Consider the following 72,089-nt stretch of genomic DNA (forward strand, 5'->3'; position numbering starts at 1 on the left):
CTGGTATTCTGACAACCAGCAGCCTAGCACAAGGCTTGCAGGAAGTGTCAGCCATGTCCAGCCCATGTACAAGAGACACTACGGAGAGAGTGATGGGCTTTACATTCTCTTTTCCTTTACTGCTGACACAAATAAGCACAATTTTACTGATGAACAGAGCTAGTTAGTGTCAAAATAAAATGTCCAATATGGAACACAGACTCTTGGGAAATAGATTTTGATGCTTTGGGACTCAGAAAAATGATTTCCCGGGAATCATGTGCATAGCACAGCAAGTTCTGTGATTTTTCCTCTTTTTCCTCTTCAGTTCTTGGTTCTAGCACAAAGATTATTTTTAATGCCAAATCATTGTGCTTCTTCCCTCTTTATTTCAGGCCGCAGGCTCACCACATTCTGGACTTGTTGCAACCCATCTGGTTTCACTAATACTTCTAATATAATATTTATAACTAGCTAAGGGCTGATCATATGACCGGTGTAATCAGTAAGTCATGTGCCAACTGTGGTTATTCTACACCTCAAGCCATTTTTCTCCATTTTGGCTCCCAGAGCCTGTTAGGCATGTTTCACTGCTGTTGAGCCTTCGCATCTTCGCAGCCTGGCAATGAAGAAGGCTTTCTTGAGTCTTAGTAATTAAGAGAAAAAGAAACATTATTTCATTTCCACCCTAAAAAGGAAATGAGATGAGAGAATCAACCAAATGTTCTGCTTGCCAGATAATACTTGCCACCATCTTGGCTTTGGTGAAGGAACTTGCGCTTAGGAAAGTTGTTCTGTCTAAACAAAAATCTCTTTTCAACAAGTTCTTCCTTCACTCTGCCAAAAGGCTTACCCAAGAAGAACCAAAACCAGGCCTGACAGTTTTAGCTCACTTAAAGCCAGGTGAGGCAATCCAACTTCATATTCATGGGCATAGGAAATTTCATGGCAGAATCACTGGGTTAGGAAGAGGAAAGATCTCCTATATTAAGGGGGGAGGACCCATCACTTGCAGAGACCTCCTCCTTTTTCTTTGTGCCCTTGTCACTCTACATGTCTAAGGACTGCATGGAGAAGTAGAAATCCCTTCATAGATGCTAAGATATGGCAAGAGGCATTCTTAGTCCCTCCAGAAGGGTTCTCTATGAAGTAACCTCGAGAAACTTGAGTTGAAGCACTCTTGAGTGAAAAAAAACTGGCCGAGTTTTGGAAAGAGTGAATGTCCTTGGTGTAAAACCATTGGAGTTGCACAGAGGCAGGAGAAGAATGAACTCTCCCTTTCCACGGGTGCTTATAGCTGGCCACAGCCTGAGAGCAGATGATTTAATGCTTCAGTCTGGCAAGCAGGGAAGGATGACTTCAGGTCTGAGCTTCCCACTTCACTCTTACCAGCTCCCCCTGGAGAGCCAACACAACAGTGGCCAAGAAAATTGCAAAGTTAAGCAGTGCTGGCTTTTCAGCCCTTCAGCAAGAGCACCAAGGAGGGTCCCCTCATGACACCACTGCATGAGAGCCCAGCAGCAAAACAGGCTGGATGGCAGCCCCAGGAGAACAAATTAAGCATCTCCTTTTTACGCTGAGTATATCAGCAGTGACAACTACTACCTTGTGAGCCAGTTTATTCAGAGCAGCTCTGCACTAATGGGATTAACAAGCTCTTCACTGCTTGGATCGCTTCACTGCGGGAAGATCCAAAATCAACTGATGGAAAAAGGATAATTCCTCCTGTGGAGGGAGCAAGTTGTTTGTGGAACCAAATATTCAAACAGTGCCTCTGAGTGCTGCGAGTCATCCATACGTGGAGATGTACCTAAACTCTGCTGTGTGCTTAGGTTGAACGTTGCAGACTCACAGTGTCATTGCTTGCTTGAGACCCATTCTTGAGGGTGGGAGAGATGACAGGAGAAAGAAGCAGCCATTGTTCAGGCAATTCTCACCTGCCCAACTTCAGTCTGGAGGCTTAGCTCCAGTGAGGAGCACACGCTATTAAAAAAAATTATAGGTCCTAAAATGTCACAGCTCTGCTTCCCCACAGACACTACGTGGCCTTATGCCTTATGCCCTTTCTCTAAAGAGGAAGATATGCTCAAATTTTCTCTTGCCAAACTCATTTTCTCATTCATCTGTCTCTCATGGGGCTTGGCACTGAAGAGGAAGAACTGGCTGAGCATCAGCACCGGCAGATGGCTAGTGTTTGCCGAGACACATCAAGCTCCATCATCAAGCCTGAGAATTGCTGAGTGGGTCTTGTTTCTTGCTCAGGCTGTATCTCAAGCATTTGCCAATGGATGCACAATCAACATAGGCCTCTCCTCACTCAAGGCATCCGGATTTGTGGTCATCTCATCTTGGTAAATATGGTCAGAAACGGGCAGCACATCAGAATTCTGTGTTCCACTGAGAATTAGCTATTTTGCCAGTACCAGGCACCAAATGCAGCTGTGTTCAGCTTACCAGGGAGGTAACAGTCATACAGTCCCAGAAAGGGTTGTGGCTTTCACCTAAGGCAATATCATAGAATCACAGAATCACAGAATGGCTTATGTTGGAAGAGAACTTAAAGATCAACTAGTTCCAAACCCCTGCCATAGACAGGGTTGCCACGCACACGATCTGCACCACAGGGCTGCAGCAGTGGTGAATTCATTCCCCATTCACATAATCTGCTGTGTGGGGTCCACTTTTCAGGAAAGAGGAACACTCAAAGAGATCGCATGAGTGCAAATGGTTTACACTAAAGGCAGTCATGCATTTAATGTATGTTCATAATTTCAACTCCAAGAAGTTTTAGGACCTTGTCAGAAACTGTTATGAGAAATCTCATACATACTGTGTTTTCCTTTTGTCTTTCCCATGGCAAGGAGATAAGCCATTCAAGAGACATGAGTGAAACTTGTCTAGCCAGGACCCTACTAAGGGATTCCAGTGTTCACAAAGAGCTTAACACTTCAAAATGACATTGTTGTGCTCTTCTCCATCTGGAAGAGTGAGTGAAAATGAAGTTTTCTCCTTATCTCTCTCAAAAAAAATCTAGCTTTTAATACAGGTATAATATTCACCCTTTCAAGTTAGGGTGAATGCTAAAATTGAAGTCCCTCAGTTTCTTATAAAACTGCATATCACGTTTAGCTCTGCTAGAAGGGGAGTGGAAAGCACAAGAATAAAAATTTCCACCTGAAAACTGGACTTGGGGCCACATTGCATATCTCAATGGGCTCCTGTTTCAGGGTAGCTAAGGCTTGCTTTCTGACCAACTCAGCCTGGTATCACAAAAAGAAACATCGTCGCTCTTTCTGTTGTGTTAATATCCAGCTTATTTTTCAGCATTGCAATTTCCTGCCTGCTCTTTGAACAGCTATCAAAGGACTAGGCACCAGATCATGGCAGACATTCTTCTCGTAGTGACATCTGCTAAACTAGTCAGCCTGTTCCTATACAGCCCACTCAGCGCATCCGAAAATATTTTATAAGCCACCAGTGGAACAGAGAATGGTAATGTTGGACCCTGACCTTTATTCAAGCCACCTTGATGTTGACTACAGATGGGAAATCACACTTCTGCAGCCAGAATTTCTGGGTCCATTCAGCTTAGGGTTTCTGTGTTACCTCCAAACCCAATAAATTTCACTTAATGCCATCTGGCACTTCATATCCTTGACTTCTTTTCAGCTGACAGCATTGGCAAATCTATATACGAGTCTCAATCCAAAAGCCTCTGAAAATCAATGGAAAGATGGTTTTGGATCATGGCTAACAATACAAGACTTTATTTAGAAACATGCTGTCTACCACTTTGTTGGAAGATGCTTCTCTTCTTAACAAACACTCAACCAGCAGTGAGCACTTCCCAAGAAAACACCTGTACACCTAGGAAAAGGTTAGTCCAATTGCATTTAGACAAGTTATATGAAATAAACACTATTAATAAATTAATTGCTCAAACTCTTACATACAAGAGCACTATGGCTGGTTTTGCTTTAGGCAATACCACTGACACAATGGCTATAACGTGTTCCACAAACATAGTCAAATACTGCAAGGGCCTACTCACTCAGTATTGATGGGATCTGCAGTCTCTGCATCACTGCATTTCTTATGCTCTGTGGCTATATCCCAAAATGGTTTCTATATGAGTGATGGCTTCAGCCTGAATTACTGTCCTGAAGCTGGAAGAAAGAAAAAGTGCCCAAGCACCAAGGAGTTTTCTTACAGTTTTGATTGGTGGCTCCAACCAGTCATTACACATAGAGACCTTCTCATGCTCCTCATTACCTCTCTGGGTTGTGCTTGTATTCCTGAGTCTTATCTCTGCAACCCTTGAGCCTTTGTTTCTAGTCCTTGTCTGCCTGACCCCATTCTGTCTAGTCCTTTCCTAGATCCTAAATCCCACTCTTCCTAACCTTCAGCGTAATCCCAGACTAAACTTCTTCCTGATTGAGTTTCTGCATAGATTCTGGCCAACATCCTGGTCTTTCATCTCACTCCCACTTTTCTGGACCACTGTATTCTCTGCATTCTCCTCCATTGACCACAGTCATCTTCATCCACTTATTCTGAGCCCTGCCTGAGCTTGGTCACTCTGCTGAGACCCCTTAATAACCAGGTGCCTGTTTAAAGGCCATGGCTTTCTAGCAATGTCATTGACTGTTAAATAAACAGCACGCCTGAGCCATGTGCCACACTAAACAGCTATGGAAAATATAATTTTTTTTAGTCCCTGCAGATTGTTAAATGCAATTATTTACCTACAAACATTGTTTGTTACAGTGTTTGTAATCAATTACATGTTGTTGACAAACATTTTGAGCAGTACCACTTTAACTGAGCAGACTGAGATGAGCAGTCTGATAGCTCAGCCAACCAGAGGAAAAGAAGGTTAGATAAATTTACACTCCAAACTGTTCAAGAACAGCAGTGAAGACGTTGGTTGTACGTGTAATAGTAAATAAAACAGATAAAAGCCATTTTCCAGCTGTAAGACCATTTGCCACAGCATAACAAGGGTTCAGATGGACAAAAGTTCCTTGCCCTCAACCCTAGAAAAGCATAACAAAATAGAAGAAAGAAAGGGGAGAAAACATATTGACCATGTGAATTTTCCATTGGGAATCCTGGGCATCATCTGAGCAAAGTCACTTGGCCCAAAACAAACCATCCCATAGAATGTACTTGTGATTTAACATTATGGACAACAGTTTGGTCCTTTGGTGTGGATACCAGAGGATACCCCTGTTTTGACAGTCTCTCTTCTCAGAAAGCTTCTAAGTTATTACCAAGAAAGATTACCAAGACCTTAATGATGCACTGCTACAGTCCTGCTACAAGTATCTTCAGTAGGATAAATGCGACAGGAGCTAGTTCAACAATGCCAAAAAATCAATTCATCTATCAGCTAGCTGAGAGACCATCACTTCAGTGATTAGCCAAGGGAGAAAGTGTTAAATCACAATCATGGCAACTGATTATCAACCTTTTCCCATTCTACCCACAGCACCCCAGATGGATGAACATGCCCAGTTCTCAACACTGAAGGATCCACGTCCAAGGCAGCAAGATATCCAAACTCAACCCTGAAAGCAAACACTCACATTAAGTAAGCTTTGCATTTGACAGTGTATCAACACACTAGAATCCTGATCAGTGTACAAGTCAGAAATTCACAGACCAAACTGTTAGAAAGATGATAATGTCCACAGAGCATTCATTTATGTGCTGTGAAATATGTTAGGAGGCCAAGGTGGAGAAATCATATTGCAGAAAGCAATATGATGACTTCTTGGAAGTTGTTATATTTTATATCATATTAAATCTAAGAAAACATTTACTGACCAGTACAAAACTAAGTTCTGCAGTAAACTGATGTATGTATTACCATCTTTCATATGTTGAGATTATTCTCTATTTGTAGGATGCTGACAGGCAGTAACAAAAACAGTGAAGAGCTGTACACAAAAGAAATTGAAAGCAAAAGTTAGAGTTAAAGAAACTTGTTTGTCAGAGGGCTGGCTGGACTAATAGATGATCTGTATGTGATAGCTGAGAAGTAAAGGAACATTATCTCATGATAGCAAAGTCCAATTAATACTTAGGATGCATCCCACACTGCAAGCTTTCCTCCTTAGTGGAAGCATGTCTGAAGAGATATCTCAAATTGAAGTGTCAATAGAGAAGATTTTCAAACAAACTGATAAAGTGAGTGAGACAAATCTGCAGGACCAGATGGTATTCACCCAAGAGCTCCATGGAAATCCAAATAGGAAATTGCTGAACTGTTATCCACAGTGCAGAGCCAACCTGCTGTTTAAATCAGCCCATGTCAAAAGAATAGAAGCAGTAAACATGATGCAAAATGAAACAGCAGTTTTCAGAGATGGCTTATTGAAGAAATAGATAGGGGTAATTCGCTATAAGATAAACTCAGACTTGTCCTAAAAAAGAACAGTAGACACATCAGGGAGCAAGGTTTAATGGGTAAGAGTAAAGCACTACACCTGTAAGTGGAAGTCATGTTTCACTCATCAAATTTATTAAGAGTGTCACCGAGTTTTGGGGAATAGTGATCTGAGTAATGTGGTCTAAATAAATTTCCAAATATTGGAACAGATCAAGCCATTGCTGAACAAGGAAGAAAGTCCCCTTGTGACTCAACAACTGGTTAAAAATATATCTAAGATATTCCAAATTAAAACTGTGAACAAATAAATTCAGAAGGACTTACAATGCCACAGTAAAATGGGACAGAAAATTCAGAATAAGTAACGAGGAAAAACAATCTTAAGGATCCATCCACATATAATGAGTACTGAGTAAGTTACTACTGCTGGGAATAAGTTCCTGCAGTTACCGTGGATTATTCTGTAAAAGTGAGAATTTACTGCTCTTTGGGGATCCGAAAGGCAAAGAGAACTTTAAAACGAGCAGGAAAAGCATTTAGAACAACAAAGAAAACTTTTGAACATAGCTGCAGTGCATCCTTCTCATACAGGATACAGAAGAGTGAGAAAAGTTACAGGAACGGCAAGAAGGCACAAGGGAGAGTTTCCAGAAAGGGTCAAAAAAGGCCAAAATAGGCTATTCATCTTGGGAAAAAAGAAGATAGACATGATCTGAAAGATGTCTATGAAGTTTTGAGTTACATGGAGAAGATGGGGAGCAAACAATTACGCCTCATTGATCAAAATATCAAGATTGGGCAAACAAACAGAAACTTTTATTCTCACAAACAAGTTATGTCACTCATTGTCAAGGATAGAAAAAAAATGCAATGGAGCTAACATACTAACAGTGGGGAGCTCCAGCAGGGCTACTAAAGACCACAGGCCAAACTGAGCCTTTAGTTCTGGAGTTCTCTCAGCTGCTGACTGCCAGAAGCTGGGATGGTATACAAAGGTAGGACCACTCCACAGACAGCTTGCTTCTTATTTTTTGTATTTTTTATTTCCTTTCCCACAGTCTTTCTATTTTATTACACCAACCCCACATGACTCTGGACTCCTTTACCCTATTCACTAATACGCCTCTAAAGTTACATATCCCAGTGTGGACTCCAAACTTAACCAGAAACAGGCTACTACATGAAATTTTATGGAAAAATACCACTATTAATATACTCTAATAATAAATTCAGTCCCTGTGATGAATGGTCAGTAGCAGAAAATAATGAACTTTACCAGGTGATAAGACCTCTTTCATAAAGATGAGACTCTCCAGGAATCCTCTACTGCCTCAAAACTTAGGTTTCTGCATGATTATGGTGACTGCCCACTGGAGATGTGGGCACTTAGCTCATATAAATGAAGTTTTCAGTGGTAGTATTCTTCCCATTTCACCAGTAGATGTGCCTCTAATGGCACTCTCTTTACTGTAACCACTAAGAGTCATTGAGGATTCTTGAGACTTTGCAAACCACACTCAACAGCCACCATCAAAAAAAATCTGACAGAGGAGTGCTTGCTTTGCCCTCACCCACAAAAGTAAACTTCCATTCAAAATATATAGGTTTGAACTTAAAGAGACTGCACACTACCCACGTTCCATTTAATGTTCACTATTTTCTTTCTAGAGCCAAGAACTATTCAGTGAAAGACTAGCTTCCTCACACCTCATACTTTTTTTTTTTCCCCTACCTCAATATATCCACATAGAATAACTTTAACATGCTTTTTTCACCAGAGTATCTGTCAATAGAATACACCATCACTGAAGACAGTTTTAGCCGAAGTCATCTCAGCCTCTTGTCCACCTGCATTCCAGAGCTGGCCAAAAGCTGTAAAGCCAACCAAGCAGGGCTGGGACAGAGCAGTGTTTGAGGCTGCTGACGGGCACAGCTGGAAAGGGTGCCATTCGTGTTCATTGTTTGATTTTAGGGTGGTCCTGTGTGGAGCCAGGAGTTGGCCTTGGTGATCCTTATGGGTCTCTTCCAACTGGGGATATTCTATGATTCTATGACTCTTGCTCTCCTTGATCAAAAAGAAGAAATGCTGGAGAAACGTTGAGATACAGGACCTGAAACTCCAAAACTCCAAAAGAAAATCAGCAAATAGCAAAGATTTCTCAACACACATGAGGAAACCAAGGCAGGGGAAAGCATAAGGCTGCTTGCATAAGCTTGCATCTTGTCCACACATACTGAGTTTGAAAATCCTACAAAACATCGCTCATTTCATCTCTCATGGCCTTGACAAGCTTGAGGAGGAAGAATTTGAGCTCATACAATACTGGCTGTCTTGTAGGGCACTAGGAGCACAGGAAGGAGGTAGACTTGGGCAAGGGAGGACACTGTGCTGCCCATCAGAACCCACAGACACCTGGAGCACCTGGGGGAATTGTCAGCAGAGTTGGAACTGCACTTCATGTCCGTCTCCAGACATAATCGCTCTCCTGGCCTCATGAACAACCTCCCAGCCTCAGACAGGTACTAAAGAAACAAATGGGAGGATTTCTACTGGTTTTAGTGATGGATGAGGTCAGATCGGGCTGAAGTCAGGCCAGCTGCCAATGCAACTCTGCATAAATCAGTGAATTGGCTCACAGATGGAGAAGGAGTTGAAGTTTTTTCTACTCCTCCTACAGCTATTCAACCTCCCATACATCTTGCACCCCTGCAGTGCAGGAACCCCTATATGCTCTTGCTGAAGCCAGTGGAAGAGTCGTCCTTGGCCTGGATGCCTCCAAGTCAATCTCTAAGCTGCTGCAGTTTGGCTAAGCCAGCAGGTCAGCGGAGATCTTTCATCTTGCCTTAACAGGAGGGAGGCATTGAGGCATCGGTCCCGAGTAATGCAGTACTTCCACTGGGGCTGGGCTGAGAATTACAAGCTGAGGTTTTTAATCTTAAACACAATTATTTTTTTTTATAAAATTGAGCTTCTCTGTCTATAGTGGAGTGTATCCAAACTAATCTGCATGACTGCCAGGCACCCAGCAGCTCCCACCAAGATGTACATCACTGTTTCAGAAAGTCAGATAACCAACCACAACTCAAAGATATTAGGGCCACAGGGATCTTGTCTGAGCTTTCCACATAGAAAAAATAATACAGTAACTCCTGTATCAGTTTCAAAACTTAACCTATAGCTCATATTCTTAAAAGCTCTGCAGTTTTTACTTATACAATCACTACACTTCAAGCAGTGTAGACACAGTTATTCCTTTAGGTAATATGTTGTGAGGATCGTTATGTTCTGCATAACTACATGGCTCTTGTCACAAGGCTCATCTCTTCTGCCTCTGCATCTCATTGTACTTCTTTCTGATGAGAGGAGAGGAGAGGAGAGGAGAGGAGAGGAGAGGAGAGGAGAGGAGAGGAGAGGAGAGGAGAGGAGAGGAGAGGAGAGGAGAGGAGAGGAGAGGAGAGGAGAGGAGAGGAGAGGAGAGGAGAGGAGAGGAGAGGAGAGGAGAGGAGAGGAGAGGAGAGGAGAGGAGAGGAGAGGAGAGGAGAGGAGAGGAGAGGAGAGGAGAGGAGATGTCATTGTTAATCTAAGAGAATAAAGCAAAGCTGCTGACTGTCATAAGCACTTTTCCCTCTGAGTGCATATTTGACAGCACTGTGTGACAAAGAAGCATTTAGAAAGAAACACAATGTTAAGTCAAGGACAGATAAGACTCCAGTGTTGGGTGTGAATAATTCTTGTTACCTCATTTCACTATTTTTTCTCAGAAGAATCCAAGAAGACTCTTCTCTAATCCTGCCCATGCACATTTGCCAAGTCTCCAAACAGCTTTAAAAAACCTCACTGATGAGAGACCACCAACTTTACGATTTCTTGCAGCTCCCACTGTACATTTTATGGGTATTCAGCAATGCTTTCCTAATGCTGCAGAAATTTCTCTTCTCTTTACTAGCACTAGACGTGTTTCATCAGCCGTCTCTCACTTTCTCCTCTCCTGCCTATATTCTCAAATTGCTGATTTTTAAGACGTATTTTTCACAGAACTATAAAAATAGTGGATTTCTTTTTCCTTTTCATTTTTTTTTCAGATCAGGGACAGGACAAAAGTTGAGCCTGCCAACTTTGTTAATTTTTATTTCTTTTCTGTTGTTGTTGTTGTTTAAATACTTCATAATAAAAGAATGTGCTCCCAATGGAATTTTTACTGCAAAGAAGAAAAGTTCTCCCATTCTCCTATCCTACATCTTACACGCTTCAAAACACACAGCAAAATTCTATACCTATAAGAAGGAGGGCTGCTCAGGTGCTGTCAAACCATTCATGATAAAGTCATGGTACATGGCACATATTTAAAAGTTAATGGAAGAAGGATTAAGGCTGCATCTCCATAACGCCTGGATGACTCAACTTCACATTGACAGAATCAGTGTGTCAATTGCAACCAGACTTTCTGTTTTTCTTCTATAGTAATTTAAAATAATTCCCCTCGTCTGAGGAGAATGCTGGAAAATGTACATGGGAGCACACATCCCTTCTTAACAAGTGCAGACCCTAGCTTTTCACAGCACTTGGAAATGACTTTCTGGTTTTCAGAAAGTACAAAGCCATCACCAGCTGCATCACCCTTCAGAAAAGTTCAGGATGCTTTCCTGAGGATGAAATCCCATTTGCTGTCCTCTGTTTTGGAGCCATTTTGCCATTGCTTGTCTGCCCCCTGCCTTGGGAGATGAAGACAAGCCAAGATCACAAACAACATCTACTGTTCAATCTTGTCACTTAACCGTTAGACTGTTTCGGCCTCCTTTTCCTATTTATTTATTACTTTTAAAAAAGATATTATTTGAAGAAACATTCTTGAGTTTCACAGCTATGTCTTCCAACTCCACCAGTTCCAGCAGATAGGTTTAGGAGAACAGATAGGTTTCGGAAATGGCACTGCAGCATCAAGGCAAGCTCTGCCCTTTACTGGATCCGCAGTGCAGTCAGAATCACAGAATCAGAAAGTTGGAAAAGACCACTAAGATCACCGAGTCCAACCACCAACCCAACCCCACCATGCCCACTACCCCCTGTCCCTCAGTGCCACATTTCCACATTTCTTGAACCCCTCCAGGGACATCACTGACTCCACCACCCCCCTGGGCAGCCTATGCCAATGCCTGACCACTCTTTCTAAGAAGATTTTTTTCCTCACATCCATCCTGAACCTCACCTGCCATAACTTAAGGTTGTTACCTCTTGTCCTTATCCATGACTTTGCGTAACTCAGTGCCAGATGATGGTGGAGTGAGAGGTTAACACTTCTTCAGCAATAGTCCGCTCAGGATTTTACCCACACTCTCAGGCCCTCACAATGGACTAGCAAAGGGATTATGTTCTTATTTATTTACTCATGAAGGTAGAGGTAACAAAACTGCATGGCATGCCTCTTGGTTAGTGCTTGTAATGAAGCTAATTACTTGATGGTTCTTGAAATTGAAGAACAACCCCTTTCCTATCCTACAAGAATGTGGCCACAGCTAAACCACGTCACAAAACATCTGCTGTATTAAACAGGGCTGGGTTGGGTCAACTTTGCTCACCCAAGAAAGGGCAATAGGGGCATCCTCATTGCTTGCACCAGCTTAGCTCTGCTATCAGTGAAAGCTCACCTTGTGTGTACCAGTGCTCTCCAAGACCTGAATCTGGGAATACATGCCCTATAGGACACCACAGGGCTGTTAAAATGATGCAGCTCTGAGCAAAGACAAGGCTGATATTGAGTGGCCAGAAGACAGGAAAAAAGTTTCTTTGCTCCTCATAACCACAGCCCCACTCCCCTGCACTTCTCTCCAATGGGCAGGCAATTCCCTCCATCTGTTTTTCACCTCATGTCATCATTTTGGCACACGGGTACCGTGCAGCAGAATGAGCTGTTACCCCCATATGGCACACAGCAGCTGGCACAGAGCTGGGATTTATTGACATTTTGTCCCCAAAACACAAAGCCATGCTCCTCCAAGCCAGGATACCACACATCACTGTAGTGATTTCTGTGAGCAACATGGGCAACGTGAGCTCAGGCATTGCTGCTCATCTCCATCACATGGGGCTGGTGTGCCAAAGGGATCCAGCATCCTGCTTGTTTCAGTTAAAGAGCAACTTTCGGCTAAATAAGTCTGCAGAAGAGGCAGTGGAGACCCTTTTAAAGCTCTCTCCCCTTGGTTTAGCTTTGAATAAGCTTTGATTTCAATCACCTCTAAGGCAAAGAGCAGCAGGGCAGTCAGACGGTAACAGCAGCCCACTGGCACTTTGCATTGGTTGCAATGCACCGGCTTGGTGTGCATGCAGCATCTGTGCTGCAGAGATGGCAGCTGGCACCACTCTGTCCTCTGCAAATGGGGACAAAGCACCAGCACCTATGAGCAATGGAGCCCTGACTGGGGCCCCCTCTAGCCCTGTTGTGATACCCGTAACCACAAGGATACTAAAACGAGAGGAGGGGAAGGTCTGACACCGGGTATGTGACCAGGGTCACTCAGGTTTAGGTTTCTTCTTGGAAGCACTCCGTATCACAGCCACACCAAAAGAGCAGCTCTATAGCCAACACCCAGAAAATGCCCACGCCTTGAGGTCAAGAGGGAAAAACAAATGGTGCAAATGGCTGCAAATTCGTTTGTTTTTGGTGGGCTTCACTTATTTACCCCCCAGAACGATTTGCTCTGTGGAGTCAAGCTAAACAGCAAAGGATTGTAGATAGCCAGAATTTAACGCTGACACTGAAATTTGGCCAAGATCTTGTGCTTAATCCTCCTTCTCCTGTTAGAAGAGCCTCAGAAAGTTTAATGTAGGCTTCCAGGGAATGCCAAATCTCCTGAACAATGAGAGCAGACACTGCTGGAGTGGCTGGGGCCCCTGGCACCCCCAGAACATTGGGATAAAACAGGTCAGTCAAAAATCCTTTGTTGGCTCTCATCTTAAAGACTGAAATCAGGAACAAAGATGAAGAAAATAACCATCAGTGGTAGCACTAGTAGCAGAAGATCAACAACTGAGCTCAACTGGCTCACCTAAAATCCTTCTGCAAAAGAAAACCAAACTCCAGTAGCATCTTGGACAGAGGATTTAATAGAAGGGGCAGCAGGGCCACGACAAGGTGCTGAACCAGGACTCAGCACACCTTCTCTTGGATTGCCCCAATACCTGACCACAGCACTGAATGAACCACCAGGCAGAGCTTGTCTTGCTCTCATGGATCTCAGCTAGGTCAATTAGTGTGAGCTCCCTTTGCTCACCTCATGTGGTCCCAATGGCTGCAAGGTAGACACGCCATGGCGGAGGGTTGGGAACCAACGTCCCTCTTCCAGCAGTGAATTCAAGCATCTCACACCTTACATGCCAATGACTCTCAACAACAATGCTGTTGTTTAAGGGGTTCGAGTGATTACCACAACAGAAGCCAAGTACCTAAATCATGAAGATACTTCTAAAAATGACACTCACATTTTCCCACAGTCTTGCAGGAAGTTTATTCCCAGCAAACCTCTGCCTCTTTGCAGCCCTCCCTTCCAACCTGGCTCTGCCATGCTCGGTCTGCACCCTCATTAGGATGAGGAAGTGGCATTCAGGGTGCGCAAGGGCCCAGCAGGACACAGTTCGTGGCCCATAGCAATTACCCTCAAGTCCAGCTCCATGGTTCACCCTGTGAAAACTAGGTCGGACTTTTGCTGCAAGAATAATTCTCACAAGAGGATCCAAATATGGTAGCAGAGTGGTAACAGAGGAGTGGATTTTGAGGAGTAACAACAGGCAAAGTGGCAACAAAACAGACAGAGGGTGGGTGTCAGGGCTTCTCTTGCTTTCCATCCTGCCAGGGGGCTCAGGGCACCATTAGGAGTGCTGCATGAAGTCAACAAATCATAGAATGGCTTAGGGTGGAAGAGACCTTAAAGATCATTGCTTCCAACCTCCTGGACAGGGTTAAGGGTCAGGCAGCCCCAGCTCACAGATCAGGATTTCGATGTGGGAAATGAGTGATAAGAGAAGTGGTTGTTGGAAACCAAAGCGAATCCCGAATTTCACTAGAGAGGGAGCGGGATGAGGGGGAAAATGAAAAAACAAGCGCACACGGTGGGTCACCGCAAGTCTCCGGGGGGCAGGATTTCTCTTCCATCGCATGGAAGAGTGAGATTAAAGAAGAAAGTGGGAGTGGGGTGGGAGGGAAGGGAAGGGGAGGGGGGGGATGAACAAAGGAGATTGGCAGCACAGCTGTTTTGGGAAGAAAAAAAAAAAAAAAAAAAAGCCAGCCTTCCTGTTTCTTTAAAGCCGCTCATCTGCGCGGCGGGCCGGCTGCCGGCGGGGAGAGGCGGGCTGCAGGAGCCGCGCACGGACGGACGGACGCACGGACGGACGCACGGAGCGAGCCGGGGCTCCGCTGCCCGACGCGGCCGATCGGGCGCAGATGGGCGGCGGCGGCGGCAGCACCGGGGCGGCGGCGGCGGCGGCAGCACCGGGAGCGGAGCGGCGGGGTGGGCGCTGAGCGCAACCGCGCATTGCCCCGCGCCATGCGGAGCACGCCGCTGGCCGAGGGCGAGCCCTGGCCTCGCCTCTGTCCCGCCGCCGAGCTCGGGGGGCTGCGGCGGCTGAGACGCAAACACGGCTGCAAAAGTTTCCGCGTGGAGCTCAAAGTGCTGAGCGGGCGGCGGTCGGGGCTCCGCGCACCCCCCGCTCCTCCGCCGCCTCCCCCGGCTCCACCGCCCGCTTGGGAACCGCGCGGAACCGCCGCGCTCGGAGCCGCCGCCAGCGCCTTCCCCGCCGCGCCGCCGCCTCCGCCGCCCCCCGCCGCCGCCCGCCCGCAGCCTCCGCCGCCGCCTCCCGCCGCCTCCCCGCGCCCGCGGCCGGGCGAGGCTGCCGGCGTCTCGCCGGAGATCAAAGCCCTGCAGCAGACGCGGCGGCTGTTGGCCAACGCCCGGGAGAGGACCCGCGTCCACACCATCAGCGCCGCCTTCGAGGCGCTGCGGAAGCAGGTACCTGCCGGGCCGAGGTGCCGGGAGACGGGGTGCGGGGGGGATGCGGTGACAGGAGGGGATGTCGCCTGGGAGCGCCGAGGGTGGAACCGTGCTGTCAATCGGGACCGAGAAACAAGGATTTTTCATTTGCCTGCGTTGGGAACTCGGGATTTTTTTCCGTTTCTTTTTCCCCCCGGAGACAGAAGGGCACAGAGGAGAAGGCAGCGCAAACGAAAAAGCCCTTGAGAGCATCACCGCGGCTCGCTGTGTGCTCCATGCAGCAGCACGTGTGCGTGCCGGCGTGCGCTGTCCTGGGGGGAGCGCAGGGCACTGGAATGGAATTCTTAAGCCCATTCAGAGGGGTTTCTCTCTGAAGCTTTCGTTGTAGCTTTGGCTGAGCCCAGTGGTGCACCTTTCCCAATGAGTTTCCCCATCCCAATGAGTTTCCCATGATTTTTCAGTAGCTTTTGCTTGATGTGTGTACAGTGCTGGGCTTTCTTCTTGAGAGGGCTTAGGAAATCCTTGTGATGTTCTGGGAGTGAATAATAGAGGTGATCTCGTGGGCAAGATGGGGCTTCTGAGAGGTGAACGATGTTGTGGAGAAAATTTCTCCATCCCATTGCCTCCCCAATGTGTAGAAGGGGAGGGGAGAGCCAAAGGAGGGAGCAAGGCTGTACACCAGCGTTATTCTTCTCATTTCTTCCCCATGAGGATAAATCAGTGTCCAGCCCTGATCTGACCCCCATATCTCTATCTCTGCTCCCTGTTACAGCTCCCAGCCATCCTGGCTTTGTTGCCTTCCACCAAATACCAGCAGAACTTCTCCAGGTGCCCACAGCTCACAGCCCTCTGAGCCTCACATCTCAGAGAGATGCTGAGCATCACATCGCCCAGACCCATCCCTCCAGGGCTGTGTGTCAGGCGAGAACTGCTGGTAGGCACCTAAGGCAGAGGGGCTTCAGTCACTGTGTGGCACTCCCTGCCTAACAGCACTAACCCAGGATGTTCCTCCGGTGCTGAGTTTGCCATTTGGAAATGTAAACCCCAGGCGTGATCTCTTTTGTTTCTCCAAGTTGTTTCCCTATCTTGGTTGTTTGGTGGCTGTGTGTAACGTGTTTGGAAGTGTCAGTCTAATTCTCCACGGACAGACATCTACACCACTGAAACCGCAAGGGGAAGTAGCTCTGATTTCCCAGCTCGCTGGCAGTCTTGTTCTAGGCTGAGCCTCAAGCAGAAGTCAGGCAAGCAACAAATTAAAGCCGCACTCTTTTGGGAAATGGGCAACTCTTGAAAAGCCTCAAATTCCTGGCCTTGGCCCTGCGTCCATAAATCATTTCAGCCCAGGACTCAGCTGGGAGCCCAAAGAGCCTGGAGAACAAGTTGCTGTCCTCTCTTCCCATGAAAGCCAGTCTCCAGGGTCAGTGCTGGAGCATACTGGCAGAGCTGCGCTCGCTCTGCGGACAGAAAGAAATCATTCTCTGGGAAATGTTTGCTGTGAGGCTTTCCTAGCAATTTGCTGAGGGGTGGGCTGACTGTCCTGATCAGCATTGGATGACATTTGGATTCATTTCTCCCCGGGCTGCCAGCAGCGTGCTTGGTGCCGTACGTGACATCAGGTGACAGTCGGCTTCATTGCACATAGGCGCAGTGCTGGCTGTCACTCAAATCGTTCCCACCGGTACTGCGGAGTGGCTTCGGGATCAGGACAGAGGAGGGAAACTATCTGCACCATCCCAGCCAGCAAGGCTGAGAGGCAGGAGCATGGAGAGGTTTGCTTTGGGATAGGAGTGTGCTGGAGAGCCAGTTCCTGAGGTGCTGAAATCAACAGGTCTGTGGTGAGGAGTGCACCCAGCCTGCACTCCTTCTATAGGAAGGGATTGGTGTGCAGGAGCTGGTGGTACCTGCATGGATTCTATTTCCTTCCCACCCTGATGGGTACATGGGGCTGGAGGTGCCCACCCATGGTGCCATGGAATCATAGAATCACTTGAGTAAGTAGGAAGGCACTCCTAAAGGTCATCTGGTCTATCTCCTCTGCGATGAACAGAGATACCTACAGCTCCATCAGGTGCTCAGAGCTCTGTCTAGCTTGACCTTGAGTGTTTCCAAGGATGGAGCATCCACCACGTCTCTGGGTCAGCCTGTTCCATTGCCTTACCACCCTTGAAGGCAACTGGCAAAATGCCAGTGGTCACAGAATCAATCCCACTGTAGGGTACCTGGTTATCCCAGGTGAGGAGGAGGACAGGCAAGCTTTGTTTCTCTATGGGATGCCCAGTGGCAGCCCACCATAGGGGAGTGGCTGGCACACAGTGTGCCAGGCAGATGGGCTCTGCAGCTGTGTGCATCTGGCACACATGTTTTGACTCATGGATGCCAGTTCTCCAGATGGCAAGAAGGCTTTTTGTTGTCACTGCTGTCGGTTTTGGAGGAGGAAAATCCAGCCACAGGCATTTTATACAAGGAGGGAATAATCCAAGCATGGTTCTGAGCACTTGGCTGTGCCAGAGATGGCAGATAAATGGGCAGCTGTTGGCTCTGGAAGGAGGAATGTGTCATTGCCATCGTCCTCACCCTTTTGTGTTATGGCCAGCAGGGATCTCTCACCATATGAGTCCCATAAAGCAGGACCAAAGATCAGATGCTTCTATGATGCAGCTCCTTCTCCACAGTCCTGCTTCTTGTGCTGGTCAGCTATTCATCTGGGAGATTTTTTTTCTTCCCTGAATTCCCCAAGTATCATTTGTTAAAGTCTTCTATTGATGCAGGACTCGAGGCTAATAGCGTAGTTCCCCATGGAAAACACACTTCACTGCTTACCTGTTGCAAAAGGAGGAGGAAATAGCTCTGCTGTGCTTTGCTCTCACTCTCTAAGTATCCCTGCTGAGTGCTGTTCCTCTCCCTCTTTCCACCTCCCACCCTGGGACACCCACATGGCTGCTGCTCTGCGGGTTCTTGCACCATCCCATTGCCCCAAGGTGCCATGGAGTTGCAGTAAGAGATGAGACCTGTTGTCACTTGCATCTGTTTTCCCTTGTGCTCCCGGCCCTTGTGGGTGGTCAGTGAACCCAGGCGTTGGCGATGTGGTGATGCAGCAAAGAGCTCATGGGACCCAAGGCCATTGCTTTGCTCCTTTGCGTTCTCATCTTCACATCTGGCAGACTGCAGCAGTGCAGTGGTTTCAAACTAAAAGAGGGGAGATTTATGCTGAACGTTAGGAGGAAATTTTTACTCAGAGGGTTTGTGAAGCCCTGGCACAGGCTGCCAAGAGAAGTGGTGGATGTGCCATTCCTGAAGCCACCTCCTCTGCTCCTGGAGGGCTCTCCATGGTCATCCAAGTATGCCACCATCTAGCAGTGCATTTTGCATTTGCAGGGGTTGTGGTCGTGCATCTTATCTGTGCTGACAGACCCTAAGGTGGCATCAGACTCTCCCTTGATAGCTGGAGACAACCCCAGCCGCCTCTGATCTGGAGCTGCCCATGCCTCACATCTGTTTTCTCTCCAAAGCACTGCTGTCCAGCTCTTCCTCAAAGCAGCATGTCAAGCCTCCAAGCTAGAGTCTGCACTGGGAGCAGATGTGTCCAGAGACATTAATTTTCCCTTCAAGTGCATTGGTTTTTTCCTAAATCTTTCCACTGCTGCATTACCAGGGCTCTCTGCTTTTGCAGCTGACAGCCTCGTTCTCTGCACTCCTGTGGGTTCTGGAGATATTTTAGACTTTTATGGGGCTTTTTAGCTGCTGGGGCTGTTTTTTTTTTTCCCTTCTTAGTATCCTTTTGCTTTGAGCTGCCAGTGTGCATGTGACTGCTGTGGCTGGTAGTTAAATGAGAGCAGAAAGACCCCACTCCCTCCTGTGAGGACACATTAGGAGGCTGCAAGATGCTGGTGGTGGTGGGAACCATCTCCAGGGATATGCAGAGCCAGGGTGGGTGCTGGAGGAAATTAGGAATCAGAATCATTAAGGTTGAAGAAGACCACTAAGATCATCTAGTCCAACCCTCAATCCATCCGCATCATGTCCCTCAGTGCTACATCTGCACACTTCTTGAGCACCTCCAGGGACAACCTCCAGCACTTCCCTGGGCAGCCTGTTCTAATAACTAGCCACTCTTTCTGAGAATAAGTTCCCTCTATACTCAACCTGAGCCTCCCCTGGCACAACTGAAGCAATTAGCTCTCATTCAGATTCCAGACCAGCTTGAGAACCTGCAGCTTGAGCCACATACCCGTGGAGACTGTGGCTCTTTGGTGGATGTATCAACCTATGCTTGCCTGCTTTCTGCATCTTATTTTTAGGATGCACCATCATGTGTTCATCCTCTGTCATAATACCACAGAGGTTGGGAAGGCCACCAAGATCATTCTGTCCAACCATCCTCTCGTCACCACCTTGCTAATTAAACCATGTCACCCAGTGTGACATCTGTTTGAAAGCAACTGAAGTTTGTCACCACCATCATATGCAACCAGTGTTGGTTGTAGCCTTGCTGCTATGGGGAGGCTGAGAGCTCCCTCCATCACCTGCTCACGGGGTCTCCCAGGGCTGCATTCCCCACGTGAGCAGCACAGCATTAATTGGGGCAGCTCAGCTGTTTGAGCCAGCCTCGGGTGATGCCACAGTTATTTAAAGTGCAGTTGAAGCAGAACTGGGAGGCACTGGGGCTTAACAGCTAAGGAAGATGACGAAATACTGGCCAGGAGCAATGCAAGTAGAGAGAAAATAAGGGAGAGCACGGACAAAAGCATAAAAATCCTGAAAACAATGGCTGTGTGTCAGAAATGAGAAGGCTTCTTTGCTCCCCTTGCTGTCTAACTGATGTTATCCTCTGACACAAATCCCATTCCTGTCGGGAGATATTTGCTTTGCGTGCTGCAGCCACCCTGAGTTAACCTCTGTGTTTTCTTATGGCTCCCGCTGAAATCGGAGGAAGAAGTCTGCTTTGAATCCAGCAGGCTTTGAGTGCAGCCCCTGCTCCCTGCCTTTAGCCGTTCTCAGATTACTGCTCAGGCTGCAGTCCCTGTGATGAGGAGGGGGATGCTTGCCTATCATACATCTGGGTTATTAATCCCTGGTTAGAGCCTCCTTGGATCCATGTCCCCTTTTGTGCATCTTCCTCTCGTCCTAGTTTGAATCATAGAAACATTAAAGTTGTAAAGATCATTGGGATCGTCTAGTCCAGCCATCAACCTTCATGGGTCCCACCTTTGTGCTGCCCTTTGTGCCAGCCAAGGAGCAGAACCTCCCAGATGTGGCCACAGCTGCAACGGAGCTCATTCTCCCCTTCCACAGCTGAACCTGACCCATTCAGAGATGGGAGGGCAGCCTCCCTGCTAATATCACCCCCCAAAATGTTCCCCGCTTGGGGGTTGCCTCACGTGGAGAAGATTTGCTGTGCGTTATGGCCCTGGGCTTCCTTCTTCAGTAACCCTCTGTGTAGTTATTATATGGGGTGGTGGTTCAGAACACCTACAACAAAGTAAGGGCTTTGCTACAGCTCACAGCATGATATTTCTTGTGCCCAGAGGGAGGCTTTGAGGGTGCAGAACCTCCTGGCGTAGCACTTGAGGACCGTCAGCACTCGAGCGGAGCCAGGCGTGGGGCCGCGTTAAGCAGACTGCTGTTTGGAATTGCTCCGCGGGGTGAACTCACCCAGCACCACACCTAGGTTTTGTTTGCAGGAAGCCAATTCATTTGCTCCAAGGAGTGAACTCATGTTGCTGCAATGCGAGCAGCAAAGGAGCCAGGAGCTGGGAGGAACCGGGAGCTGGGTTATCCGAAAGCACGGACCCACCCGAGATGAGAAGGCACCAGGGTCGGGGCTGCTGCTGCTGCTTTTATTCCTGTTGACATTTTTAAGCGAGTTTTGTCTGCTGGCTGGATGCTTTGCTGCACAAACTGGTGGCAGAGGAACAAGAGCCTCCCACTCCAGTGGTGTAAAATTGCTGCCCATCGCCAGCCGGAATAGAGATCTGCAGAACATCTGACACCACAACACCCACGGGTTGGACAGAACGGGGCACTTGGGACTACATCCCTCCTCCAAGGACCATCCCAGGAGGCATTTGAGGCCAGGTTGGGTGGGATCCTGGGGAGCCTGACCTGGTGGGTGGCAACCTGCTCACAGCAAGGAGTTGAAAATGCATTGGCTTTAAGGTCCCTTCCAACCCAAATCATTCTATGGTTCTATGATTCTGTGATCATTGCATTTTCTCTCAAAGCTTACAGGATCTGGCCCTGCGGGGTTTGAATCCGTGCCTTGTGAGCACCAAATCCGTGAAGTAATGCATCTTTAGTGGAGCACTGGAACAAGTTGCCCAGAGATGTGGTGGGTGCTCCATCCATAGATACACTCAAGGTCAGGCTGAATTGGACTCTGAGTGCCTGATGGAGCTGTAGGTGTCTCTGTTCATTGCAGGGGGGTTGGACTAGATGGCCTTTAATGGTCCTTTCCAATTCAGACAATTCTATGATTCTATGAAAACAAGTGATGACGTTCTAGACAAAACCGGTCAGTACTTAATCTTTCCGCCTGCTCCCAATAACTTCACAGTTGCCATCCCCAGAGAGGTAACGTGATGGGGACAGAAGCAGAGGACGTTTCAGAATGAGTAAAACAAGGACTGGAGTCAGAACACCAGGACTATCAAGCACTGGACATTTATATGAACCTCCTGGAAGTGTTTCTGCATGAGGCACAATGAGACAGTGAAATCCTCTAAGAGGCAGTGGGGAAGAGGCAACCAGCTGCTCTGTTGGACGTGGTTTAGCTCCCAGCATAAAAATAAATGAGATGAATTGCAAGACAGGTAAATGCCACAGCTTATGGCATGGTGTGAAGGAGCCAGCTGTCAGGAGGCCTTAGCTGATGCTATGCTACAGGCACAGGTGTTTCTCTGCCTCCCCAGCTTTCCTGCTGTAGCCAAGGGGCCAAATACATGACCTGCATATGGAGGGGGTCTGTGCAAATCCATAGTGTTAAGTTGCACTTATGTTACAATAACAAGGAGGTCTGGACCCCAGGGCTCAATGTCTTCCTTTCTTTGGGGGAATGCAATGCAAAGCCAGAGAGGACTTGACTTTAAAGACCTTATCTGTTATATAAACTATACCATGCTCTTTTCTATGGTGACGGCACAATCCAGCCAGATGCTCAGCAATGTGAACTGCCTTAATGCTGCTCAAGTCCCTGGGATAATCCCAATTTTCCCCACAGTCCCGTTGTTGTTGTGAGTATCCCTGGTCCCCTGTGCTGGGGTCTGGGTGAGAATGGACTCCAAGATCATCACTTTGGTGGATGCTGGTAAAGTGCCTGGCAGACATCCTATTGACTTCAAAGGCAGCATCTTCCAAGGACACCACCTCTGATTACAGATGTCGGGGATGGAAGGGACCTGTTACATCACATCCTATCCTGTCTTCCTGCCAAAACAGAGCTCTTGTGCACAGTAACATGCCTCGAGAGCATGCATCTTGCCTTTCTTCACCCTGAGGGTCACTGATAAGACCCCAAAACCCCACAGCCATGACCAGCAAGCATCTTCTGGTCCCAGCCCACTATTTTCTGCTGCATTCCTTCAGATCAGTGTGAAATTTCACTTGCAGTTCCTTTCTGCTTGCTTTAAATCATTGCAAATAATGCAGGCAACATGGTGAGTTGCACAGAAATCAATGGGGTCAGAAAAGGAATATTCATAGCTACTTGAGCTCTGAACAGAACTGCTCAGTTCCCACCTTCACAGCTCTCCCTGCTGGGTTCAGATGTGATGAGCTAGAGGGGGTGTTTGAAAGGAGAGGACTTGGAGTTTACCTGGAGCACAGCACACACCTGGTCATGTAGCGTCCTACTACAGATCAGTGTGGAGCACAGGTCTTCAGCACCGTGTGGCTCTGATGGCATCAAGTGTTTTTCCAGTGTCTTAAGATACTCCATTTTGGTTGAATGTTGAATTTTCTTGGCATCCAGGTGTGTTATTGACACCCTTCACTCAACCTGGGCAGATCCCTCCCCTCCTTGCTGCTGGCTCTGGGAAGAAGTCTTCTAAAGAAGTGCTGAAACCAAAGCACAAAACCTCTCTTCTCCCCCCCATTGCTTGGGAAAGTGTTAGATCTGGATCTGAATTAAGTGGCTCATTCCTCTCTCAATTTTCCATGTTTAATTCAAAAGGAAACATTAAAATGGCAGGAGCCCAGCCAAGACAGGGAGGGTCCATACGAAACAGTTATTCTAACACTGTTACCATGGCAAAAACTCTTATCTCCTACTGTTGGTGCCCCGCACCCATCACAGTGGTATCTGAGCTGCATGGGGTGAAATTCTTTCTGTGTATGTACAGGGCAGCTCCAGTTTGGACTTTGCTGCATCGTGTAGAAGCGTTGTGTAACGCCAGGCGAGGGTTTGGTCAACTCTGCTAACACTGAGATCTTTCTTGGAATTTGTAGCAGGCCTGCCCCCCCCAAAAAAAGCAGTTTGGGTTTTATTTTGTTCCTTTAAATAAATAAATAAACAAATAAATAATGAACAACACACAGAAGAAGGAGAGCAAAATAGATGAGGAAAATAGACATTTTCCTGTCTTCTTGTGTTGCAGCTGGACAGTATCTGTGCATCAGCCCCAACGATTTCGTGGTCGCTTTTCCTTCCGCTTGATTTAACTTCCTCCTTTCTCCAATTCTGAACTTACTCCCACATTTCACTGAATCTTTCCATTCTGGTTTCCATCTTGGTTTTGTCTAGTGTGCTGCTGTTTGATCTGGGATCTCCACTGTTTTTGTGACATCAGTGTTGAAAGACAGTTGGGTGTTTCTGTTGCCCAAAGCTCTGCTTCCAAAATAACTCAGCTCGCTGCGTCTGGGGGCCAGGTATTACCATCTGAAGGTGGATGGTATGTTCCTTTTTGCATTGGTGATAGCAGCACTGTGGAAATGCCAGTGGAGGTCAAAGCAGTGGTCCCACTGGGTATTCCCAGAGAATAAATAGATCCCCAGCCCCCACAAGGGTATCAGTAGCAGATGATACATAGAGAAAAAGGCCCTTTGAAGCTTGTTGGCTTGCTTCTGGAGAGGTCAGATGCCGCTGGCATCTCAGATATATCGTGCAAGCCAAATGGCCTATGGGGTCAACAGCGTTCTTCCATTAAAATCCATGTACTCATGGATAAGGGTGGTCTAGCTGAGATGTTATTGGTCTGAATTTTCATGGTAGAGTCCTCTTTTGAAGCATCTGACAAAACCAAGCTGGAAAGTAAGCTTCCTCTACTAAGAAGAGGTAGAATGTAGATGTAAAGCAATGCATATGGAGAAAACTGTACCAGATTACTCTTAGAAAACGTTAGACACTAACTGACCATAATCTCAGAGAAAGAAGGCCTTAGAGTTTCTGTAGATGAAAATCTCAGATTTGTATCCAGTAGTGGCCACAAATCAAATCAGGAGTGATTAGAAAAAGATTATAAGGTGAAGCAGAGAGCATCAGCATCAGCTAGATAAACTCAGAGAGCACCCACAGTATGAATACTGCCTGTGGTTCAGCTTCTCCCAGCTCCCCAAGGACACACTGGGGTGAGGATGGGTTCAGGGAGGAGCAACAGCAGTGCTCAGAGGTGCAGGATGGCTACAATACAGTAATCAGATGAGGAAAAAGAGATAAATGCTAGAATTATTAAGGTTGGAAAAGACCACTGAGGTCATCGAGTCCAACCATAGATGATGGAGGACTGAAAATACAGAGGAGATGAATCTGTTGCTCCCTCATCTCAAGAACTGGGGGACCTGAAGAGAGGACAGTGGGAGCCAGCTTCAAAGCAAGCAAAAGGAGGGCTGTGGTGTTGAGAAGGACGAGGGAACTGCAAAAGCATGTTGTGGGCGCTCCTATTGCCAGGGTTTCAACTTACTGTGCCAAATTAATGAACAAAAAGATCTATTGTGGGTTGCTAATACCAAGGAAGCACATCTAGCTGGGTTCGTGGAGCTGGCATTTATTGGAGCCTGGCAGAATGCTTGGGGAAATACTATATATTTCTGAGCTGTTCTGCTCTTCCATTGATATCTGCATGCAGCTGCTATGGGGTCAGCAGAGAGGCAGAACCCCTTTTAACCCCTCTTACCTTATGTAAAAAACTGGGGGTGAGCCTGGCTTCGTGTCTGTGGAAAAAAGAGCAGCTCAGGCATGGGTATAGCAAGAAGCTTTAAAACCTCCAACCATAAGCAGAGCGTGATACCGTAGAGGGATGAGGAGGATGGAGGCTGGTGTGGAGGCAGATGGTTGAGGGACGTTCGGCCATTGCAGTGATTGATGTTGCATGAAAACTTAGATTGACAGGCACTCAGACAGCCTGAGCAGTGAGGATGGATTTCAGATAAACGCCCGGCTCCAGTTTCCCATAGGCAATAGATTCTTGTGCATTAAGGGCTGAATGACCTTTAGCAATTTTGCAAAGTAGCGGACAGGGCCCCAAGCCTATTTGAACTCAGCGGATTTTCTCTTTAAGCTGGACATAGCAAAGCTGCGTGCCTAAAATTGAGCTCACATGTAGCGTTTTGCTGGATGGCAATATAAAAGCAGTCCAACCTTCTGTATCCCATGCATTTATTTGGACACGTGCTGCTTAATTTGAATCGTTTGCATGTTCCACATTACACTAAAAATCTTCAAGGGTAAAGAAATAACTTACATCAGATAATGCTTTCCTGAGAGGCAGAGTGATGGGTGCTTTGGTGCTCAGCATGGGGCAGTGGGTTGGAATTTCAGAGCAGATTTGGAAGCTGTGAGTGATGCTGTTTGAGCTCATGTCACCTCTGCCAGCATTGCTCCCTTACTGCAAAAGGCTGCAATGGCTTTGCAGCCACTTGCGGGGAGGAGGATGCTCGGGGCAAGTCACTCAAGGGGCTGGCAACAGGGGGTTGGGTTTTCCAAGAAAAACAGGGTCTGGCCTCTCTGAGAAGCCAGCTGAGCGGCAGGCAGGCATCCCATGTCCTGCCATCACGCTTTGAGCAGAACTGCCCTGCTGAAATCGAGAGGTCTCATGCTGCTTCATTCCCGCAGAGATCAGCAGGGGAGTTCTTCTGCAAAACCTGTTGGGACCATATGGCCTTTTATCGCAGAGTTCCTATTTGTGTTAAAAACCGCTAAGAAAATAACCTACAATTGTTTTGTCATGCTTCGAGCGAGATATTTTGTTTTTCTGGCCTAATTTTTTTTTCTTTCCCTGTTACCCTTTCTAGGTTCCCTGCTATTCTTATGGTCAAAAGTTGTCCAAACTGGCCATCTTGAGAATAGCCTGTAACTATATCCTTTCCCTGGCCAGACTAGCAGACCTGGATTACAGCGCTGACCACAGTAACATGAGCTTCTCTGAATGCGTGGAGCAGTGCACTAGGACCTTACAAGCAGAAGGAAGATCTAAAAAAAGGAAGGTATGTTACAGTCTCCTCCACCCCCCCCCAAATAACGGTAAAAGTTACAAAAGAGGGGGAAAAAAAATAAATCTGAAGCTATTTCCTTCCTTTCTCAACCTCTTGAATTTTTCCTGATTCTTTACTCCTCGTCTTTCTTCCACTTCTCGGCTCTTTGCTTTTTCTGTCTGATCCTGTAATAACCACATTCCTTGCTAATCAAAAGCTTTGCTCTCCTCGCCAGGCTCTTCCTCTCGTTAGTCCCCCCCTCGTGTTTTAACACAACATGATCCTATTAGCGTTGTCTTGTGGCTGTTGCTGGTTAAAAGCAACCAGCGTTTTGGAGAGCCCAGAACGTGGCTGCCCGGCTGTGATTTCTGCTTTGTTTAATCTAACACTTATCTCTGTGAAAATCGCCTGACAACAACCAAAAAAAAGTAGCTAATGGAGATGTTGTACATATTAGGAAGATGTATGACCTGAAGGACATGCGGGTATCTTGAGGAAACAACGCTGAATCTAATTACGCATCACATTCCTTTAGCTTACTTAACGCTGAACCAATTAGGTGAAATCATCATCAAGCTGCCGTAGGAGGAAGCAGAGCGCTCGGCCAGTTTTCCTCTTGGAAAGTGACATGGGTAAATTAAAGGAGTGATTGATGTCTTTGTTCGGGCTTTTATGACAAAAAGAGTTTTGTAAACTTGAATTGAACTTCCCCCTGCTTTCTGGGCTCGCTTGTCATGCAGGATAATAAATCAGCGGGACTTTAATGGATGAATGGACAGCTAAGCTGGGGAGCAGGCTCCTTCCCGGTGTCGTTAAGGTCTGCCTCCGATTCGGGCAGGTTTCCCTGGTTTTCCTCTTTTTCAGCCCAACAAATCATCCTTCAGAAGTTTGGGTTATAAATAAACACAATAGTATGCTCTCTGTCGCTTCCTGACACCGTATTTTTGACCCCCAGAGCTGTAGTGCCAGGTGAGATGTGCACAGCAAGATGTGGCCAAGGAGGTACAGCAGCTATGTATGGGGAAGCCTGAAATTGAGTATTTACTACAAGGAAATGGGTGCTGGTGGCCCAGAAATATGCTGCAGTGCCACTAGCCCTAGGGCAGGAGATGGGAGTGGAGTTCTAGGGCTGATCAACCTTCCAGGGTCAAAATGGAGGAAGTCATTGGTCAAAATGGAACATCCATTATGGCAGCTGGGCAATTCACTGGGCTGGCTCTGAGGCTTTTGGTGCCTGATGGGCTGAGTCTCATTGTCTTGGCTTATGTAAACCAACACAAGCTTCAAGACAGAAAACTTGGATCTGGATTTCAAGTGGCTCCATATCCCAGGCTGTTCACATATGAGGGTTAGAGCTGTGCCCACTCTTAATTAAAAAAATAAATTAAGAATTAAAAATCTTCCATTTTTGGCTTTTGCTCCAAAGCGCGTGTACAGAGAAAAGCCCTGATCCTATTGAGAGTACATGAACAATGAAACTCTCCCAGGACATTGGCCATCATGCTTCCACAAAGGCCACCACCAGTCCCAGAAACAGCATAACCGGGAGAAAATCTGCCTTTGCTTCGTATCCTCTGAGGACACCCATCCTCACCCCCCTCCAAATACCTTCTCCAAAAGGAAAGACAAGTTTTGTCCTAACAGCAGGATCCTGGTCTATGCTCTACCTTACTTTTCTTTCTAGAAATTGTCTTGCAAATGCAGTTCTGCCATACTGGAAAGTCTGTGTGGAGGATTTTCTGGGCAACCCAAGAGTCTCTGGGTTGCCCTTGCTGATAGGAATCATTTTATTTTAAGCTTGTGTGATGGCCAGAGCACATTCAGTTGAAGATGGAGCCAAAACTAATAGGGTTCACTGAGGAACCTCAAGCAGTCAGCAAATCCCAATAGACAGGAGACATGAAGACAAAAGATGCAAAGACAGGATTGAAATGGTCACCCTATCATGGTGTGTCCCTTTCTCTTCAAGCCAAGACATGGCATTGCGAGCATGAGGGGGAAGGCTGTTGGCAAACTGGAGCAGTAAATCTGGGATAGCTGAGCAGAAAAGATGGGAGCTCTGGATGTCAGGTGGTGTGGAAGGATGTCTCTCCTGGGGGGTCTCGCACAGGCAGCTGGAGGAGGATACAATGGCTTGGCCCAAAATCACCGCATGCTCATTAATTCTGAAATCGGCACGTTTTCTGAGCCTAGCGTGGTTTTAATCAGGTCTCGCAAACCACTGCTTGCTGAGCAGTTCCTTCTGACTTACAGACTTCAGGGTGGATTTTTGTTGTTGCTGTTCTCTTTTTGTTCTTTCTTTAAAAAAAAAAACCACAGCAAGCCCCAAGTGCAGACCTCTGGTATTCGCACTGTGCTGCGCCCTTATCTGCTACCATCTCTGTTTTATTGCGTTTCTCCCTGCCCCTATCTCCTGAGTTCCCTGGCAGATTGCAGCATGCTGTGGCACCGTGAGCATCTCACACAAAAAAGTAGCTGATGGGAGTTTGTTTTGGCAAGCGGGGGCTCCAGATGTTGCATTTGCTGGATTCTGCATTGCTTTGTGCTTTGTTTTTGAGGGTGAATTATCTGCTGTCCCTAATGTTAGGTTGTTGTGCAGACTTTGTTGTTGCAATAGGAAATTTAATAGGTGTTTTTTTTCCCCCCTTCCACTCCATTGTGTTAATTAGAAAAGTTGGCTTTAGCCTCTCCAGCTATTTTAGCTAAGAAAAAAATTCCCCTTTCCAGTCTTAACTGCTGTTATAGAGTGATTTAAGTCGTTGCAACTGAGATTTGACCAAGGGTGTTTGGTGATTGGAGATCTCATTTATAAGCAGCCAAAGGGGTAACTGAAGGCCTACAAATGCCTTTTCCTAAAAAAAATAAGCTGCATGAGGAGGTGGCAAGTTACGATAGAGTTCATTTTTGAAAGCTGGCCTTTGGCTGGTTATAAAAGGGCTCTGCGCTAAGTTATGCCCTTCACAGTGCATGCATGAGTCACAGTGTTGGAGTCACTGTCCTTGGAGGTGTCTGAAATATGTGGAGATGTGGCACTGAGGAACATGGATTAGTGGGCATGGTAGGGATGGGTTGGTGATTGAACTTGGTGATCTTAGAGGTCTTTTTCCAACCTTAATGATTCTATGATTCAGCGTGATGGAGATTTTGACTGTGATGTCCCAGCTGAGCTCTGGATCCTGTTGGAGCTTTGCTTGGATCTGAGGTCCCAGCTGGGGACATATCACGGGTGGCCAGGAGTCCCCCAAAAGCCTCACTTGGTTTTTGTGGGGCTTTGGGTCCTGCTGCAGGCTACTTATCACAGCTCTATGCTCCAGGTGAGGCATCGGAACAGGCTGCCCAGGAGGTGGTGGAAGCACCATCTCTGGAAGCATTCACGATAAGTGTAGATGTGGCACAGAGGAACATGGTCTAGAGTATTTACGGGCATGGGCTGATGGTTGGATTAGATGATCATAGTGGTCTTTCCGACCTTAATGATTGTGTGATTACATGATCCATATGCTCTGCAGAATGGCTGCATTAAGGGGTCTGTGAGGGTTTGGGGCTGGGGGTACAGAGCAGTGCTCCCCATGTCTACAGGGCAGCTCCCACCTACTCTCCAGGCAGCACAGCACAGCTTTTTGCTCATCACAAAACACCGTATGCTAGGCAGCCCTAACACCATGACAACCCCGTAACAACCAGAAAACTCCTAAAAAAATATCTATATATATGCATGTGTGTGTGTGTGTGTTGGGGGGGTGGGGGGTGGGTATTTCACCCCCAAAAAACCTCCCCTCTTTGCCTCCCACCGGTTGCTCTGCTCAGCAGCAGCATGGGAGCCACGCCGGAGCCGGGAGGGAGGGCCGGGCGGTTGGGTTGGGTGGTTGTGTTATATTTTTTTTTGGCTTCCCCCCCCTCTCCTCCCCGTCTCTTCTGGCAGTCGCAGACTCCAGATGTTCGGAGCGCGAGCTGGGAAGTCCTGCTGGCGCCACTTGGGGCAGAGGGCAGGGGAAAGGCACGCGAGCTGGAACCCGGAGTACTCAGTCACTGCAGGACTTGGCGCATTCCCCAGCTTGCTGCTGGCACATTCCCCGGCTCTCTCCTGGCCATCTGTTCCAAAAAAACACTTTCAGAACCTCATCATCACTCAGGATACAACACTGCGAGCAGCTGTTAGCGAGGCAGAAGGAAAAAAAAAAAAAAGAGAAAACCATGCGAAAGGTCTCTTTGTGAGAGAGGAAACTGGGTTATGAATAACAGGCGAGCAGTTGGAGCTCAATAAAAGTTTTCTGCTGGAATTTAGTTTCTTGGGTTTTTGAGTCCCGGGGTCTGCGTATGTGTGTGGATGCACACAGACACAAGGAATTAAAATTAAAGATGAGCTATATATATGTTCCCTGATAATTAGATGATATAGGAGCGCCCACGGCATGAAACGCCGCTCCATTTGTTGCAGTCTGTTGCACCAAAATTGCTCACGTTATGTATGTAATTATTGCATTATATAAAACAGTTATTGTGGTGTTCTGCCATGCCTTGGTGCTGCCCCATTGCTGCTTGCCTAAAAGCAGATTTCCTGCTGTAGGTGAGGTTTATTCCCACATACTGCAGCACATTTACTCTCTGGGAGTGGGGTTGTAAAAGAGAAATGGTAGCGTCAGGCTTAATTTGTATGGCATTTCTGTTTGCTCGAAGCATATTTTTTCTATAACCCTGCATCAGGATCCATGATTTATTTACATGGAGCCCTGAGCTGGAGGCACAGCTCCCAGCTTGGTTTGCTCACCCAGTGCTGGTGGCAATCGATCACCTGATAGCGATATCAGATGGTGTTACCGCATCGTGTTCGGGTGATCTGCACGGCATTTCTTCCCTGTGGATTCCCGTCCTGTGCTCTGGGGGAGTCTGGTAATGAGGTTGGAGCTCCCTTTCTCTGCAGTCTGATCAAGCAGAGGTTCCTCTTTAAAAATAGCTCCCTCTCCCTGCTCGCACTTGCAGGCAGGCAGGCAGCCAGGCTGCTTCCCTGGGGAAGAGCTGGGCCACAGGAGAGCAGTGATCCTTCCCGTCCATCTGCCTGTCTGCAGCTGCAAAACAGCAGGGTCCGTAGGGAAGCTGGGTGCCATGTGAGTTTTCCCTGCCCTGTGCTTATAGCTCATGTTTTGAGATGCCCCTGCACCCCAGTGACCCAAACAGCAAATGTGAATGAGCAGAGGGGTTAGGCTGAGGATTCTCTGTGGCTTGAGCAGAAAAAACAAGAGGTTTCCCTCTACTCCAGTTACTACCATGGGGGGGAGATCCACCCCACAGCTATCAGGTAACTTCAGCAAAAGGAGTATGTGACTCGGGGAGATAGGAGAAGCCTTGGAACAAAGGTTGACTCCATTCCAACAGTACTTTGATTTATAGAGATTGAAATGCTCTGGGATGCTGCAAACTCACCAAGGTCATTGGGCCAGTTGTCAAATTCAAGAGCCAAGGGAGTTGTGATTATTAGTTTAAAGCAGACTCTGTTCAATAAATCTGTCTTCTGAGCTGCTGGCTGGAGTGGGAGCAGTTCGGGGAGAGGCAAAGCCCCTTCCTACCCAGCACCCCCCTATGAGCCCCTGGGACCAAGCAGTTCTGCTGAGCTCCTCCACTGCCTTGCAGGGCTCCCTTCACCCATTCCTCCTTCCATTTATCCTTCCCTCCATCTCTCCCTGCCTCCCTTCAATCCTCCATCCCTCCTACTTTCTTTCCTACCATCCATTCCTCCCTCTCTCCATTACTTCCTCCATCCCTCCATTCATCATCCATCCATCTCTCATTCCCTCCGTCCATTTTTCCATCCTTCCCTCCATAACTCCCTCCATCCATCCTTCCATCTGTCTATTTCTTCCTCTGTCCATGACTTCCTCCTTTCCTCCCTCCCTCCGTCCACCCTCCTTTCCACATCTTTCTTCCCAAAGCTGCTGTACTTTGACCCTCCTTTGCTCACTCCATTTTCTTACTTCCCCCATTTTTCCCACTGCAGTGTCAGGTGCTATTTATTCAGGATTTTCAAGAGCCCTCAGGACACAGGAGGAGGACTGGGGTCCCTCTGACTTGGGTGGCTTTGGGTAAGAGTGAGGCTGCTCCTACAGGGAAAGGGATTTGCTCACTAAGACTGTTGTTCCAGACAGCAACAGGGGATGCATCTCTCTACTGTTTTTTAATATTAATCATAGGATCATACAATGGATTGGGTTGGAAGGAACATTAGAGATAGAGATCATCCAATTCCAATCTATCTGCTGTAGGCAGGGTTGCCACACACTAGATCAGGCTGCCCAGGGCCCTGACCTTAATGAGAGCATTCAATACTTCCCTCCTTTTTCTTCATTTCCCCTCTTTTTTTTCTTCTTTTATTCCTCTCATTTTTCTTCTTTTTCTTTCCATGTGACAAAAATTAAATAACTCTCATTTCTGTTACAGGTTATTAATAATCATAATTAATTGTTGGAAAATCGTTTTAGGCATTTCCTATCAGAAACTTTTGTGATACACAAGTCTGTTCGTCATTCTCTCACCCAACCCCTGTGTATTCAAAATCCTGAGTCCCAGCTAATTAGGACGGTGGTTTTTCCTGCCTAGAACAGCACTAGGTAGTGTGTTAGTCAGAAGAGACAACAAGTCATTGATAATAATTGCATGATGAGCTCCATTTTTTTATTTGCTGTGCGCCAATCAGAAGGGCAGGCCTAATGCAGGAAGGGTTTGCAGTGAGGCTCTTGTATCCCCATCCCTCCCCTTAGCCCAGTGTGGACGCTCACCTGGGATGGGTCATCTCACAGGCAGCAGCCCTAATTATAGTAATAATAAAGCAGAACATCAATGTCATAATACTTCCAGAGAATTATAGAACCACGTCACCATCTAGGTTGGCAAAGACTTTCAAGATCACCAAGTCCAACCACCAGTATGACCTACCGAGTCCTGGCACTTTGTACCTTAATGTTACAAAATTCAATAATAGAAAAGGGGAGAGAGTAAAGCAACAAATGGATCTGAGAAAGAATGTTTTTTGGTCAATCAAAAGGAGTTTGACCTTTTTAGACTGTCATCAAGACGCCTGGTCTGTCTGGAGAATTGATGGCCGTGTCCAAAGGACCGTCAGGGGCCGCACTGCACCCTGGAAAGCTCTGAAGTCCACTGGCAAAAAGCAAGAAACGGTGGTTGGACTCAGAAAATGGGATCCATTTCCAAGTTTCTAAATTCCTGAGTTACTTAAAGGAGGATTTAGGAGCCCACGTGATGAAGGCAGTTTGGCCAACTGCGATGTGACCTCATGAAAGAGTGAGCCCAAAGGATTTTACTGTGTTTTGAAGTATGCTAATGATTGTTTGTGGGATATTCACAGGGCTTATTTTAATGTCAGAGGGGGTTTAGATAAGGTTTTTCCTGTCTCAAAGTGCTGCGCATTGAAGTTGTGCTTTTTACGATGGCAGCAGTAAACCTGTACCAGTTACTCACATACACCTGCCTCTACCTCTCCTGTGGGCTGAGAAGCTGTTTCTGTGGAAATAAATGTGATAACCACAATAGCAAAATAGGTCCCACAGGTCTGGGCCACACCAGCTCTTTTGCTTCCCTTTTGTAATTCTGAGATTGACTTTGGATTCTGAAAATGGATCCAGAGGTCTTTTCCAAAGCAGGTATTTGCCAACATGTCTCATTTTGTTCCTTTTCTTTCCCAAACTTTCCTTGTTCCCTCTCTCTCTTCCAGCACTCTAAGGACTCTGCCCACCTAGCTGTCGATGCCCAACAAGCCAAACTCCAGAACAGTTGCACTGTGGGTTAATGGCCCCAACCAGGGCCATTTGTGTGAGGAGCCACCAGAACAGCACATGTTCACAGTTCTGATGCTGCATCTTTCTCTTTCCAGGAGTAATAACAGGGAAGGGAGGATTCAGAAGAGCTTCCAGCCAGTTACATCTGTTCTTGGCAAAGATTGCACAATCCAGATGAAGTCTGCAAGCAGCTTTTGTGCAGAAGCCCCTTTTCAAGATGACAATTGGCCAAGGAACTTTCTCAGTCTCTGGAACAGAAAGGAAAAAAAAAAAAAAAGGACAAGGATGCTTCTTATTGTTTTTAAGCCAGCCACCTTTTAGTACGTGCAATTTATTTAGCACTTTTCCCTTTGCTTAACTGGGAAATGTTCCCCTCTCAGCTCATGTGTACAGTCATTTTTTGTTGTTGCCGTTGTTGCTGTTGTGCCAAAGATTTGATGGAGCTTCTACACTGTGTCTTATTTTTGCCTTAATGTTAAATCCTTGAGCCAAAGAGAAGTCAGAGACACCGTTCAGATTGCAGCAACTGGGCCAGCAGCTGTCAGGGACAGATCTGAATTTCGGAATCCTTCTGCGAGGTCCCTCTTAGCTCTCCCATCCCGCAGCCCTGCCACTAGCCTTTGGTGTGGCAATGAGTGGGGACATGGCACTGGGTGATGAACCACCACATTGTCTTCTTCCTTGGAGCTGCTCCGTAGTTCCACCTCCTTGGCCAATTCCTGATGTTCCTGCGACATCCACAGGGTAGGGATACTGACGTGTAGAGAGAGCTGAAGCAGGATCTAGGGTGTTGGGTTTTTATTTGTTTGTATTTTTAATAAAGAAAAAAAATAATAAGTAGAAGCTAAGCGCCATGTGAAGCAATAAAAGAAAATCAAAGGGAAGTTCAGCTAGGCGGAGTGGAACGCCGCAACACAGTTCTGCAAGCATTTCTGTTTTGTGAGGTCATTTTCATGGGGTTTTCGAGTGGTCAGAAACCCGTGTAATGCAAAGGCATTTGAATCCTATACTGTACCTTTCACTTCAAATTGAAGTAAAAAGAAAGAAAAAATGGAGAAACATTTGCTTGGAGTAAGCAGACTTTATAGGTAATGCAGTTCGTGTGCTAATGATGGGGGACAAAGCTCTGTGTTCGAGAATATGGGTTTCCAAGCTCAGGAGATTGACATATTTTGTTTCAAGTAAGGGGAAAGGTTATATTTGCAAGTCCCGGTTCAAATCCTAGTTACAGCAGCATAAATCAGGTTCCTGGGTGCCTGAAGCTGGCCGGGAACTGGGAGGGCTGGGACTGGCACCAAGTGTCCCATTGAGCATCTGTAGGATCTGCATCAGCGGGGAGGAAATTCTCCATTCACCACATCCTCCACCCAGCATTGACGCCAGACTTGAGCTCCTCACTGGCTGCCCGTTTATTTCCCTTTTAAAGCACAGGGGAGCACTGAGCATGCAAAACCTGAGCTTGCATGATCAGTGTCTGTGGGTCTGGGGGGGCGTCTCTGCCACATCTCCTGGCTGAGGCAGGGAAGAGAGGTCCTGCAGAGGATGCTCAAGATTTTTTTCTATGTGAGTTCTGGGCACATGGGATAATGGTGTCCAGACCCCGAGGTTTTCATTATACTGCTCATCACCCCCCACCCTCACCGCTGTTCATTATTAGCAGCCCAATAAATACATTTTTAGATTGATGTTTGTATTTCTTTCTTGAAGCATGGTTTAAACCCTCTCTGTCATTACATACGTTATGTGCATCCTTTTAGGGTCATTTTCTGCATAGCACACACAGGCTGTGCCACAAGGCCAAGGGCTGTGGAAACACTGCAGACATTTCTCTCTCCAAGCAGTATCAAATATGCACTCTTCTTTTTTTTTTTTTTCTAAGTATGAGAAATACCATATTTTACTCCTGAGCTCTGCAGTGGTTCTCAGTTTGGGAGAGTTAATGATTATCGGTACAGCAAGGTCTGCAGGGACAGCCAGTGATACAATACCACTGATCTTACTTATTTGCTTTTTACCCCCCTTTTAGTTCCTGTTGATAGACAAAAAATTTGCTGCAAATACGTCACAGGCTGGACAGCACCGTCAAGCTGCAATTGGGGCCTTAGGTCATGCAGTATTGTTTGTCCTCTTGCTTAGGGAAACATTAACCCTTGGGACCCAGCTGCTCATTTGAAATTCCCAAATTCTCTTCCCTAAAATATTCCTTGCTATTGCCACCCTACCCATTCTCCTCTAGTAAATGCAGGAAGAAAGTCTCTAGAAGTTAAAGACTTACTTTGCTCAAGAGAAATGTTTTACAAAAGAATGCATGACATTTTCTGCTGGTCTTTGGGATCCCAATGGGACTTGAGACAAGGCCAGGGAAATGGCAGTGGTGATTCATAACACTACTCTGTGTGTCCCAAGCCAGCTCCAACAACCAACTCTGACAACAAGAAGGGTAAATTTTTACCAAAGGGTAGTAAACATGTTAGTGCTTTCCTTGAAACCCGTGGTGGAGTTGACATTTGGCTGTCCTGGCCAGGGTTAACCAAGGTACAGAGCTGACCTTGCCTCACTCTTTCCCAGCAAACACAGTGGGCAATCATGCTCCTGATAATATGGTGATTATGTTTGTTAGCATGCTGTAAAAGCAAAACCCTCTGTGCTGTCACCCTTCTGCCTCAACCGGTGGAATCAGCAGAGTCCAAGCCTTGACTCCCAACTTGGGATGCACAGGTGAAGCTGGAGGGTCAGCTCTGCCAATGTCTCATGATGTCCAGCATGTAACGTGAATCCTGTATACCACATTAAACCAGAAATCATACTCCAAGCCAGTAACATAACCCAGACATAACACAGGACACTTCATCGATGCTGATGCCACATCTGCTGCCTCGGATGGTAGCTGTAGGGCCAAGGAAACACCAACAGTGTGAATCAAAGTGAGGAACATTTTACAGCACCACCACCATCACCCCACCCAATACCCCATCAAGGTATTGCAGTCACTGCCTGCTTGCCCTGTGATGCTAGATCCTTCTTTAATTCAAGGGTTTCCTGCTGTTCACAGATGGCAAGATTACACCAACAGCCATCAGAACAGCCACACTGCTTTTGTCCCCACAGGAATGTGGGACCACCACAACCTGTCCAAGTCCTGGCAAAAATCAAGATGGGGTGGGCCCAGAGAGATTATGTCTACCCAACTGGAAGCTCTGACCACCATACTTGCACATGAAATAGCTCCATCTCTGCTCTTTTGCGTGTTGGTGTCATCATTTTGGCCTCATCCTGATGCAAACTCATGCTAATCCTTTTTGATGGAAGTAGCTCTTTCACACAATTTCTAATAGTTTTTTTTGTTGTTCACAATGCTGGTATCAACACTGGCGTCATCAGTGTAATCCCAGGTGTGTGGGAACACGACCAAGTGTGGAGGAAAGCCACTGACACAACCATATCACACCTCACTGGACTCAGCAAGAGCCCACTGGACTCACCTGGGCACCTGCTCAACTATACATGAACAGGTTGACCTGTCAGTGCTTCCATGATGAGGTAAAATTGCTTTGGTAGGCTGGAGTAGGCCCCCATCTCTCCAGTTCATTGTCCCTGCTCATACTGGGGTATTTCCATGCTGAAATAGGATGGCAGGAAGGTGACATGGAGAGCTCTGCCCAAGCCAAGGTGAAAATGCACCTTGATGAAACGCAAGCCAGATCCTGCTGATAACTGCAGAGTGGTGCCTGAATTAATATCCCCTGCTTTTCTGCATAGCTTTTACATAATAATTCTCAAGCACCACGATCTGGCTCCTAGACATATGCCCTTTAGCATGCCTTAAGGCAGACTCCAGCCTATGGAGTCTGTCATTACTCTGAGATAATTTGGAGAGGTGAACAAAACTCCCATTGACTTGGGTGGTGTGCAAAATGGGGGTTCAGCATTGCAAATCCACATTAGTGTTATCAAAGGAGCTGATGGCCTGTTGCAAACAGAGCCAGAAAGGAAGTTAACCCATCAGTGAAGAAAAAAGATTTCAGTCTAAACCGTTCAGTGGGTATGAATAGGCAGCTGTTGAAACAGAAGTCATCGTTTGAGCTTGTTGAAATACTGGCATGGAGTTTTTTTGCATCTGTCCTCCACCAAGCTGCTCTCCTTGCCAAGGGTTGAAATGATGCATATCAGAGTGCCAGGATAGCCATGCCTAAATCAATCCCCTAACTTGTGTGCATCAGCCCAATTCCTCTATGAAGCTATACGCATCAACCCAAATCTCCCATAAACCTGCATGCAGAGGCTCACAATTAGCCACATAAAACATCTGTGTCATTAACTGACAGCACACGGGTGCTGCCTGACAGATGCCAGCACTAACAGTTTCCCTACAGGCTCAAAGAACTGCTGTTACACAGAGTGAACCAAGACTAGCACTTTGAAAGTGGAAGGTGGGATGCATGACTTCCTCAATGAATCATAGAATTCTTAAGGTTGGAAAAGACCACTAAGATCATGTAGTCCAGCCTCAATCCATCCCCACCATGCCCACTAACCATGTCCCTCAGTGCTACATCTACTCTTTTCTTGAACACCTCCATGGATGGTGTCTCCACCACCTCCCTGGGCAGCCTGTTCCAATGCATCACCACTCTTCCTTAGAAGTATTTTTTCCTAATATCCAATCTGAGACCCTCATCTCCCTTTGGTGACCTGATGGCCCAACTTTGCTTGCTGCTGCTTTTGAAGGATTCACTCTCTTTGTCTACAGCTTGGAGGACCACCTTCATAAGCTCTACAGGTATGGAGAACCATCTCACACACATAACTAGGAGACACAAAATCTAAGCAAGACAATGTGGATCCCTCCCAAATTGTCATATTAACTGCAAATACACACATATGCACCCAAATCCACCTTGGCTTTCAGATGCAGTGTTTCACAGGCATTTCCCTGGGAATTTCCCAGCTGCTGCCCTACTCTGTATTGTAGTGGCATCAGTTACTCTGCAGCTGTAAGATGTGTATGGCAATTATTAGTAATTGTATTCACTTACTCCATATAAAAATATCAGCACAGTTACATGAATGATTTGTGTAATGATATATTTGCTGTTATTAGGACCTAATATGTTATGCCTGTAATTACATACTATGCCCCATATAATAGGCCTGGAATTGCTGTGTAAATTTTGGGTAATTATAGAAAACTATGCTACAAACAGGTCCCGCTGGACCAAGTCACACATTCACTACCAGGAAAAAACCGTTATTAAAGGTTCTACAATAGCAAACCAATATGAAAGCCAAAAACTTTCTGAGTATACAGCAGTAATGATGAGAAAAGAAAGATCATGGCAATACATGAGAGAGAAAAATAAACAACACAGAGGAACAAGAGAACATGGAATCATTAAGGTTGGAAAAGACTGCTAAGATCACCCAGTCCAACCATCAACTCATCAGCCCCATGCCCACTAAACCACACCCCCCAAAGCCACAAGGATCAGCCCAGGTAGCCTATCCTTTGGGTATGTTTCTCCCAACTCCATTTTAGGCTCTATAAAGGAATCCTCTAAGCAATACCACGTCTCACTTCAGCTTCAAGCTCACTCAGATGCAACCGCTCCAAGTGACGTGGAAGCAGTGTTCATCATTTATAAAACAAGCAAGTTATAATGCTGCATGTAGATTAAAAGTCTGCCAGAGGTCATTACAGCTTACTGCGTAGTCAGGCTTTTCTAAATCGCCTGGAAACATTGACATTGATTAAAATTTATCCCCTCCTTCCCAGATGCAAGAGCTTTTCCAGATTTCAGCAGGCTTCCTTTTTTGCAAATCTGATCCTTCCCCTCCTTGCTGCAGTATCTGCACATCTTCTGTCAAAAATCAATAGCAATAGCACAGTCCCTCATGGGTTTCTTGAAGTCATGAGCTGTTCTCCCAAGGATGGGTCCGGATAGGAAGAAATGAGATCAGCCACTTTTATGGCTGGGTGAATAGTTATGAGCTTTGAGAGCTTTCTCATGGTTGTGAGCCTCAGAACAACTTCTGATTATATTAATTTCACTGCAACCTTCCAGCTTCATCATCTACGCTGCCAACGACTATTAAGGTTCCATTAAAAGCCAATGAAACACGGGGCTTTTTACAATACCCAAGACAGAATGATTTCCCTTTCTGGATACAGTAAAAATTTTCAGCCAAAAATACATCCTTTTGGTTAAAAAGAAAAAAAAAAGAGAGACAATTTCAAGCGGATCAAAATATTTCATAAAGTCTCGTCAGACTGTCTCAGCCAGAAAAAACAACCGAGAAAAGGCTAATTTTCAAAGCAAAACATTGATTTTTCCTTTCTGCCTATCATAATTACATTTGTTTCCACTTGCTTATGGAAAGCCCTTGATATCAGGCAATATTTCAGTTTGCACAGGATGAAGAGTTTTGTTCAGATCAAAACATTTTCTGCAGCACTTCGTCACTGGTAGATGTTCAGTAATTGAATTTTCTTGTTATTAATTGTACCTTTTACTTCAAGTAGGGTTCAAGTAACATCTCTTTGCTTAAAGTGTAGCTAAGTTTAGCAAAAGAGAGAAGGATGAAGCCCTCAGAAACTATCAGCTGAATCCATGCAAATTGTGATTAAAATGCGTAATAAAAAGTGAGGGCTGGGGGGAAGGATAAAATTGAACCCTGGTTACACATACAATAAATTTGCTCACTACACTGTCTAAAAGCTTTAACCCACAATATGTCAATAACTAAAACTTGTGGCTTTTCAAATCAGTGTTGAAGCAAACAAGTCTAATTTGGGAATACCTTTGTGTGTGTGCTTAGTTCCACTGAAGTTCATGGCCCTTCTTGTACTATCAGGTAAATCACTTGGTGCCCTGGTGACACAGTGTCAGGAATGGATTTTGTGTAGTGATGGGTTGTGTAGCTTCAAATATAGGGAAATGTGGGTAAATTAAGTTCCTTTCTGTATGAACATTTCTTCCCATTTGATACTTTCACTTACAGAGATAGAATCATAGAATTATAGAATGGCTTGTGTTGGAAGGGTTCCCAAGGATCACCAAGTTCCAAACCCCTGCAGATGAACAGGGCTTGCCCATCCCATGTACATAAGTGTATGTAAAACACAGGGTTAAATATAAGGGCTTTGCAACAGAGAAGAAGATCTCACTGTTCTATCCCTTTCCATAATAATAATTCCCTTTCCATTATAATAGTACATAACTCAAGAACTAGACCCTGAATCTCACCTGGGGCTGCTGTGGGAATGAAAGCCAGGGAGGTTTTTTAGAAGAAGCAGCCTCAGAGGGCTGAAAGTGAGACCAGCTGGTATTATCCTCAGACAGGCAAGAGCCCCTGCTTGCAGAGCAGTACTGCAGGGTCCCGAGCAACCAGGGCTCACCTGGGGATAGGTGTGATGGGCTACGGTCCCCACCTCATCAACTGGACATGTTGGAGCAAATGCTGGGCTGAAAAAGCATTGAGTGCTGTCTGCTAAAGTGATGCACAAAAACAGAATCATAGAACCATTAAGGTTGGAAAAAGACCAATAAGATCAACTAGTTCTAGTGTCAACCCAATCCCACCATGCCCACTAAAATCATGTCCCCAAGTGCCATATCTCCACATTTATGGAATATTTCCAGAGATGGTGACTTTCCTGGGCAGCCTGTTCCAATGCTTGGCCACTCTTTTGGAAAATAATTTTTCCTAATATCTAGCTTGAACCTCCCCTGAGATGGCCAGAAGATGGACTTGAGAGAGAGCTAAATGAAGATAGGGGGTAAATAGCTTCATTTTGGAATCTTCTAGCTTATCAGTGCTGAAGTTTGAAGTCTCAAAGTGGTTTATATAAATACACCACCTACGTGTTCCAGCACTGATCTGAGATTTACAGACTGCACTTTTACGTATGTACAATTCAAACTGATTGCCATGAATCTCACATGAAATGGTCATGATTAACTATCAATAGCACTGCGGGAATTGGAAAACAAAAAGGAAAGGGAAAGGAAAAGGGAAGGGGAAAGGGAAAAGAGAGGGGGAAAGCAGAAGGGGAAGGGGAGGCAAAGGAAAGGCAAGGAAAATGCTCATGACTAATAAAAACTGATGATGACTGTCAGGAAAATGATCCTTCTGCTAGAATTAGATATAGGAGCCAAAAACATTGTTCTGACTGTTTCTGTGGAGCATATGCTTGATATACTCGCAAGAAACTCTTCTACATCAAGCCTTTGTAATTGCACAGATATGGAAAATAAGGTTGAAATCATAAAGGTTTCCATTTCCTCTGGTAGCTAATCAGCCCAGTCTGCATTTATGTACAAGCAGAGAGCTGTCTCCATCCTTGCATCCCTAGGATGCAGCCCTAGGTGCAATGAGCTGACATTTCCCTAATGAATCAAACTATTTGCTTCAGAATTACAAGATGTGGGGCCAATATTTTCAAAAGCTGCCTCTAAAGCTCTGGCAGCAATTTAGTGTGGTCATGTTTCTGAGTGTGAAGTTCTTCATGTGTGAATGCTTGCACTCAGGATTTATTTATTTGGACTGCACTCACACCCATGAGGGGATTGCGGCCATGAACCTTAAGTTTTCCATAGCTATCTGTTGGATGGGAGAAAAGGTTTAAAGGGCTAGAAAACAGGTAATAACTGATTTGCAGATTCAAGACGGTGTTTAGGACTGTAGAGCAAGGAGTGAGTTAGAGAAAAGGAAAACTGAGATGTTCAAAGCCAGGTTGGATGGGGCCCCGGGCAGCCTGATCTACTAAGGGACGATCAGCTCTTGGCAGGGAGTTGGAACTGGATGGGCTTTAATGTTCCTTCCAAACCAAGCCATTCTATGATTCTATGATTTTCATGTTTACATGAAGCAAGCCCAGCAATTTTGCTACATTCCCTGCAGTCTTCCATTCCTTGCTAGGAGAATGTGGAGCACGGTGCACAGGTCTCAGGGGTGACCTCAGATCCAGCCACTTCACAGCAGTATCCAAAATCCAAGGCTAATTAGTCCTCGTGGGAGGACAATGGTGCTGCAATGCTCACAAGGGTGAATGGGGACCTGCCCCATGGGTGCACTGAGCCTGCACTTCATCTGCTATCTTCTGTTCTGGGAAGGGGCATGGCTCAGCCTCAGTGTGATTTTAGCACTGTGTTTGCAGTTTTGGGTTATTAGTGACGTGTCTCAGGTGCACAGGACAGAACTGCATTGTGCACACCAAAAGTGCAAAACAGAAAAAAGCCGCAGAACTGCCCCAGCTTTCTTCCATCCCTACTTTACTTTTCTAGTTTTTAAATAAATATTATATTATATTAAAAATAATAATAATAATAATAAAGTAGCTTTTACAGAGAAAAGTTCTTGCTCGGGAAGCATGAAATTAAAAGCTCTCAAGCGTGAATTTGCCCAGCTCCACACCGCGTGCACCTCGCCAGCCCCGCAAAAGGCTGGCAGCTTGCTAATTCCCTCCATGGCCTCATCCTGCAAACATGCAGCCTTGCGAGTGAGGCTTACTCATGGAAACGCTATGCCTGCATTCCAGCAGCGAGCGGCTTGAGAGGAACCTGCTCATGGGCACCCGGGGACACAGCTGGCACTGCCGAGCCGCCAGCCTGGCACCTTTCAGAGGGCTCCAGCAGAGCAGCAAGCTCAGCCCTAAGCTCTGATCCCATGTGCTCTGAAGGACACGCTCTGGCCATGCCTGAGGCCACACTCACATGTTTTCAGACAACAGAAACACGGAATCATAGAATAACAGAATCATTAAGGTTGGGAAAGACCATTAAGATTATCTAGTCCAACTATCAACCCATATACACAATGCCCACTAACCGTGCTCCTGAAAGTAAATGGTTTTCAAGCAGCTCTCAGCAGATTGCTGAAATACACGCAGGAGTTTTGCTGAAGCCAGCTTTCCTCTGTGTCCATCTTTGTGTTGTGCTTGCTGTCTTTCACTTTGGAAAACTGAGATGATGCATGTTCCTAAGCCCCCTCCAACAGCCTTCAGGCTCTCGAGGTGAAGAGTGGGACACAGAAATATCTCCTGCTAATCATAGCAGTGCCTTGTATGCTTGCAAAGCTGCAAAATGGTTCATCTGGAAGACTTATGAGAAGTGGCTGAGGGAACTGGGATTGTTTACTCTGGAGGAGACTCAGGGGAGACTTCATAGCTCCCTGCAGCTCCTTGAAAAGAGGCTGTAGCGATGTGGAAGTCAGCCTCTTCTCACAGGTAACAGCAATAGAATGAGAGAGAACGGTCTTAAGATGCACCAGGAGAGGTTCAGGTGGATATTAGGAAAAATTTCCTCTCAGGAAGAGTGGTGATACATTGGCACAGGCTGCCCAGGGAGGTGGTGAAGTCACCATCCCTGAAGATGTTCAAAAACTCTGGAGATGTAGCACTGAGAGACATGGGTCAGTGGGCATGGTAGGGATGGGTTGATGGTTGGACTGTATGGTCTTAGTGGTCTTTTCCAACCTTAAGAATTCTATAGTTCCATGATCTGCTTCTCAGCTTCATGTGCCAGACACTATAAGGCAAGCTTGTCCCTGAGTCACAGACCACACATTGTGGGACCACGTGGGGTCTTAGAAACTGCATCACCTCTCAAGTCACCCAGCTCAGGTGATCCCCATAGGATGCTGTAATCACATGCTGTGCCTCACAACCCTCCATTCCTGCCGACATTCCCAAAGAGCAGCTTCCCCTTTGCTGCTGGGTGGTTCTGTGTGTCACATCATATTCTGGAAGAGAAGAAAATGCACAGTGTGCTCTTCTCTTAGAGATGGGACAACAAAAGTTGTTTGCTTGCTTTCAAACCTCATCAGCTTTGGAAGTTTTGTCCCTCCCGCAGACAAATCCTGCTGGGATTGAGGTTTGTCTCCATCATGGCAGAGTCACCCAGGACATCAGAAATCCCCCCAAGGATCGCAGTGCTTTTGTAAATCTTCAGGAAGTGCCTGCTGTGAACCCCCAAGTAGCCCCAGCCACATCGGTAATGCAGCGCCTACATGCACGTAATGCTTTCCAGACTCCTTTGGTTTGACTGATGCATGTTTTGACATCTCAGAGAAAACATTTTGCAAGATGCACAGTCAAAGGCTCTTTCAAGCTGAGATGTCCGTGAAAAGCTGCACGAGCACTCCAAGGCTCAGTGCCTCTCTCTGCCAGCTGCTCTAATGAAAGCTCCCTGTGCAGACGAGAGGACAAAGCAGAGAATGATACATTCCTTTAAATAGCATCCTAGCTGGCTTAGCGAGCCCAGGAACGTTTTAAGTCACTTATAATTATCCTGTGGTTCAAACCCATTTTTCTGTTCTCAGCACCACGAGATAGGAAATCTTTAACATGACATTAGCTCATGCACAAGTGCCCAGAGAGCACCTGTGTTTGTGTCCTTACCAAGCAATACTGCATGCTGCACAGGGCCTACTCCACAATGTGCTGCTCGGGACTTAATTACTTGAAGCAATTGGCACTGAGGTCAGCAGAGGAGGTTTTATTCAGGCAGGGCCTGATCTCAGTGCAGTGATGGCTTCCATAACACATAGTGCTGGCCAGAAAATTCTCACAAGCATCTTCCATGTGACGTTTTTCCAGAGGCAAAGCCAGCTACAGAGGGCCATGCATGTTCTGTCCTTCAGCCCAACGCAACTGTCTGTGAACCAGGTCGGGGAGGGACTCAAACACTTGGGGCCAAGGTGGGGGAACTGAAATAATTGAAATTCTAAACTTAGTTGGAGCCTATGTGCAGCATGACCCATAAGGAATTGTTTTGGCATGGCAGCAGGACAGCAAATTGGCAGGAAAAAAGCTGGGGCTCAAGAGCGTTGGGAATCACAGAATGGCTTAGGTTGGAAGGGACCTTAAAGCCCATCCAGTGCCAACCCCCTGACGTGGGCTGGTTGCCACTCACCAGAACAGGCTGCCCAGAACCCCATCGAACCCGGCCTTGAACTCCCCCAAGGATGGTGCATATCCCTTAAAGCAACTTCACTCCAGGAAGAACTTGAATAGAGGGCTTTCCCTGGGATGCTTGGAAGAAGCAATGCTAGGACAGTGCTGAGAGTTTCAGGGTTTCTGTACAGGAAGAGTTATTTCAAATAATTCCCTGTCTCTCACCCCATAAGAGATTTTGAATGAAAACTTTAGATTCACGAGCAACAAGAATCCAGCTTAAATTTATAAAAGAAAAAGAAAAAAAATTGTTTAGGGAAAAATATCAAAATATCTTCCCCATTTGTGAGCCAAATGGCGTCAAAAAGCAGTAAAATAAGTGTCCCGTGTTTTCCAGTTTAGGAACGATCTCTAAACTTTTTCTGGTATCATTTCTCCTGACAAAGGAAGTATGTTTTCCTTTCTGCACCTCTACAAAAGACATCTTAAAGAACCCATCTTGCCACGGTCTTATTTGTATCCTAGTCTACAAGGTTTACATCCCATAGGTCTATAAGGAATACATTCAAGTTAATCATAAATTATTAGAAAAAAATTGCATCTTTACGAACCTGCCAAGCCACTGTGTGACAAGTGGATAGATAGCATGTGCTTCACTTAGTTGGGAAGATCACAGAATCATAAAATCACTACTGTTGGAAAGACCACTAAGATCATTTAACCCAACCACCGACCCATCCCCAATATATCACTGAACCATGTCATTTAATGCAACATCTCCACTTTTCCTGAAAACCCTCAGGGTTGGTGACTCCACCACCTCCCCAGGCAGCTTGATCTGATTTTTCTATAAGTCTTTAACTTGACAGAAAAAAAAATTCTTATATTCACTTCACAAGGAGAAACGTGGGCCAAAATCTCCTTTCCTGATTTATTTCCAGAGTTTGAGAATGGGTTAATTTGCACTGAGGAACCATTTTTGGGGGGTTCCTTAGGCCCACAGCACAACTCACTTTGATAGAAACTCATCTCTATGGAGTACAAAGAGAGGCCACTGAAACAGCTTTTCACAGAGCTGCTTCTATGCTCCAGCTGCAGCCATGCTAAAAAGGACTCTGGGTTTTAATCGGAATATTTCAGCTCTTCTGATGACAGTGAGGACAGGTGGCATTTCTCCACTTTCCAAACTGGAATTGCAGCAGCCACAGCTTTCTGCTTTGTAAAGCAGTCCTGTCACTTTTCAATGGGGTGAGAATGGTGTTGGGCCACCAGCAGAGCACAATGAGGACTGGGACATGCTGGCAGCACACTGCCTCCAGGTCCTCTACATCCTACAGCACTACAGAAAGCTGTGTCCAGCACACACTGCCACGAAGGCAATGTCAGCACCAAGCATGGACCTCACTTACAGATGTCTGCAGTGACAGCAGTGGGCACAGTGCCTTTGACTTTCTTTTCTGGATATGCCTGTGTCAAAATCCATATCCAGAGGAACTCTGTGCTTGAGAATAAGTTATGCTGGAAGCTTGATGAAGGCTCGTGGAGAGATGCAAACAAGCTAGATTAGGTACCAAGTGTTATGACTATTCCTGTCTCATTCCCACAAATTACAGACAGATCACAACTGTGTAGCTCCAAGTCGCACAGAAAGCTTCCATTCATCCCAGTTCTTCCAGATCTTTCCTCACCTTCCACATGAGACTGTATATTTATTAGGAGGAATTTCTTCCCAGAAAGAGTGTTAATGCATTAGCACAGGCTGTCCAAGGAGGTGGTGGAATCAGCATCCCCTGGAGGTGTTCAAGAAACATGAAGATGTGGTACTGAGGGACACGGTTAAGTGTGCATGATGGGATGGACTGATGGTTGGACTAGATGACCTTAGTAGTCTTTTACAACCGCCAGGATTCAATATTTCTAGGATTCTATAACTCACTCATTTATTTCTCCTCCCATCTTACATAGGTCTTGTAACCAGGAAAGAGAGCTTGTTATCATAGAAAGGAGCCTCTTGTCCCAGCAAAGCCTGAAATGAATAGTCATTTCTTCTCTGGGAGGGAATCATGCCAAGCCAATGCAGAGACACATTTGTCTAGTTCGGGTATCACTTCAGGGCACTGCATGCAGACCCACATCAGCCAGCCCCCAACCCATAGATGACCTCAAACAGTCAGTGATGGCCTTGTTTTAATGCATATAACAGAAAAATCACTTCAGGAACACACGCAACATATTCCCTGCATATTAATTTAATCACAGAAAGCAGCTATTTTTGGACACATCTTCCATGGAGAGCCCATCACAGACCTGAGGTCAGATCTATAACACATTCCTCACTGCCATCTCCATTACCAAATCATTCTCAGAAATACACTGAATCACAGATCTCCTTGGCATTCACACCCAACCCATAGACCTTTCCACCCAACTGCCACTCTTGCTCTCTACCTCTGCAATGTCCCAGCCAACTTATTCAACGTGGGAATACCAGGGAAGCTGGAAGGAGAGGAAGATCAGCACGTGGTGGTCCTGTCACTCTGGGCACAATCCCAGAAGATGTCTATACCTGCAGAGGTCCCAGCTGGGGACCCCACCAGGCTATGCTACCCCCAGCTGCTCAGCCACAGCAGCTTGCAGCCCAGCAAATTAAGTATTTAGCAACCACTAAGCTCACAAATAGACAGTAGGCGCCAGAATCCTCAGCTGGGGCTCCTTGGACTACACTGCCTTTATGCTGATTTAAGGCAGCTGAGGATCCGCACCACTGGGCCAAGTCCTGCTGGCCTACCTCAAACTGATGGCTAGTTGATGTGACTTATGACTAAGATTTCCACTTAGGCTAACTCAAAGCATGAGCAGTGCCTATGTAGTGCTACCATTGTTGATTCCAGCCTTTTGTCTCGGGATGTAACCGATAGGCCTAATAACAGAAATCATACTGCATGCATTCATTCACCCTCTTCACAAGCAGCGTGTTATTGAGCTCAGTGGTGAAAAGGCATGCACAAACACAATGGGGCTGGGATTAAGCCCAGCTGCATTACCAAAGTAAATACTTTTGCTGCTGACAGTTTGTCTGTAGGGATTTGGAGAAAAGTTTTGTGCATCTACTTAGGCAACATATGGTTTTATTTTCCTTGTTAACAAAAACAGTAGTGGTCAAAAGTCAACACCCTCTGATGACTGCTCAGTGGCCAATGTGGAATGGACTTGGTGGTCCAGTTTCTTACACATCCACATTTAAATGATTCTTTTCCTGCATTCTTCTCTCACTTGGCACTGGGGTTTATAGTCCCCACAAGGAAGCAGAGGGGTTTTGAGGTTAATCTCATCTGTCCTCCTTTCTGACTGAAAGCCATCAGTGGTGTGGTTTGGGTTAAGATACTTTGCTAGCTTCCTTAATTCCCCCTGTGATGAAAGCCCCTCCACAATCTGTTTCTCTGAAGCCTGAAGAGAATCAGAATTAATCCTCATTAGCCAACAACGGAGACATGCCAGCTAACTCAGACTTCTAAAGCAAACACAGCACTGATGAGGGCGAGTAGCATGCCAAGAGCACAAGTGGTCTGAATTTAGCCCTTCATCCCCAGCTGAACACGTATGGTTCTCCAAAGGTCTCTGCAGTACTCAAACAACAGCTGGTCAGTCACCTTCGCATCTGAAACGAAGAAAATCCACAAAGACCTGGCTGTGTTTGCAGTGATGATTTCAGTGGGGCACAGGAGGGCAAAAAGTTGTCTGGGCCTCCACAGGTGTCCATCTCCCATAGCTCCAGTGAAGTTATAGGCACATACTGGTACTCAGCATCATTGGGAAGGAAAAAAAGAATTGCTATCAAGCCTCCCACAGCTGATTCGCTTCAAAGATTTTAAAGCTCTAAAGGTGTAAACAGGTCTTGTCTACACTGAGGTAATGAGAGTTACATATGGCAACTAGAGCTCAACTGCTAACACTCAGCGTCTGCAGGGTCAGTGAGCTTGAGCACTGCAAAGGAGTGTTAACTAGACCCAACACATGAAGTAATTGTTTTTAAGGGAGAGCATCCAAGCTGGAACACAGCAGTGTAGAACATGTACACTAAGACAGGTGTAATCCCAGGCACAGTGGGTGGGAAGGAAGGCTGGAAAAATCACAATTAAGAAGCCAAGATGCGTTGTGTAATCCCAATGCCCTTGCCAATACAAAGGTAGTTTTACTGAGGGACAGATCCTTTCGATGCCCAGCCATCCCACAGCATGTTTACCATCTTCAGGACACTGCAGAGATTTCTGGAAGCTGAAGGTCCAAATTATTTTACAGGGGATGCTCAAACCTGCCCAGAGACAGCCCACAGTGGGCAGGCAGCCAGTGCTGGAGGAGCTCAGCCAAAAAAAGATGCTGCAGCTCAGGTTGACACACAAAGGGAGCTCACAAACAGCCGGTCCTAATCCCATGCTCACGCTCACTATCCATGGAGGAGAAGGGTAAAATCAGAAATTGTTTCTGTTCCTATGAGAGAAAATTGGTGACAATAAAACTTCTCACCCCCTCTGCAGAAGTCTGGGGGTTTTCATTGAAAAAGCAAAAACTGAAAAATGTTTGGTTTCTGGCAATCAAAAACTGGAAACTTTTTGGCCACAAACCAAAACTATTTGGGGTTTTTGGTTTTGTTTTGGGATTTTGCCAAACTCCTTAGCTTTCCATTGCCAAAAAACTGCACGTTTTTCAAGCATTTTCTTTCTCAATGAAAGCCCCAAAATTGTTGTTGAAATTGGACATTTCCCACAGAAAATTTTTGATATTAGGAAAAAAAAAAAAAAAAAAAAAGAGGCATTTTCAGCAGAAAGAATGTTTTGACTGAACAATTTCATCCAGCTCTATAAACAATCCCTTGGAGGGACCACCACATCTTCACTTTCACCTTCTCTCCCCAGATGGCTTTCCTTTCACCCATGGGACCCCAGAGCTGTGACCAGGGTCTTGACCACCCCACAGCCAACCTTCATGGCCCTCCTGGGGACAAATAGATCTCAGGTAGTTGCATCTTCTGCTTTTCCTATAAAGTACCAGTACCAATTATTACTATGGATATTAGGCTACGCAGCAAAGGACAAAAAATATCCAGATCTTGTTTGGACCACACAGCCCACATTTGATTCTGTGATTCTGGAAGATGAAAGATGTTCTCCAAAATACCCAAATGCTATTTACCCACAGTTTAATTGGAGCTGCTGGCCCTGAGTCCCAAATAAGCCCCACAAAGCACATGGCTGATACTGACTGTACTAATATTTGCATGCAAAATGTGAATATTAGATGTAAATAAAGAATAAAAAATATAACTACAATAAAGTACTAGCAATTAAAAATGAAACAAAGAACTTTCAGACTTTTCTACCCCAAGCACCAAATCAGAGATGGTGTTTGCACCTCATTCCCAGGGATAACGTTGACCCAAAGCTGAAACCAGAAACTGCATGAATGAGGGGGAAATTTGGACTGGAGTTTGAGTGCCAGAATGTAGACTACACTTTTATGAGGTGGATCCAAACTACAATAACAAATCTCAGCTTCCTGAAGCTCTGGGCAAACTTGAATTTGGACCAGGATTTGAATTTCTCTTCTCCAACAAATCCTTCACTAAAATGGCAATTCTTCGCCCAGATAAAACCAGGATATATTGGAGTCTTAATAACAAAGTGGAACTATCCTACAGGTTCCCCCCTCCCCCCCCCGGAAATAACCTCTTTTCTTGCTTTCAGAGTCTGTCAGGATGTTTTCCTTGGCTGGGACAGTGATCTAGGTATTTGATGTCCCTGAATGAGCCATGATTACTGTAGAGAAGGACAGAAGAACTGCAACCAACAAGGGGAGGATGACCATGCACATCAATGGCATTGAGAGCATGCCAGGAGGAAAAGATCCCCATGTTTAGGGAGAAATGGAGCTGCCATACAGCAATGGTCTGGAAGAATTTGGGCAAGGCATTTGGAGGAATTAGCCAGGGTGAGAACTGCCAACAGGATGAGGTAAATTTGGGCATGTTGGCTCAGAGGAGAAATAAAGAACTGGTGGGGTTTTGGTACTGGGAAGAAAAAAAAAAAAAAGTGCATCTTTCCTTTAAGAGAAGAGGCAATGCAGTGGCTCTGGATGAGCAGAAAGACAGATGTGGAAAGAATGGTGGTGTTGCATAGCCATGGGGTGCAGGTATTCAGGATAGCTAAATATTAGGAAAAATATGAGGTTGGATATTAGAAAAAATTTATTCTCTGAAAGAGTCATCAACCATTGGAACAGGCTGCCCAGAGAGGTGGTGGCATCATTTTTTTCCTCAATATGTTCAAGAAACATGGAAGCGTGGCACTGAGGGACATGGTTAGTGGGCATAGTAGGGACGGGTTGGTGGGTCGACTGCACGATCTTAGAGATCTTTTCCAATCTTACTGACTTATCTTTCTATAAGTCTATGACAAAGACAGGGCCTGTCAAGGGCTGGGGACAGGATGGGAACAAGAGGAAGGTCTGATGGGCTTTTGGGGGGCAGATGAAGAAAAGGATTAAGGCGGCTGTTGGTCAGTGAGGAAGAGGAGCAGGTGAGGTTTTTCTTTCGGGGACAGATATTTGTACTTCACACTTTCTTTTCTTTAATCTTCTCTCAGTAAAGCTTATTGAAGCTTTGTCATGGTGAGATGCCGCCTGTCAGCTGAGCTGTGGTTCACAGTGCTGTGCTCTAAGCCCAAGGTGAGCAAGGGGGAACACATTAGTTTAAATCTCGGCGAAATGCTTCCCGAGGAAGTAAGCTGAAAACACAGGTACTGCTATTCACCTCACTGCTACGTTGTGCAGCTGAACTCTTCACGTCTTTAATAAAAACCTACAAACAAAAGAAAACACCAGCACAAAATAGCTTTAGAGGCAGAACAGAAAGCATGAAAGGCAAGCTGAAAGCCCCATCAGCAGAGGGGTGGATGAATTGCCATACAGCCCTGGGAGAGAAGGAGACATTTGTATTTCTTTAATCTACATTTGAAGTTCAGTCAAATGTCCTTATGATAAACCATGCTCCAGCAGTGGATGTTATTTAGATTGTCTTTACGAACTCAAGAAGAGAAACTGAGGCAGGGCTGAGCTTTGAGAGCCAGCTGCATAAACTCCCTCCATAGATTTTTACTGGGACTTCTTTCATCCATCTTGTACTCACATAGTTAAGAGGATCTAGGAAGCAGCAATTCCTCTGCTTTCCAAAGCAGTTACTCAGGAAAGGACTAATTAAGTGGCGGTGTTATTACAGCAGGTCCTCAAGTCTCCAAACACAACCAGTGGCGATTAGCCAGGCGTCAGCTACTGGGCGGGATTTCCCACTGCCCAGCTGTGTAATTATCATGGCAGCTAAGCCAAAATCATTTGACAAAGAAAACCAGCTGCAGGCTGTGGGTCCGGGAGATGATAGCACACATCCAGCTGAGAGAGAAACAATAACATCTTCCCCTCTGTATTTTCCCAAAAGACCAATTAGGATAGGCACGCTACATTCCTGCAGGGGAGCAGATAGAAATATTGATTTCTGAGGAGCATGTGGGATAAGAAACAGGAGAAGAATAAGGCTTACTGCAATTTTAGTGGTGAATTGAACATTCACTGCCATCTTCCTTGCATCACAGCACAGACGTGGCAGGTGGAGACTGCTAAGGCAGGGAAGACAGAAGCTCTGCTATACTGACTTGAAGACCCTATTCTACAGCATCCTCCATGCAGAGAGAATCTGAGATTGTCTTTAACACCCCCACAAAGCACTGAGCTGGAGTCTGAGTGATGGAAAAGCTTGGGTTTGTTCCCTGAAAAGCAGATTTCTGCTGCCTATGATGTTGCATAACCTCCTGCCTCAGTTACCCCACCTACAAGAGAATGGCAGCTGTGTTCGCTACCTCTCCAGTTATCTCAGACCATCATGTGATGCATTCCAGCAAACTGGGCAGAGCCTGGATCACAGCTCAATGGCTTTCTTCTGCTTCTCTGAACCACCAGATGCACTTTCAAGAGTTATCTTACCTGTTGATGGTCACAAGGCTTTTGAGTACATACAAACAGTTGTTTGCATTCTGCCAGGTATGGGTGGTGCACAGGGAGGAGCAAGGAGACAGATAAAAAAAGAGATAAATTGGGCTGCCAGCACATCTGGGAGAGTAACTGGGGTTACTTACTAGCATAGCAAGACAAATGCAGGTTAAGGGAAGAGACTTTGTGGGATGGTTGCAACCAAGTAATACAGTACAAGCATCAGCACAGTGTTATCTCCAGCCTCATTCCCTGCCACGTCCAGCTGACCTGCACACTTTCCTTAAAAGCACGTGCCCTAGCACATCATAGCACAACACAGATCCATGAGCTGCATTTCCAACATTTGGAAATAGCCAGGACTGCAGATGGGACACACCTAGACCTGCTGGCACACAGAAGGTGTGAAAGGCTTGGCAAACATGGACAAGTAGGAAAGACAGCATTTTCCAGAATAGTAACACAAAGGTATCTATATATAGTTGTTTCTTTCCAATTTCAATTTCATACCATAGAATCCTTAAGGTTGGAATACACCTCTAAGATCATCTAGTCCAAGCATCAACCCATCCCCACCATGCCCACTAAACCATGTGCATCAGCACCATATCTCCACATTCCTTGAATGTACCAGGGATAGTGACACCACCACTTTCCTGGGCAGCCTGTTCCAATGCCTTAATCATCATCCAACATAATTTCTTTGCTCTCATCCAAATTTATTCAGAGCAATCCTATCCTTTGCTGCAAACAAGCTGTTTGAAGCCTTCAGGCAGAGAGATAGACCTCACTTAACCCATCACATGAGGAAGTCATCACTTTCGTGAAGGTCCCAGCCTCAGCCTCTAACTACATCCTCAAATCTGCCAGTCTTTAGTAAATGCCTTCTCAGAGGACCCTTCAACCAACAAATCCATTTGCACTTAAATTACCCAACACACAGCACTTGGCCTAGATAAGTAACGAAGTGTGTGACCTTCCAGTGATCAAGCATTGCTAGTATCTCAACAATTTCAAACGTTTAATAACTTAATTTAATGCAGTGAGAATGATTTGATTGAATGCACAATATCTGTAGCAGTTAATTAACCACAATAGCCCAGAGAGGTCTTGGACTTCGTACAACCTTTCAATATAATTACAAATTTTTAACAGCAAAATGAATTTAAATCCAGCCTGACACAGCAATCCATCTTCATCTCCAGATAAAAGGTAGCACACGCAGAATTAACATTTGAAAAAAAGCCATGGGCAATGGAGAGAGACAAGGAGCATTAGCAGATGTGCAGAATGAATTATTATTAGTGCCGTAAAAGAGAAGGACTGGATGAGAGCATTGCATTGTACAGGTTGGATGTATAACATAGCTGCTCACTTTTCTGGCATTACATGTAATACACAAGTTTAGCCTTTACATGTTATAGAGTTTAAACTGAGTTTATGCTTTATGGCAGGGAAAGTGCTGAGCCATTTAGGTCAATCTGCATCTCTACTCTTGGAGGACCAAATATGTTGTGACCAATTCGTCCTTCTCCAAGGCAGCATCTGCACTCTGGCAGACAAAAAACATACCTGCTTTCACCTCTCAGCAAAATGAGTTCAGGCACAACAACATCCTGTTCTGTGCTGAGGTAGGTGTAATGCTGTAACGTGATGGAAAGTACAGCAATAACAGCATAGTAGTAGGCTGCAGCAAATGAGAACAAGCCCACATGAAGCAGCTATAAATACAGAAACAAAGGAAGAAAAACTGCTTACCTACAGAAGACCTTTGGTAGGTAGGGATCTCCAGTGCCTGGAGACTCTTGCCTCCACTGCCAACCCTTAAATGAGGCTGGACCCTGGCTCCTCCCCTTGTGGTCACTCAGTGCATTGCTTGCACCTGAGCTCCCCCAGGTTGGCCCTGCCTCCCCACCAGATGCTCAACAACTGGTTTGAGCTGTGACTTAGCATTTCCACTATGGTAGGCAAGAAAATGCTGTTCTCATACTCACCCTGCTGTGTGCCATAGAACCTTCTTCCCTCCTGGTAAGCCACCCCAGGAGCCTCTCCTGGAACTTCTCTCCATCTCACCAGACGTCCTGCAGCTTGCAGGGGCATGAGCATTTGGGTGTGGAGTCTGTGGGATCATTAAGGTTGGAAAGACCAATAAGAACATCTAGTCCAACAATCAATCCATGCCTGTGTCTGCTCTAGGCTACGTCATTCAATGCAACATTGGCCCTTTTCTTGAATGCCTCCAGAAATGGTGACTCCACCACTTCCCTGAGCAGCCTGTTCCAATGCAACACCACTTGGAGAAGAAATTTTTCCTAATATCCAACCTGAACCTCTCCTGAAGTAGTTCAGGGCAGTTGGAAATATCTGTTCCTCTGCTGGCTGTGAAACACATCAGATGTGTGATTCAGGAGGGGAATAGGCTTGGGCTTATCCTACAGGCAGAACATCTCTGCGCACAAAACTGTTGTTGGTATTAATGAATGTAACGTGACCTGGAGCCACTTCCCTACCATTTAGTAATATCTGACCTCAAAAACTAAAAAAATTATGACACTTTCCAGCTGCCTCCGAAGTAATAATAACAACAAGGGATAAATATATTTGGAGTTCTCATTTGCCTTCTTGGTTTGAACCTTTCACATTCAGAGCCTCTCCTCAGAGCCATGAAGGCAAGAAGCAGATTTTAAGTGAAAGGTGAAATTTCTCTTCCAGCAACTAACTGCCTGCCTACAGCTGCCTGCTCAAAGAATTTTAAGCCTCTCTGGAGCCTGTGCTAGTGTAAAGTCAGCGTGGTTAATTTCTGTGGAAGTGCTCCCAATTCACACTGGTGTTAATAAGAACAGGATCAGACTGACAGTAAAACAGATAAAAATACAATGAGAGTAAATTACAGATGTCCTGTGATCATGATAGGAAGTAGTATTAGTGGACATTAGGAGCTCTAAATAAAGATAGCAATTTGTTTTTGCTATTCAGAACCTTACAGATTCCTACTTAGCTTGTGTCTAACAAAGACTTTTTTTTCTCCAACAGTTTGTGAAACATTTCTATAAATCTGTCCCATGTAGGGCTTTAATTGCTGAGTTCAAACCAAGCTGACTCTGCCAAATGTGATAGCATCAGCTGGTGGCGTCATTTGTCATTGTTACAAGCAAATAAATCAGTGAGTTAATCAAAGGGGATGAAAAATGAGGTGGCTTCATTTTCTGGAGTTCTGAATCCAATTCCTTCTCCTTTCTTCTCACCAGTCTGCACCAAAATGCCAAGAGAACCAGCTGGCCAAAAGGCAGTCATTCAAAAATCTTTTGTAGACAACACATAGCCACATTCTCAGTTGATAAAATCAAGGACAAACAGACAGAGACAATAGTAAGGCAAAGAGGAAAAAAACACTTTCTGAACAGTGCAGCAAAAGCCAATATGCAGTCCCTGTAAGACTGCACATCAGCCCAAGGTCCTTCCCAGCCCTCCTTATCAGACTGACATAGAATTTCTGTTAATCACCAGAGTGAGGAAGCCTACTGTTTCAAAAGCCCCTCAAACTGCTGGATAAAGAAAGCAGGGATCAAAATCTGAATGAGTCTGAGTGTTTGGGAACCATGTTTGTCAGCAATGTATTGCCTGGAAGCTCATCTTTGGGCTTCTGCTAATCCCATGCAGATCCCAGGCATGAGGTTCCTCTGTCTTGCAGACACAAATAGGGGATCATTGCTGGCAAGTCTTTGTTCCGGTCTTTTTAAGCCACAAAATAATTGAGAATATTATAATCAAAATGATGAAAATTTGCCCTGCTTGAGCCTGGAGGTGTTTGTGGGTGAAGCCCTCCCTGCACTCTCGTAATGGCCAGCTCAAAGGGCATTCAGCATTGGTGGGGATGGACTTGAACCAGAACCTAAAAACCTTGCAACATTTGAGGGAGGGAAAGCAAAACACACAAGCAAACAAACAGAAAAAATAGCTAGAGCTCATATTAATTTCCAGCAATGACAGTTTTGGAATAAAAATCCTGACTCTTGCATTATCGTTTATCTCTTTCATAGATGCCTTTGGTGGAAAGACAGGAATTTTTCACCCGACAGAAACTTATTGCATTTCATGCAGTAACTCAAACTGATGGAGTAAGCTCCACATTTCTTAAAGGATTAAGTCAAAGAGTTTGCTTATTCTGATTTTTTTTTTCCTCCCTAAACCACTGCGAGGAAATGATGTGACAAACACTCCAGTGGAAGTCTGTGGAGATGCACATGCACTCACAAAGGACCAAAGTGCTGTGTTAAGAGTTGGAGCTGCTCCGAGCCTTTTAGAACTGCTAAGTGAGCATATGAACTGAAACATTTACACCTTAAAATTTCCAATATCTACCATACAGCTGACTCTAGGACAGAGCCCAAGTCTTCCAAGATCACAGACAACACCAAAAAGATCATCTCTCCTTAGGCAACTTCCCATAGTTTATTTTCCTCCTTAATCTGTCTCCCATTAACTTTCCTAGCAAATCCAAACCCAATAATCCTGAGTTTACAAATATTTGTAGAGAAGTGGAAGAGTAAGAGCAAAACAGCCTTCTGCACAGCTTTTTCTTCATCCTTCATCCAACTGCCCCTACCCCAGAGACAAACATCCCGTAACCTTGCATACATAATGGTTCTCATTCTTCATATCTTTTTCTCTCTTTAAATTTTCTTTAACAATAAAATGACACTTCCTTTATCACCCTTTTCCTGAATATTTTTTCAAACAGCATCAGAACAGAAAAAAGTGAGGACTAAATAGTTCTCCACAGCCAACTCCTTCCAACTCCATCACATTCAGAGAAGAGCAGATCTGGTAGAACCCAGATGTTGCTCTCCTGGTTAATGGGTCAGATAGGGCAAGCTGAGCTACTAAGCTTCATGTTTTGGATGAAAGAGGAAAAAACTGCTCTCTTTCCCAGTATATGTGGAATACCTCACTCAATAGGTGTGAAAGAGGTGGGGATAATAGTGTGATATTCCCTTCACTGACAGCTCTCACAGGTTGAAGGATTTCAGGTATTTTCACCAGAAAAGTGAAATGGAGACTTACCTCCGAACCAAGCAGCAATCCGTGAAGAAAACCACAATGTTAATTAAACATGAAAATTAAAAAATCACAACCGAAGTTGCTTTTTCTGGGGACTGAACTTACATTCTCTGATTTTGACCTCCCATCTACTAATGTGTATGAAAATCCCTCCACAATTAAACATTTCTTCATGGGTAATTATCTTGATTTTTATTACACAGGAATTCCTTTTCCTGTCAGATGGGATCTGGGTGAGTGAGCACAACCCATGGCACCTTTAGTTCCTTTAGCAGACACCACAGTGGATGATCTCACAGAACGGGCATTTCCCCTCAATGCACAGTTCAAAGCAGGATCACATCCCTACAGATTTCCTGCAGACTAGAAGAAGGTTGCATCTAGTTCTTCCTCCAACTCAAGAACAGTGGCCAGACCGAGCTACAATTTTTTTTTTGAAGGAAAGGATGGCAAAGAAGAGAGAAATGCCCTTGTAATAAGCAAATAAATAGCAAGTTGATGGTAGAAGGAAAGCACAAACTGCAAGAAAGCAGCAGAATAATAACTGGTACAGTAGCAGACTTCTGCAGTAAGCATGCATTACCAGGACATCTTCTGCTTGGTAAGATGCAGCAATCAACACATTAGCATAGTGCATGCAACACTTTTTCTGCATTTGGCCCCAGACAACAAACCATCCTACAAAGCGGCTGTGTCAGCAGGAGAGATCCTGCTGCTGAACAACTTGACCTCATGTCTGCTGAGGATACTCTTCACGTCCCCACCTCTGACACCACTGAGCAATGGTCGCGGTCTCAGACCCCAGTGCCATGTGCCAAAGGCTCACTACATCATCACGTTACCATTCTAAAAGCAGAAATCAAACCAAAACCATGTGTCTTCTAGCCAAAACTCACCACTCCATCCCAAGTCTCATGACCTCTGGAATCTCATATCCTAAAAGTGTGTCTTATGCCTTCTTATGCCTCTACTTGGAAAAAAATTCCTTGATAGAGAGTATCTCATCCTATACATCCATACAAAAAGAAAAATAGCACGTTTCCATTCAGCCCTCCAATGAGTTCCAAAGCACCACTGAAGAGAGCCATTGTGGAATGACTGCATTACAAAAGATCTTAAGACCTCTTCCAGACCATAAAATATGCAACAAAATGGAGTGCCAAATACCAGTCCTTTCCGTGGCCCAAGACAAAGAGCTGCCCTGCAAAGCATTAATCCTTGCAGCTGCCTTAAACTATTCATGTCTCTCTGCTTTACGTAAGGAGCCATTCCATTCTGGCTACTGCTCTGCCTGAAACAGAGATTTGCAGAGTCTTTAAAACAATTAAAGGTCATTCTGTAAACAGAGAACCCAAGGATTTGAATGGGAGATTGTGACTTCTCAGTAGAGGCGGTCAGACTATTTATTTTCAGTGGAGAGTAAATTTACCAAAAAATGTAGTTATGATTGCTTCTTCCTAACACACATCAACACCCCTTTCTTTTATGTAATAGTTTCATGGTTAGTACACTCACTTAGCCTGTGAGGAACCCTGCCTCAATTTCCTCCTCTTCCTGGGGCCATCTGAATTTGAATCTCTCATCTTCCTGCCCCCAAACCACCAGGCTATGGGACATAACTGCGCTATTAAAGATTACAAAAATGAATCAGTACTGAGGTCAGCTCTGCAAGAGCAACATGCTGCTTTGTGTGCCAGCCAGGGACCATCTCCAAGGCTGGTGACAGGAGAACCTGGCTCCAGGTGCCACCCAAGAGGTGACCTCTTTGTAGGAGACACAAAATCACATACAGAAATGGCCATCATGTTTTGGGGAACTGTGAGCTCTGGACAAGATATATACTGGCAATGTATCATTTGAGTCACCCTATTGTAAGATCTCCTCTTTATGACTCTACTCAACTTTTCATACATAAATCTGAGTAATTGAAAACTTGATCTACGGGTATGAGAGAGACAACCATGGCCTTCCATTTTTTAGCAGAGACTTTTAGGGTTTCATGACACTGTGTGCAAAGCTCTAAGAGGTAGATTTGAGAAATATCTTCTGATGACTACTGTATAGAGTTGTGGCAGGCTGATTGTCTCAGAGGAAGGATTTTGAAGCCAATGGAGCCACTCTACCAATGGTGGAGCAAGTGAAATTTAAGTGTGCTTTACCATGTGCAAGCTCTCGAAGAGATAGGTGTGTAGGTACAAGACAAGTACCACTTCCACACAGCTATTGGGTTCTTTGGTTTCTACACAAAGGCCTGAAATAAAATGTTTTCATTTAAAACAAAAGAACATTTGGTTTGACACAAAAATGGTTTTTAATTTTTTGGGTTACTGAAAGAAAGCAAAAAATTTAAAGCTTGGCTGGAGCAAAACCTAAATTTTTTACAAATGTTTGGTTTTATAACTGAAACATAAAAACAAACAAAAATCTGTTTCTCACAGCTCAGCTTCTCATCCTGGTAAGTGGTCTTTCTCTAAACCACCAGTTTTCTGGAAGTATGAGATGCCACCTTTGATAGTCTCTTTATTGGGAGGCTAGAAGAATTCTGCTTAAGAACAACTAGAACAAAATCCTCTTTAGTGACAAGCCTGAGTTTCTGGCATGGGAAAAAAAAAAATCATCCTCCAGGTGACTTTTTATGATAGAATCATAGAATGGCTTAAACTGGAAGGGACCTTAAAGACCATCAAGCTCCAACTCTCTGCTGTGGGCTGGTTGTCACCCACAGGATCAGGCTGCTCAGCGTCCTATTCAGCCTGGCCTTGAGCACCTCCAGGAATTGGGCATCCAGAACTTCTCTGGGCAGCCCACTGCTGTGCCTCACCTCCCTCTAAGTGAAGAATTTTTGAAGAATTTCTGTGACACGATCTCTAATGGCACAACTCATGGCACCAACCAGCAGCCAGGCCCGTGTCTCGCTGATTTTAACTCACAATGAGTTGAAGTGAGAGGCTGCACTTTAGCTAGAGTAGTTCCCTCTAGAAGGTAAGTCCCCAGCTGTGATTCAGCACAGTCCCTCTGAGGAATAAAGGACAGATGCCCAAATAACCCAGATGGCACCTTTAAATAACAAGCTTTAAAAATTCCAACATTGAGACAGACATATATTAATGAATATATCCTTCCCTCCGAATTGCACCACATAAAGAAAGCTGATTTTTGCAACACATCGTGCTTTGCACGGGGGGACACAGTGGGCTGGAGAAGTTTGGAGCCTGTTTTCCCAAAATACCAAAAATCCACCGTCTTCACCAGAGCCCAGAGCTCAGGTTCAGCCATCTTTTGGCCAATGGAAAACCAGGCCACAGGTGACTTCTGCAAATAACCCACGCCATGTTGTACAGATAGAAACAGGACTCAGGGCTCCTGCCTGTCGCAAAATCACACAGATCCACCCTCTGTCAGCCATCAGTGTATTTTAGAGTCTAGAGGGGAAGATGTAGGAGGAGCAGCTGAGATCCCTTGGGTTTTTTGCCCAGAGCAGAGGAGGCTGAGAGACGCCCTCATGGCGGCTGCAGCTCCTTCATGGCGGCCTACAGCTCCTTAGAGGGGAGGGTATATATGGCACACATCTTGCTGTTCTCTTCCCTTGTTTGTAGTATGTACAAGAGAGAAAAAGCGAAGCGGAACGAAGGAGTCAATGTATTAGCAGAGCACACAGGTCTTGCAGCATTTATTACAGCTAATTTGATGATCTGCGGTTTTACATTCTGTTCTTCCCCAGATTTGGGAAACAGTACATGGGACAGGCAGAATGCAGTGTGAGGGGACTCCAAATCGCTCTCCAAAGACAATTAACTGCTATGATTATTCGCTAATAATGAGCCCATGTTTGCAAACAAGCCTGACCACAGAATATGCTCCATGTTATCATCAGCCCCAGGCAGAGAAACCTGATATTGCCTCAAAACACACCGAGTTCCTCACTACGAGGAGCAGCGCTCACTTTTTTATCTTCTGCCTTGAAATTGCAGTATTTTTTTATACTATAATTGAATTTCAGTCCTCTGTGTGTGTGTGTGTGAAGAAAGGAAACACTTCACTCAAGATTTACTGCATGTCTGTTACTGTGTGGGCTGTTTTGACTCTGCAGCGTAGCAGAGACCATGCAAACCGCGCACTATTGGAATCAGTTCAAACTTTTACAGTCTTTCAAATTGGGGCTGGAGCCGGAGAGGAAATACTAAAATCCTGTATATACAACTTCTGTCTGTGAGGGGGAGAGAAATTCCATGAAAATTAAGAACTCAATGATGTATAAATTTATATTCTGTTTAAAGGGCGGGTTGGATTTTTTTTTCTTTTTTTTCTTTTCTTTTTTGGATCTTTTATTTGTTTCTGGTGAAGAAACAATTGAACTCTTATATAAGGAAACTTAGGATCTTTAAATAACACAGGATCCTCTTAGCTGATAGAAGAACAGGGGTTCAATCTGTTTAAGACAAGCCATCTAATTTGCTTATGAGACAAATTTTTTGAAGGTGAGTCAGTTCAGAAGTGTCACTCCTGGGAAAGCCAAATCAATTTATTTTAAAAGAGTGTGCTGTGAACAATTAAACTGAATTCTGCAATCAGCAAGCTGGGTACATTGCCCCCCCGACAGCAGCAGCCCACAGGGACATCTCCAGCAGATCCTGCTCAGGAGGGACCAGCATCCCCACGGTCAGAAATCTGTGCATATGCTGACCAGTATAGAGGATTCAAGATGCCTTGAGCACCCTCTGATGGTTGCCCTAAAGAATCTTTCCGTAGTGAAGAAAAATTAAAGCTAAAATTCTCATCTTGGGGTTTTTTATCCTGTCCACATGATACCCAGGTATGGCTGAAGCACAGCTCGGGTTTTGGAAACGTGGTCACTGTGACCACTGTGATCTTCCCTCAGTGGCTTTCCAAAGGCATCTCATGGTTTCCCCAGTTTCTGCGCATGGTTCTCATCCAGAAGGAAGCTGCTCTAACCAGCACTATTCTCATCTTGTTCCCATTATATTTTTATGACTGTCATGTGGACAGGGGAAAATGAGAGGAAAGGGGGAGACAAATGAGAGAAAAAGAGAAGCAGGACGTCAAGTTCTGCCTTTGAGGAGAGAGATGACAAAGCTGAGATGGTCAACTCCCTTTAGCACTACTTGCACATGCTGAAAATCTGCAATGGGAAGGACCAAGCATTTCCCTCAAATACAGTTTTACACTCCTTCTTGCAAGCAAGAAGCTGTAAGCTCAGATCCCTTTTCTTTCTTTCTTTTTCTGTTTTTTTTTTTTCCTGGGTAATTTGCTCTCAATCACACAGGTCATGAGAGAGTAAGCACAGCGATTTGGTAAATTGCTTTCTGCCTGCCTATAAACCCCAGTGCAGCTCCAGCAGGATGCAGCACTCAGCACATCCATACCCAATGCCTCTTGCAGCTCAGGAAGGGATGGCAACAGATTGTCCTTGTGAATCAGCAGGGACACCACACAGCCAAGTCACAGCATCAAAATGGGCATGTTCCAAGTACCCCTAGCACCATTCATAGCTTGTATCTGTGGGGTCACACACATCAACACATGTCCCAGAGCCTTACTGGCCACTTTAGTGAGCCGTGTGTGTCCTCTCCCCTTGTGACAAACATCTGATCTCACTGAGTCCCACTGCAAAATGGGATCATCTTCTTTCCATCAACTAGTGCACATAGTGGCTTAAAGTGTTGTGGTTCAGTCCCTGATTGATGACTCCATGCCGGAGCTCATCTCTTACCCCATGCCAGCATCCATGCCACCAAGGCTTGGCTCTTCTGTGCTGGTCTTCATTGGTCTCTGTCCTACTTTCATACACTAAAACAATCCTGGAATTTGTCCGGGTGCAAGAAAGAAGCTTGCTAATCTCTTCAGAGCACCAAAGGAAGAATTGGAGTTTTTCATGCAGGTGAGAAACAGGCAGTGATATCAGCACACACTATCAAAAGGAGAGACGTGAGAGAGAGATGAGAAGGGGAGTCATCTCCAAGCACTTTCCTCACTGAAAACTCTGTAGTGGATGCAAGTTCTGTAGGATGTCCTCTCTACAGTATTTCCTTGAGTTGTGTGTGAGCGCCTTACCATAAATTTCCATTATCTCTTGACATCAGTGATGTGCAGTTGCTGTCTTTGTATTAGGGTGCAGACAAGATTGAAAGCAGCACATCTCATGCAGAGTGGTTACGTACAATACTTGTCCTTTTCCAGTGTGACTGAAAGGGTCAGGTACACATAATTAGGATGGATTGTCCTGTCCAATACAGGTTCATCAGAATTGCTTTCATCTTTTTCCCAGAAAATATCATTTTTATCATAGATTTTTTTTTTATGGACATCATCAGACCAAAAAATGCACATTGGAGCTGTATTTTTCTCCCTGGGCTTTCACTTTTCTCAGGGCCAAGGGCTGCAGCCAGACTGTATCTCCATGAATGCACCAGAAGAACAGCTTGCAGCCAAAAAGGAGGCCTCGGGTCGGGTAACCAGGTGGCAGAAGTGAACTGGGACAGGAAAAGCAACTCACAGCTGCCACTTTCAGCAGCATCTCAGTTCTGTCTGACAGAGCTGAAAAGACTTTTGTTTTTGTCAAAAGTTTCTGCAATAGAAAAATCACTTTCAGGCAAAGGCTCATTGTTTCCTTTCTTTCTGCTGAGTGATGACAAATCTGAAGCCCCAAGCATAGGTGGAGTAGGAGAACCATATAAATATAAGCTAAAATGCAGCTATATTTCCTTCCCGTGGAATACTGTCAACTCTTGTAAATTCTGCAACATGAGCAGCTGGGTCAGAGACAGAGGTGAACAATGAGCAATGCAGGAAGTGATCTCTGGCATTGCCTGAGAAGCTCCTGGAAACTTCAAGCAATTTTTTTTTTGCTTCCTTTTGACTGCACCACACTTAATATCACAGAAACCGGATCTCTTAGGTGTCATCATGCTTGAGTGGCACCTAGGATGTCCCAGCAGGGACTTGACCTGCTCAGGTTGCCCTGTGCTCTGGGGCTGCCATGGGCACCAGGCACTGCCCAGCTGAAATGCGTTACACATCTCTGCTCCAAGGATATTCATCTCCTGAAAAAGCTCATTTAGAGCACAGAATGAAAGCTAAAGGGATTACGTTTTCTGTCAGTAAATACATCAGGGGCAAGCACCAGGAAGGCAGTAGAGCTATTGAAGCTAAAAGACAATGTTGGCACAGGAACAAACGGGTATGAAGAGGCCAGGAATAAATTTAGGCAAGAAATTAGAGAAAGAAGACAGTCCTCTGAGAGACTCTTGCCTGGAACAGTTTTACGGTTAGACTACAAAACACACTTTTGGATCAGATGGCTCTCACTAAAGTAATGAAGATGTGGGGTAGACATAGGGTGACTGCATGTGGCTGCTTTCTGAAACACAAAGGACCACAGCGTGCTACCAAGTGATACCTCCTAGTACCACGTCCCACATTCTTATGAGAATGCGAGTATCACTGTGCAAGACACTAAGCAAATACAGAGAGATGGTCACAAATGCTAGATGTGACCTACGCTGCCCCACTGCCTCATCAAAGTGTCCGTGTTTCATGAGTTAGGCCATTTCTGTACCCCATTTTGTGCTGCTGTACACCAGGACCCTACTGAAAGTCGTGATGCCAAGGAACCATGGTCCCTGCTCCACAAATCTAGCTCAGGTCTTCTCCAAAGTGCAAGTAAAATGGAACGTAACTGCTTTGACAAGGAAGTGTTGGATTAGAGTACTCTTCCTACAGAGAGAAGTAAGGAAACGCTGGAACCCAGGCTGAAGAGCAGATGGAGAAAAACAGTAAGACTCACCTTTCCTGCTGTCAAGAGCCACTAACATCACATCCTGGTTGCAACAATCGTGTCACAACCCTGCTCTCCAAAGACAAAGAAAGAAGTGGAACGAAGACCTAACATGGAGCAGAGAGGAAGATCTTTGCCTTTGCCCTCAGAAGGAAAGAAGAGTCACAGTGCAGCCTTGGCACAGTAGCACTGGGCATCGCCACAGCACTGGCATTGGCAGTCCCATCCTCTCCCTGCACAGATAGTGATAAAGGAAAGGATGCAACCCCCTGAAACATTGCATGGCGGATGAAAGGGGAGAATTCAGCTTTCCCAAGGAGCTCTGAGCACTACTCACCAGCCCTCAGCACTGACAGTATTGGAGGGAAATCTTAAGGTCTCCAAAAAGCACATTTGTTGTATTTTTTTTCACTTCTGCTCATGCTGTACGTAAGTTCTGGTTCAGCAATTGGAGATTTGCTGAAAGACAAATTCTATCATAAAATTACATTTTGAAAAAGATTTCAGAAGTAGGTTTGTACCCAAATATGATGTGTAAAAACATACAATGTATGAGTTCGCTGACATCCCCAAGATAACCTGAGTATAGCTTTGATAACTCAGGTACTGTAACATAAGTTCATTCCATCAACAATTAATTGTATTATCCTTCCAGTTTACTCCATTTATATTACCACAGTCATCCCAAATGAGAACCAATAAAGCCTTCCTACCACACCCCATATCATATGTTCCCCATATACTACACACTTAACAGACAAAGTTCACTAGGAATTTTTAATCTGATTGTTAAAAATAAAAATAAAAGCCCCTCAATAATACCAATTCAGGGCAGATGAATACATGAAAGGTCTAAGTACTGAACTCGTAACTCGTATTCAACTCTCAGTCCTTCCATACATTTAGGTTTGAATCTTTGGAATGCAGTTACCAAGCATTACTGAGCTTTCTTGATGTGGTTCAGTAAAAATCAATGGTTGTTCTCACAGGAACAGAATCACCTCACACAACACCCCAAACGCTCTGCTTCTGATCCACTGTCTTCACATATTTTTAGGATTTTCCAGCCAATGGAGACTAAGGAAAATGTGAGCAATTGTATCAGATGTAAGAGATGCTGGATAAGTGGCTAACAGGAGAGGGTCCATTCATGTAACTTGCCTGATTTCACAAGGCTCATGAGAGGCTCCACCGCATCTGCAAGTGCATCTAGAAGAAAACAACTGAATTTAATTGAGTTTAGCAATGGAGAGAAATGCACTCTTGCAGCTGTGCAATAATTGACTGTGCAATAGTTCATGTGTTACAGTATTTATTCCAAAACCATCTTCACCTCAGATGCACTTGGTTTGCAGATTTCAGAACATGCTTCCGCTCCTCCCAAGGGAACGGAAAGAAGGAAGCATTTGAAAGTCCTCTCCATTCTGCATTGCCCTTCGACATTCTCCCCATCACCATGTGCCCTGAAGGAGAGTAACACCAGTCCAGGAGCTAACCCCATGCTTGTGAATTGAGACCATCTTCCCATTCCAGCACACAGCTCTTACACATTTTTGTTTCAAAATGAAAGAGTATTAAGAAGGCCTTTGGGAAATGAAACAGAAATGGCATTTTATTTCAATTTTTTTCTATCCATCACTTCTGCTCGAGTCATTGAGTCCCAGGACATCCTGCCTGACACAATCCAGAGCTGGCCCCTTCACACTCAGAAGCCACAGCTTCAGGGTTTCCAGGCAGAAAGTTCACTGGAAGGGCCATGGGAGGGATTTAGTTCATGCTAAGAATGATGAAAAGTTGCAAGAGAAAGCTGGGATGCTGGTTTCAAATGTTGGAACCAGACCTTGGCTTCTCAGCTTTGAGGATTAGGACAAGATCATGATGAATTTTTCTTTCTGTGCTCATATTGGTGTTTTATCAAAATATAACTTAATTCAGAAGTGTTCGTGGCAGCTCACAATCGTGACAAGCATAAACAACCCATGACACTTTAAGAGCATTACATAGGGAATTAGACTGGAATTTGTGGAACCTGTGAATTCCCTAAAATCCTCTTCTCCCTACATATTCATCTAATTCAATTTCAGTTCCCTGTTATAAAAGAGGAACAGCCTCTCCTAACAAGGGAATCACCAGGACATGAGATGCCTATACACACCCATACGGGAACATCTCAATTTCTATTTCCTTACTTTGTGTATCTTCCATGTGCAGTAAGAAAAAGGGATCCACCTTGAAACCCAATGATGGCAAATCATCTCATTTCACCCCAACTCTAATCACTCCTGCAATCAGACTGCAGGAACGTGCAGTCTGGAATTCATCATCGCCTTGTAAAAGTGGCCATGAATTCTGAAGACCCACAACGCCAGGGTTTGCTTCATTTGTGAAGATTGGCTCAGGTTTTTTTTTTTTCCCCAAAATTTCTTCTAAGAAATTTTAGGCTTAACACCTTTTTTTTCTGAAGCTATGTTTGTGAGCTTAAGTCTGTCTCATGCTGAGCTATGAAAATCACAGACTTTGGCTTAAAGTGGATCACTAAAGTCAGAAAGTTTCTATAGTTCTCACACTCTATAGGTTTAAGTGATTTGGAGTTATAACCCTATTGTTTCTTTAAGGCTAGCCTTTGATTGAAGCAGGAAATCATTCACTTCCCTTTTGATAGTATCACTTTGGAAGATATTTTACAGTTTGAGATGGTTTGCATGATGGTGGCTCTGACAGAAGCATTTACTGTGCAGCATGGGCTCCACCACAACCTGTATGAAGAAGCAGTGCGAGAGGGAGGATGGGCCACTCTCCTCATTCTCTGGTCCTCAGCATCACAGGCCTACTGTGCTCATAGTGCTCACTTCCGAAGCACTGCAAGATGATTTGGGTTCTTTCAAATCCTTCACCATTTATCTCCAAAAAAACCACCTTCCTTTGCCCCAGGAATGGCAGCTTCCTCACCTCCGACGCTATGATGCCCCACTGCAGCCACCTGGGAGCCAGCAGCCATACAGGATGCCATGGCTGCATTTTCCAGAGCAACAAAAATAACATCAAGACTATCAGCCTATTTCAGGACTGTTCTCTCATACAGGGCTACCCAGCCAAACTATTCCAGGCTGCTACTGTACTTGCTGATGGATGTTGCCTCTGTGTGCCTGGCATACTGTACATTCCCTTGTAAGGGCTTGCCCCATTCTCTGCTATGCACTGAGTTGTCATCTGGCCGTTTGCCCCACACCTGCCAATGGGAAGGTCCCCACAACACCCACTTTGAAAATCTGCTCCTGAGGCTGTCCCTGGAGCTCCACAGCAGGGTATGATGGCTTTGAATGAAAGAACGTGCACACAAGACTGGGCTGAGATGCTGCATCATGACATACGAGCTCTGTTGTGCATGATTGCACTTCTCCTAATGTACATCACCCCATACAGTATGGTTTCTTGTTAAGAAATCACTTCTAAAAACACTCCTACATTTACCAGATCCTTTGCAGGCTGCTAGGGGCTGGAACCAGGGCACAGGAGGGAGGCAGAATTTAGAGCTGGGACCAAAATGGGATCCATTCCTTGTGTCTATGTTGAAGGGCCTGGATTTGGAGTTTCACTCAAGGGTTTTCTACCACCAGCAGTTTTTAACAGCAAAACCAACTTTTTATGAGGTTCCCAGCAGCACTTCCAGCATCACTCAGGAGTAGCATGGCAACAAGATGAGTTAGTGGAACACTCTGTGCAATGCGATTCTCAGCCCAGCCAAGGATGTAGAGATGAAGCAAACATGAAAAAGAAATAGGCAAAAGCTGATGGATGTAGTGTTTCCCGAAGGTCAAGGCACTTCAGATCTCAAAGGACTGAGGATGGACTTTGTTCTACCCAGCTGTAATTTTAATAAGATGTCTCACCACTCCTATTCCTTATAGCCTACAAAGATGGTTCACTGTAGATCTGAATTAGAGGGTGAACCTAAGCTGAAAATTTCAGCTTACCACCAAAGCCAAGAGAGCCCAATACAAATCCCTGCAATGCATAGAAACCGATGTCTGCCAATGATGGCCTGCAGGAAACCCCCAGAGAGAGGAAAGGAGCACATGGCCGACTGGCTGTTGGATGTCTTTACAGAATCAGGTGGTCATAACCCAACATTTCTGCCACAAAAGGAGTGAATTCTTGATTTTGAGAGCACTCAAATAGCAGGTTGATTGAAAACACGCAGAGATGGGCGAGTCCCTGATGGAGATCAACTTGCAAGTCAACAGGTTGGCTCTGAACTTTCTTTGGCAAATGGTGCAGCCTCTCAAAGTCACACTCTTCACGATAAAAATATCTGTTTTCACACTTCCCTTTTTGCCCCACTAAAAGCACAGAAAACACAATGCTGAAATAATATTTTTGGCTGTCCTCTTTCTCACCATGCTTCAAAACGTGCCCTGAATACAAACTACTCCTTCTGTCTTGAGCTCTTATCTTCTTCAGTGGTTTGCAGGTGTGCATCCACTGAAGATCTCGGGCACCTAACAGAGATGTAGCAGACACTTTCAGTACTTAATTCAACACTCACATCCTTCAACTCCTTGTAGCTGCTGCTTACTTCTGAAGATGTCAGATATCTGAAGGGACTTTTTTTTTTTTTTTTTTTTTTAACCATGCAGTGCACATCAAGCTAACATATAGCATGAGCCACGTGGTGAAAAATTTCTTCTCAGAAAGAGTGGCAATGCATTGGCACAGGCTGCTCAGGGAGGTGGTGGAGTCACCATCCATGGAGGTATTCAG

General features: G+C 45.4%; 1 protein-coding gene across 1 annotated transcript; it reads left to right on the top strand.

Annotated features, from left to right (window-relative positions):
• Positions 1 to 14,911: 14,911 nt before the first annotated feature.
• ATOH8 (atonal bHLH transcription factor 8) lies at positions 14,912 to 34,830 on the top strand (the record flags this gene model as incomplete). The annotated part of the gene is made up of 3 exons (XM_079534583.1): positions 14,912 to 15,373; positions 26,579 to 26,770; positions 34,641 to 34,830. The coding sequence occupies 3 exons, from the start codon at positions 14,912 to 14,914 to the stop codon at positions 34,644 to 34,646; spliced, it is 660 nt and encodes a 219-aa protein (XP_079390709.1). The 3' UTR covers positions 34,647 to 34,830.
• Between the last annotated feature and the right edge of the window lie 37,259 nt (positions 34,831 to 72,089).

This window comes from Tetrao urogallus (assembly GCF_951394365.1).
Source record: "Tetrao urogallus genome assembly, chromosome: 4".
In the NCBI taxonomy this organism is placed as follows: domain Eukaryota; kingdom Metazoa; phylum Chordata; class Aves; order Galliformes; family Phasianidae; genus Tetrao; species Tetrao urogallus.